Raw genomic sequence first — 72089 nt, 5'->3', positions numbered from 1 at the left:
TTGTATGATGTGTTTACTGTTTTGTCTCTCCCCACTAGGACATGAGCTCTATAAGGAGAGGTATATTGTCTTTCTTTTCTACTGCTGACGCTCCAGTGTTTAGAGGGAGGCTGACATAAGGTTCAACTCAATACAATATTTACTAATGGAAAGAATACAGAAAGGAATGTGCTCAGGCCGTTCTGTAGCTGTAGTGCAAGGCCCTTTACACTAGAGGGCAGCACAGCAGCATGAAGGGCTTAACGCAGAAGTCGGGGAGCTAATCAAACCCAGCGCACCCCTAGACAGGGGGCTTTCTAAAGCCAGGCCACGCAGTGGAGCCTGCGTGGAAGAGGAAATCAGAAGCCCAGGAACCAAACTCTGCTTTGCTGTGTGTGACCTGGAGCATCACTTCACTGTCTGGGCCTCGGTTTTTCAGAGTACTATAATTCAAAGACTAGCCCTTGATTCACTTCTGGCCCAATATTCCACGATACTAAAACAAGCAGGCTCTCCCCCCCACCCCCCAGGCCCTCTCTTTTTAATTTCACATTCAGGCTAGAATGCAGGGGTGATGCAATTCCTATAAAATACTCGAACTTCTGGGATTCTGTTAAATACCCACACGTTCAGTAGAAAGACTCTTGCGCGTGAAGTAAAACGATATCAGAGAGTGAACTTGGCTCGGTTTAGTTATTCCCACAGCTACTTTTGCAATGAGAATGGGTAGTATTCCGGAAAAGGAAGCAAACGCAGCTCCACGCCGGGGTCCCAGGGATCTGAGCCGGCTGCAATTAAACGCTGTGGTTTCTTCCCTTATTATTACTTTGGGAAGGAAGCTAATGTACAGCAATTTGAGAATCAGAAGATACTGCCTCTTAGAAAAGAGGCCATTTAAATTTATCCACGGGAGGAAAAGACTAGTTTTCTCCCTAATGATGGACGAGTTTAATTTTCTCCAACATGAAAGGCATTTCTGAAACAGATCAGAAGAGGGCAGTAAAGAGTTGCATGTGACCAGCTAGTTAGTGAAGAATTCAGATGACAGAGAAGAATTATATTTTCAGCTAATTTATTTTTATCTTTTAGGACACTTAATAAAATTCACTCACCATTTTGATGGGTTGAAGGAATTAACGTGTTACTAAAGGGTTTGTGGAGATCAGTTTGGGCGTTGCGTTAGCGTGGCACCGGGTATAAAAATCCCTCAAACTGCATTTTACCATTCAGAGTGACGCCTACAAGAATGGGTAGGTCAGGGGATGTTTATCAGGTTCATGCATTTAAATAACTTTAATTAACATCACCTCTTGCACGGGGCTAAATGCATTATTTCTATTTTAGGGTAATCAGTTTTTTAATCCTGACCTATGATTTATTTTTGAGAATATCTAATCCACAATTATGACTTACAGAATTTTATTTTCTCATTTAAAAAAAAAAGAGGATATGAACAGACATACAAGTTGGATTTCCTACTACTGGTTATTATTTTGACGTAAAATCAACCTAAGAGCTTTGTCTCTTTCGCTGAGTTCCATTGAAGTATGTAGGTGTCTCTGGCTGAAAATATTTGGGGCAGCTAAAGAAATAAGGAGAAAGAAAATACCCACGCCATGCATCTGAAGAGCACTAAATATATACATCTGTTTTTCTGTCTAGTTTTCTGAAAGAATACTATGTTGTATCTGAAATGAATCAAACCATCCAAGCCAAATCCGGGCCATATTCTTCTAATACCTAGTACTTTCCTTCGCAGCACTTATCAAAGCTGTAATTATCTATTAATTTGTGTTTCTTCTTTGTCTTCACTACCAATAACACCCCTACCCCCACATCACCTCTTTCAGGGTTGTAACCCTGGCAACATGCATGATACCTGTCCATATAGCAGAAGCACCGTAAATATTCATGAATGAATAAATAAACCCTTCTAGATTATGATCCCCAAAGCAGGGATAGGATAGTCTCGCAGCTCTCTCCCAATTCCTAGTAACTAGCACATAGCCTTGTAGAGAGAGTGAATCTAATAAATACTTCTTGAATAAAGCATTGATTTGTTTGTTCTCACTGCAGGATACTGCAGCTAAAAAAAAAAGCATGACTCAAAAAAAAAAAAGGAAAGAAAAAAGCATGACTCATGTTCACATGAAAACATTCTAGCAGGAGAGGGGGAAGCAGAGGTAACAGATACATACACACGAATAATTAAGTAATTAAAATATCAGATGATGATAAGCATTTGCAGTCCCTTCTAGAATGTCAGGAAAACCTGCTCTGGGTATCTAATAGCCACGCACAGGATTGGAAGTGCTGTGCTCTGAGTCCCACAGAAAATTCCCCCATCCTCAGGCACAGGCCCTACACAAGAATTTGGCAGGTTTCAAAAGGCCAGGGAGGCCAGAAGGATTGCTAAAGAAGAGCATGGCCATCCATCCATGCCATCTTTTGCAATAGAGACCAGAGACATGTGGCCTGGAAAGAATGACCCAAGTAATACAGTAACAGAACAATCACCTAAGAACAAACACAAAGGGACCTGGGCCAACCACTCAAGGCCATGGGATGCAAAACACTCCCAATTTGCAGCATTACAGTGCAGGGAAAGATTATATCTGTAATGCTAATTTATAGCAGTATACGAAGTTGCTTAGATGGGATAAGTTCAACTAGGTAAGAACTATTAAAAGAAATAAGACTTACTTGTTCATTAATGCATAATTTAAGGAATATTTACTGAATGGCCTCTAGTGTCAGGAATTTGTTCTTGGTACAGGTGATATAACAGTGAACAAAATAGAGAAAACACCTGTCTTCATGGCGCTTGTATAGAGTAGTGAGGGTGAGATAGCCAAAAAAGTAAAAATTCGCAAAGAACTAGATCATTTCAGCTGTAACAAGCTCTACAAAGAAAAAGTCCCAAGATCAAGTTCAATAGTTGGATGTTTTCCCGGTTCCCTTTAGAAAATAATCTGTCAGCCAACTAATACACCTAATATCAAGTCTTTCCTAAAGACTGGGCACAGTGGCTCACACCTGTAATCCTATCATTCTGGGAGGCTGAGGCAGGTGGATTGCTTGAGCTCATGAGTTCTAAACCAGCCTGAATAAGAGCAAGACCCTGTCTATACAAAAAACATAGAAAAAACTAGCCGGATGTCATGGAGGGCACCTGTAGTCCTAGCACAGGAAGTTGAGACAAGAGGATCCTTTGAGAACAAGAGTTTGAGGTTGCTGTGAGCTATGACGCCATGGTACTCTACCCAGGGTGACAGAGTGAGATTCTGTCTCTGAATGAATAAATAAATAAATGGTTTTCTTAAGCAGGAAAATGATGGAATGGTTTTTTCCTTTATGCTTTCAGCATTTTCTAATTTTTTTCACAGTGAGAATGTTACTTGACTATCAAACTTAAAAAATTCATTAAGTGATACAGATAGATATTCTTGTTAACATTTCAGACATTAAAGACAAAAGTAAAGTTTTCTTTGGCAAGAAGAAGAGACAAGCATAAACTGGTCTTATAAAGCAGTTTTGATAAAAGTCACAGAAAGATTTGAGGTCTGGCATTTGTTGCTTCTGCTTCATCACTGGCATAAATTTTCTCCGAATCAGTTATCTCTTTTCCCAAGTGGGTAAGAAGACATCCTTTATCATCTGTAACGCAGATGCTCCTTTCTTTAATTCATGACAAACAAGTAACGTCAACAGGGGTACCATTTTCAGCACCACGTGCTCAAAGGGAATTTTACAAACCCACTGTAGCTGAGCAGCAAGAGCCGCTTTCAGGGTTTGGTTCACATACTGTAGAGAAGTTAGTGGACCACACAGCACAACGCGGCTCTTATTTTAACAACCTCGTTCAAACCGCCAGGCACAACCCTGTTGATTGCCATAAAATCAGTGGTGAAAATGGCCCGTCAACACCAACTAAAGTGGTTCAGCAAGACATTGAGAACTTCCGTGTTGTGGTCCTCAGATGACATTATCAGCAAAACCACTATATTTTATTACATTCAAATAAGCCTCCCCTGACCAATACACAGCATGATGAAGAAGAAGGTAGGGGACATGTATGGGGAGTCGCCTACCATGTGTCCTAAAGCACGCCATCTGCTTACGAGCAATGTCGGGTGAGGGAGGATGCCCAGGTCATTAAGAAAACAGGAAGAGACATTCTACTCATCTTAATTAAATGCCTCCCCCCAAAAGAAGTGTCACTTCCTGTGTGTGCTCTGTCAGTGTATACACGCATTTCTAGACAAAAATTGATGTAACCACTCTAAAAACTGGGGAGGGACTCCCGAGAGTGCTAGCCAAGTACTGAAACAGACAAAAGTGACATCCTGTGCCCACGTTTCAATAAACAGAAAATTATTTCTTCCCCCAGCTTCCATCCTTTTCCCTCCCTCCTTTACAGAAACTTGATTTTCTAAGGAAAAAGAAATTGTGGGTATAGAGAACGGCATGTAGCCATTCTTAATAAAAGGCAAGCATCTCTTGCTCTTTTTCCGGGCTTTCTTCTCTTTCCATGAAAGACCAAAAAGAAAAAAAAAAGGCAACAGGAGAGGCTGTTGGTGCTGCCTGGGCCACTGTCACCCGATGCTGATGTAACGCGCTGGGGGACCCTGACTGGCTGCCTGCGAACTGGTCATTCGCTCTTCACATGTGTGTCAGCCGTCAGCTTACAACTAAATCACATCTGAGCACAGGCCGTCTCCACAAAGGCTACCGAAGAGGCAGCATTCAAAGGCAGACAAAGCAGCCTTAAAGCAGGATAGAAAGGAGCCCCAGAGACTGCCAGCCCGAGGAGGCTTTCAACATTGGTGCCCAGTCCGCTTGGGCTTTGTGCAGACCACGGAGGAAGAGTGACCGGTGGCCTGGAGTTAGGCTTGGTGGAGCTGCTGCTTAATGCCAAAAGTGAGAGGAAAGTGTCAAGATATAGAAAGAAAAAAAAACAAAACAGAAATAAGACAAAGAAATAAAACTAAGAAGGAAAATTCAGCGTCATGGGGTAACACCAGGGACTGATAATATCACTTCATTTGGGGCTTCTAGTGGACTCAGTTAATTATTTCCCAGCAAGAATTCTAGAATTGTATATACATTACATGCCATTTATTTTTAATATAAGCATCAGTAGCAGAGTCATTTCTTAAAAGTACAATGACTTTTATTTGGCAGCACTTAAAAAATTATAAAACCTGGTGAAAAATTATCAAAGGATATCTAAAATATGGACTTACTATAATAAATCTGCTCTTCCCAGAGATTGTTAATTAATATTTTATAAGTGATTTACAATCACATCATTTGTGATCTGAGAAGGGGTTGTACCAGAAGAAACATCAGCTCCGATTTAACGTGGCCCTGAGATCTGAGCCACTTCTCTTTACTTACCTGCTAATCTCATCCACACACTCATTCCCCCCATCCTTCCCTAAGCACCTTCCTATTCACTCAGTCCTCACCAAGCAACTCACTAATTGCTTGACTGTAGTTACCTTTTTGTTAGTAACTCCAGCCTCTTAAAACACTTCAACAATACCCACTCTTACCCTTGTACAGTGCTCTTTCAAAGAGATCATTGGTAAGATGCATATATGGAAATGGCTTGGTATTAAGTCGATAACATGCAATTGTCAATTTTCTTCTAATTGACTAAGCAAAATAATCAAACCATTGAGCCCACTATAAATTGAATGCCACATATACAAGGTTGTTTTTAACACTTGACGTAAAAATCTAAAAGATTAGTTCACTCTTGTGCATCATTCACCACATTTGTTTCATAATGATAATTTACATTAGATAGTTTTTTCCAGGTAACAATTCTATAGATGAGAAAATTAAGTCCTACATACTTGCCAAATTCCTACAGCTAAGGGTTCGTGGAGGTGGGATTTGAAAGCTAGCTCTCCAGATCTAAAAGTTAGATTCTTGACCTCTATACTACAGCCTTTCATATTAAAAAAAGTTAAAGATTTTCTGTCAGCCCTTTTCAAGTAATTTTGACATCTAAACATTTTTTTAAATTAAAATACCCCTATAGCAAAAAGATGGATTAACAAAAATATCCCTTATAATTTTATTTAATGTTTTTCATGAATGGGAGCCTTCAGAAATGACAATCCAACCTAAGAGATAAACCTGTGTCTTTCTTATTTGAGCTTTGAAAGTGGATGGTTGTTAGAAGTACTAGAGAGAGGCAGGTGTCACCTAATGGAAAACAGCTGGGAGGAGCTTAGCAAGGCTTGTTTGCTGGGATTCTTCTCTCATCCCTGTGTCTTCAGAGGTAACCATGTTCCTTTCCTCCGGGTATGAGGAAGCTACCTCTGGGATGAGGGTCTAATGACCCACTGTGGGTGGGAAGGTGGGAGAAGGGCAGAGGCTAACCCCTCTAGGTTTAATGCTTTGCTTCAGGAGGGGCGAGTGACAGGAAGGTGAGAGTGGCCCTCTTATTTCTGTTCTTTTCTTAAATGTCAAGGTGACATACTTTAGGGTAACATGTCCTAAATCCCATGAACATTTTAAAATAAATCTATGAAAAATTCTTTAAAAGCATACAAAGTATGATGGCTCTATCATTTTTCAGCTAGGCTATGCTAAATCGTTTTTCCCAGAATTCTCTTTCCTGTATATTTCTAGTCAGGGTGGCCCCCAAGAGAATCTCCTGGGTGACTGGAGAACAGAAGAGAGGCAGTGGCTGTTTGCCACAGGCTTACTCTGTGACTTCTCTGTCTGCTCACCTTGTTGGCGCGGCTTGGTAGCTCTGTCTGCAACTGCTCCACCAGCCCCTGGACCCTGCGGGTTCTCCAGCTCCTAGGCAGGTGTGTGTTATGATGAAGAGCACCAGCGCCTCCTGCAGGAGCCCCTCATCACTACAGCGGAGAGCAGTGAGAACAGACACCGACCCTAGTCTGTCCTTTTTATATTCATGCTGAAGAAACCTAGCTTTTTCTCACTCTTCCTAACTTCACATTCATTTCTTCTTCCAGACTGGGACTGGAATTCAAGTTCTAGCATCAAACACAAAATCCCCCACTTTACAGACAGTTTAACCAGTTTGCAAAATTGCATAGGATTAAATCCTTGTAACAAATCCCTTGTTTTACAAAAATAGATGTATTGACCGACTGATTGATTAAATGGTAGACAGACAGATATACAGAGAGATATATAGACCCCGCTAATGCTTTTACATCTCCAGTTGAACTCTAAACATTGTAGTGAATTAATATCCACCATTACTCCAAGTGCATTAGTATAGAAATGCCCATTCATCTTTTTAAATTCCTTCCAAATTAATTGCAAAATACCATAGTAATCTGTCATCAGATTTTTTTGACAATCTATCAGTATATTCATAGCAAAGAATTAGAGGTCACCTGATTTGCCAAAGGATTTGCTTTCCAGTCATTTAAGGTATTCGCTTTCTCGATGTTGTAATATTTCTAAGTTTCCCTTTATTTTGTATCTGGAACATTTTTGTACAAGGTAGTCATGAGCCATAGAAGCATCCTGAATGGCTGAGAAGGCAGCCTTTCTTTATGAGAGAAGATGGTTATGAATTAAGAAGAAATGGCCTGAGCTTTTCATCATAAATGCTTCCTTAGGCATATAAACTTTAGGAAGTACATATCTGAAAAATCCTTGTCATCATCATTTGGGAATGAAACTCTACTGTCTTTAAGCTTTCATTGCTCTGATCACATAACTCTAGAGATAGAATAAGTACCAGGCATTTCATCAAGCATTTCCGTCTATTTTTCATGCAAACAAACAAAAGAAATGCTATATATGCAAAAAAAAAAAAATCAAAACATTTGGAATTTTGGGCAAGGTCACAGCTTCATTTGACAAATCACATAGGAGGTTTTTAGGTAATGACTCCAGCCCAAAGGGCTTCTTCACGTGCTATGAAAGCCAGATATTTAAACCTTTCCTCTTCCAAATATATAGTGTAAACCGCGACAGTACTCTCCACACAGCTGCAGTATTGCTTTCCTCAGTTTCAGTTACCAGGATACGAAAATGTTAAGTGGAAAATTCCAGAAATTAACAATTCACAAGTTTTAAATTGTGGTTCATTCTGAGTTGGGTGACGAAATTTCACGGGGCCTTGCCCAGAGCATGGATCATCCCTTTGTGCTGAGTGTTCATGTGTATTTACCACTTGACCATTAGTCACTTAGTAACATCTGAGTTGTCAGACTGATTGTCTGGTATTGCAGTGTTCCTGTTCCAGTAACACTTACTGTATTTAGCAATGACCCAGAAACTCAAGAGTAGTGATTTCGGCAATTTGGATATCCCCAGGATAAGTTGTTAATTTCTTCCTGTGCTTAATTTATAAATTAAACCTTATTGTATGTTTGTATGTTTATTTATGAGAAAACATATACAGCTTCTGTACTATCTGTGGTTTCAGGCATCAGCTGGAGGTCTTAAAACATATTTGCCACAGATAAGGGGAATGGCTTTATTTAATTGTAAATTCAAGATGCTTCAAAGAGAAACAGAAAGGGAAAGAGTCTTGTAGTAACTTCGGAAGTAAAAGAGACACAGTAGGCCTGACCAAGTCGGCCTTGAAACTCTGTGGGCATTAAAAAACAAAAAAATACCTTGCTGCTGAAGAGCATATTTCTTTCAGTGCCAAGGACTTAATAGCAGCAAGGGCTCCAGGAGATGATGGGACTCCCAGATCACAATAGGAAATATGATGAGATATGAAAATATAGTTGACCTTTGAACAATGTAGGGACTAGAGTGCTGACCCTAAAGTAGTTAAAAATCTGTATATGTGCATAAATATGTATATTTACCCTCAACACAATTTTTTTTTTTTTGAGGCAGAGTCTCACTCTGTGGACCTCAATAGAGTGCTATAGCATCATAGCTCACAGCAACCTCAAACTCTTGGCCATTGAGCCAATCCTCTTGCCTCAGCCTCCTGAGTAGCTGGGACTATAGGCACAGCCACAATGCCCACCTAGTTTTTCTATTTTTAGTAGAGATGGGGTTTACCTCTTGCTCGGGCTGGACTTGAACTCCTGAGCTCAAGCAATCCACCCATCTTGGCCTCCCAAATTGCTAGGATTACAGGTATGAGCCACCATACCTGGCCTAATACAATTTTTTTTTTTAAAGAAGAAAAAAATTCTGGTTGTAACTTTGAATTTCTGGAAACTTAACTACTAACATCCTGTTGTTGATAGGAAGCCTTACTGATAACTATAGGAGTCTATTAACATCTATTTAGGTGTTAATACATGATAGGTTTTATAGACCATATTCTTATAATAAAGTAAGTTAAAGAAAAGGAATGTCATTAGTAAAGTCATAAGGAAGAGAAAATATATTTGCTGTTCATTAAGTGGAAGTGGATTGGGTAAAGAGCTTCATCCTTGTCTTTACAAGTAGGCTGAGGAGGAGAAAAAAGGCAGGGTCATTCCAGCTGTCTCAGGGGTGAGACAGGCAGAAGAAAATTCATGTTTTCTGCCTCAGCCACCTCAGTGGAACTCAAAATTCAAATCTGTGTTGTTCCAGGGTCACGTATATTCTAAAGTAGTGCTGGGTAAGCTCTTTCATTATCACCTGCTAGTTTTTATTAATAAAAACCTTTGGAAATGTTGAAAATATGAATTAGCAATAGTGTATGTGACTGATTTTCCGTAAGGCATTAGATTATCACAAGCACATACACAAAAGAAAGCTTTTTACTTCTTCCTCTAAGCTTCAAAAGTAAAAGAACAGTGCCCTTTCTCCAGAAAAATGCAACTTAAGGTCAAGCTTAAGGTCATACAGCTTCTCACTACTCATTGTTGAACTTATATGGGAAAGAAAGAAATATTTTCTTCGGGACCATTTCTCTATAGAAGGACTAGAATGCCTTAAAGAAATGGAATGACACAATGCTGAGCCAAGTTATCCATTTTAAAGGCTCAGAAAGACACTGAAAATGGCTGTGGGAAAGTAAAAGAATGATTCACATAGACCTTGAACTTGGCCGTATGAGAAAACAGATTCTGCTCTGTGCTTGCAGCACCTAATCCTGATCACTCTGCCTGAAAGCCTGTAATGAAAGCCGATTACCTCATGACATGCCACGCCACTGGAAAGAATGATCCATCTAATTTCCATTATTTACTGAATTACCAGAGGTTACCATGGCTCAGGCAACCTCACTACCAGCCACGGTAAGTCTATGGAGTGGGAACAAAGGATGTGAAGGCACCAGGATGGTGAGGTGTGACGGCCAATGGTTCTTTGTTCTGTAGCAACAAAGCATTTTCCTAAATGATGAATACAGCAAGAGAGAAGAAAAAACATTAAGAAGATATAATTAAGTCACATTCTAGAGAAGATTTCATGAACTACCAAAAAAAAAAGTTTCCAAGAGAAAAGCAGAAGAATGGACATTTTAAAGAACTTGTCATAGTAAAAGGAGAATAAATTGTAAAGCCTCACAAATTTTGTCCCTAATCTTTATAACTTGGTTCAGTTAATCCATTATTTCCAAGCCACAGACTAAAGGTAAAACAACCATGTCAGGTTCAGTGATTTTTATCTTTTGTTTTGTTTTGTCTTATTTTTAAGCTGGGAAGTTTTTCTTGAATTAACTTCTCTACATTTTACTTTCTAACATTTTAACTTATTTTAATGTGTATATATATATGTGTGTGTGTGCACACATATAAGTATATGCTAATTTAATCACATTCAGGAGACAAGGTTAGTACAATGTTACTTAATACACAGTTCATTTTCAATTTTCACCAATGATCCCAGTATCGTCCCTTATGGAATGTTTTTGTGTCTATCCAGGATTATGGATTGTGTTTACTTAACAGTCTCTTTAGTTTCTTTTAACCTGAAATGATTCTTCAGTCTCTATTTCTTTTTCTTTCATGACATTGACCTATTTGAAGATTATATGCCACTTGTTTTGTATAATGTTCCTTAATGTGAATTTGTCTGATATTTTATTAAATGATGTTCGTTTTAGACACTTTAGGCAGGAATAGTATATCATTTGTGCATCACAGCTGGAGATCAGCAGTTAGTCCCATTATTAGTGTTGTTAACTATGAATTCTTGAGTAAGGGGGCATTGACCAGGTTCCTTTGGTGTAAAATTACTGTTTTAATTTTTCAATTTCTTTACAAGCTCTAGGAAAAGACTCTGAGATAATGCAATATACTGTTCCTCTTCAGACATTTACCCAATAGTTTTAACAGCCACTGAGAATACTTGCCTGAAATAGTTAATACTGTGTTGTTTCAAAAAATACTTTTGCATAAAATTTATTAGTAGAAACCAAGAAAAGAATTTTGGATTGTGTCACTTCTCACTTTTATGCTATTAGATGTACCTGATATATCGGTGCAATTTGATCAAACATGCAATTTAACTGCCTTCTTGAGAGCTACAGAAATATTTCTTTCTAACTCTCATGTTTTTTAGTGAAAAACCTTTCCCCTCACAAGAGTTCCTCACAAGCATTTGTAAGTGTGTCTGTGTACACCACAGGTTTAGTTACTAATTTTTCCTAAGGAAGTTCTGGGGCATAATATAAACTATTAATGCATATATATTATAGATGTGTTTTATCCAATACAATTGGTCTTTCTTTAATGCAGTTATAGGGCTTTTCCTCCTTCCTACTAGTGAGTAGGTGTCCAAGGAATGAACCTGTTCTTAATATAGGATGATGTGGGGCCCTTGGTAATTCTGTACCAGAGCAGAAATTTGAAAACCATTTCATAAACCAGAGTGATCAGGAGTCAATTATGCATCTTGCATAAAGTGGGTACTTAATAGACCAGATTAAATACATCGTGAAATATATAATGGATTATGAGCTGATAAAAGAATGCTTTCTAGCAACATACTAAAAAGTAGTTATGCATTAATGTATAACAATCAAAGTTGAAAAACATATTATCTAAAACATAAAAAGTTACCTTTAACCTACTCCAAGGTAAAGAGAAAAGAATAGGCATTTTTGTGAATGATTCCTTAATTGTATCTTGGTCAGAAGGGAAAGAAAACCGAACAATGACACAGGAGTTGTAATTTAATAGAAGCTTGCAAGAAACATCATGCAATCTTAGTGGCTGCCATGTTTTTTTCCAACTCGCCAGTCCCAACAAAGTGAGTGCTTCCTCCTAAGGAGGCACATGAAAGGGGGTTGGTGATGTGATGGTGCTGAGGACTCAGCATGGAAGTTCTAATAGACAAAGAGGCAAGAGTCTTATTGAATAAACACAATTGTTGTTTAAATGCTGACAGAAAAGCGTTGTCTAACTCAATTGTTTAAAAAAAATCCTAAAATTCCATTTAGAATGGAAGTTCTAATAGACAAAGAGGCAAGAGTCTTATTGAATAAACACAATTGTTGTTTAAATGCTGACAGAAAAGCGTTGTCTAACTCAATTGTTTAAAAAAAATCCTAAAATTGTTCGGTAGAAGAGTTTATTATCCATTGCCCTGTGAATCTAATGAATTATTCATCGGTGTGGAGAGTGCTGGAAACTGCAAATTTGACAAGTATAATGGAATTAGTCTTGCACTTGAAGTCAGAGGCTTGGGTTTGAGTTCCAGCTTCTTTTTTAAATTAGGCATAGCCCTTGAGCAGTTTACTTAATATTTCTGAGCCAACTTTGCCCATAAATAATGGAGTAGATGGACTAAAATGCTTCTAAAATATTAAAGTACTAAAGGAATTATTATTTTGAAAGTTCATATAGAAAATAAATAAAATGTTGTAGTTTCATTTAGCAACTTAAATTTCCTTAACAAGTAATTTGCAAATATTAGAATTGATTGGACGGGTAATGACCTTAATATTTGAAATTCAGTAGAGCTGCCTAAAGTGTTTTAGTTGGCACTTCAGTTTAATCGGGCCAGGAGCTCTCCTTACTAGCAGCTACTCCATGAGTTCACAGAATAATATCAAAAGGCACGTGAATTTTAACTCCATAAAGGCAGGGATATTTTTTCTGTATCCCCAGTGCATAAAACAGCACCTAGTATGTAGGAAAACTTCCATGAACATTTCATAAAAGAATAAAGTAATTAACCAGGGCTAAGAATCATATTATTGTCAGAATCTAGAAGAATTTTGACTGACAACTGGATGGGAAGACACATATTCATCCCTACACAATATGCAACCAAGGGATACAGCCTGCTGCCTTCAAGAAGAGAAAACTTCCTTCACTGTCTACCAACCTCAGAGAAACACAGGGATTTCCCAATCTGAAGTGAAGGCATATACCTCTCTCCAACCAAAGTGCAGCATCTTGTATGTTAGTTTGGGCTACCGTGCGAATGTGTGTCACCTCCGAAACTCATGTTAAAATTTAACCCTCAATGTGGCAGCCCTGAGAGGTGGAGGCTTTATAGGAGCTTGAGGTCATGAGGGCTCTCCATTCATGATTAATCCACTCAAGGATTAGTGGGTTGCCATGGGGGTAGGAATAGGGGCTTTATAAGAAGAGGAAGAAAGACCTGAGCTACAACAGTCAGCCCCTTGGCCATGTGATTCTGTGTGTTTCTTTGGGATGCTATAGAATTTCTGCAACCAAGAAGGCCCTCACCAGATGAGGGGCCTTAACTTTGGGGCGGCTCAGACCCCAAAACTATAAGAATCACTTTCCTTTTTATTTTTTTTTTTAGACAGAATCTCACTCTGTCATGCTGGGTAGAATGACGTGGCATCATCATAGTTTATAGCAACCTCAAACTCTTGGGCATTAGCAATCTTCTTGCCTCAGCCTCCCAAGTAGATGGGACTATAGGTGCTCACCATAATGTTCAGCTAGTTTTTCTGTTTTTAATAGAATTGGGGTCTCGCTCTTGCTCAGGCTGATCTCAAACTCCTAAATGCAAGCAATCTGCCTGCCTCAGCCCCCCAGAGTGCTTGGATTACAGGCGTGAGCCACCGTGCCTGGCTTAGATTCCTTTTCTTTATAAATTGCCCGGTTTCATGTTCTGTGTTATAAGCAACAGAAAGTGGAGTAAGATAGTTTCTCTATCCTCAATTAGTCTGGCTCTGTCTATATAAAAATAGTGACTAACACCCTAGAAAATAATTGGGTAAGAATTTTGAAGGAAAAACGTGGATAAATCTCTGAGAAATATGGTCTTCATAAATAAAATTATAAGTGAGTATGGAGGTAGAATAAGCCTAAATACTACTAAACATGGGAAACTATGAGTTCTCTTAAAATTATGATATTTTAGCATCTCAGACAACCAAACAGTAGAAAAGAAGTAAGATGCCAGCCCAAGTCCAGGGATGGTCTTGCTGTAATTGAATTTCACGTGTTTGGGTGGTCAGCTCACTTACCATCAAGAATACAAGAGCCTGGCCAGGCAGTGGTGCCTCATGCCTATAATCCTAGCACTATGGGAAGCTGAGATGGGTGGATTGCCTGAACTCACAGGTTTGAGACCAGCCTGAGCAAGAGCAGAGACCCTGACCCTCTGTGGTGGCAGGTACCTGTAGTCCCAGCTACTCAGGAGGCTGAGGTAAGACAATCGTGTGAGCCCAAGAGTTTGAGGTTGCCGTGAGCTATGGTGCCATGGAACTCTCCTAGGACAAAGTGAGACTCTGTCTCAAAAAAAAAAAAAAAAAAAAGAAAAGAAAAGAAAAGAAAAAAAGAACACAAGAGCCAGGAGGAATAAGTGTGAGCTCTAATCTGGAAGCTATTCCTCCTTGCTAATTAACATACTGGATCTCAAAAATGTGTTTTTATTGGTGAAAATAATGGCCTGAGGATTTGTGTGTAGCATGATGAAACTCTCAATGACAAATGTAAAGGTATGTGAAGTATCTAGGGGCTATATTTATGTTCCAGAGACCTCACTCCTCCTAACATGCATGAGCAAGGTAGGAGAACCTGAAATGATGATACCTTAGACTAAATCCCACCCTCTCCAACCTCCAGAGTGAACTCTCGAGGAATTTGAGCAGTGCCCTGTCAACCCATATTGGAGCCTGAGCTCAGCAAAGAAAAAAGGTGTTCCTTATATACTCTTACAAAAATATTCTCCTACATTTAGAACTAAGTGGGAAAGTTAATAAAATCTCTACAATCAAAAAATATGGCCATTCTCTTGAGTTTTTCTAAGAAAAACTGGCCTGGGTGGAGAGACTGAGAAGGGGGCATGGGGTTAAAACAAAATGGAGACTTTTTATGAATCTCATAAAACCATATTTGTTAGGGATCACTGCCCCTACATGGCAGAATCATGAAGACAACATGTCGAGTTGAATATGTTGAATAATTCCTTAGGTCCCTATATCTAAATCACATAAGCTGTTCAATAGAATATTCCATGGAATAGTATAAAATAATGTAAGATGTATTTCCTTTCAGAAAGTTGGTGAATTTTATTTAAATTCTTGGATTCCAGATGACCAAAATTTGCAGGTGCCAATGGTAATTAGCTGCTGTTGGGTCTCCTATTCCTCAGGCAGATCTGGAGTGATGTAATATTCTTCATGGTCAGGTTGCCCCAGTGGAAATCCTCTGCAAAATTACTGAATACCAATATGAGGCTTGTACTCTACTCATGGAGAATAAAGAACATGTTGGAAATAGAGGACAAATAATCTGCATGTAAATGCAAAAAGTGATAGTCATGTGCAAATACTTGAAGACTGTATCCAGGAACAATTCATAAACACAGCAAGCTTGCTGAAAATTCAGGTCATCTGATGCAAATTCAAATTGGTCTTGATCCATACCTACCCAGTTGGTGAAGAGAGCCTTGTATCTGATCAACCTAAAAAAACGTTGTCCCCCTGGGTGGCACCTGTGGCTCAAAGGAATAGGGTGCCAGCCCCATATACTGGAGGTGGTAGGTTCAAACCCTGCCCCAGCCAAAAAAAAAAAAAACTGCAAAAAAAAAGAGTTGTCCTCAGTTTAACCAGCAAAGCTCATAGTGTTCATGTAGGACAGCCTCTTGCTTCAAACTGAATATTTTGTAAGGGCAGTGACCCATAACAAATACTATACAGCAACGTTTCAACTTGGCTTCAACTACTATTACAAATGTCCCAGTGAAGGAAGAGCAGCATTCCAACACATCTGCCAGTTAGGATGCACGTGAAGATTTCCTGAAAAGTGGTGGTACCCATTTAGGTGGCAGCAGCAGAGAAGCGCTCTTTAAAGACACTCTGACACTGAAGTGGGGCACACCAAGGACAAAACGGCATTGAATTATACTCTTGTGCTGGTACTTATTAAATTTGATCTGTATAGGTAATAGTAGAACTTCCTCTTGCCTTACTAATTTTCTTCTGAATGGTTGTTCTGTTTTATTGGAACAGCCATGAAAATCAGGTTCTGGCTCGGCGCCTGTGGCTCAAGTGGCTAAGACGCCAGCCACATACACCTAAGGTGGCGGGTTCGAATCCCCAGCCCAGGCCCGCCAAACAACAATGATGGCTGCAACCAAAAAATGGCCGGGCGTTGTGGCGGGTGCCTGTAGTCCCAGCTATTTGGGAGGCTGAGGCAGGAGACTCACTTGAGCCCAGGAGTTGGAGGTTGCTGTGAGCTGTGATGCCATGGCACTCCACCCAGGGGGACAGCTTGAGGCTCTGTCTCAAAAAAAAACAAAAAAACAAAAAAGAAACGAAAATCCGGTTCCAAAGTCATGAGTCATATGGTTGGTAGGCATGGAAGAAACCTTTTTTTGCACATCCTTAGCTGTTCTTGATCTGTTCTAGAAAATCTACCTTCAATTAGGAAAGAATGTGGAGGAAGAGTTACAGACTACCAGATGATAGATTTTGGTGAATTTATGAGGGAAAAGAAAAAAAAAAAGACCCTGGATATAAATCAATGGAAGTCTTGAGATTTCTTTAGAATGAGAAAAGGTTCAATTAGAAAAACACACCCATTACTGGCCTATGATTATTTCTCAAAACACCATTTCAACATGCAAAATGCCATGCCAGACATTGCCAGACATTGTTCTACACATTTTGAAATAATTAACTCTAACATTCTTGACAACACACTATGTGAAATACTGTCTGTATTCTACAAAAGAGAACACTCTTTGCTTTCTCTTGGTGAAATTCAGTATAACAAAAGAAAAGGAAACTGTCTTTAAGACTCATGGGAGTACCAGTATTTCTAAACTAATTCATCATAAGAACTAAAAATAAATACATTAGGAAACTTGTCAACTAAAAACCACAAAGGATAAGGAAAAATATGACAGTTCAATGAATAAAATTTCTCTACTATAATATTCTTAAACTTTTCTATGTATGCATGTGTAAATTACATTTCATGGGTACATTTCATGAGTATAAAATGGTGGTGGAAAATTCATACTTCCTTTTAGTAGAATAACCATATCCATTAAAGTGCAGTAGAACCCTGTATGTTGACCATCCAAAGGAAGATTCAAAAATGACCAATTTAAGGACCTAGGCCTATGGTAGTGATATGTACATGTGGTGCATATCCAGTCTACGAAAATTAAGTCAGCTTAAAGAGGTGGACAGTGTCACCCATGGAGCTTCTGCTGTATAATAATTAGTAGATGGTATTTTGAATGTTTACAGTCATTTGTTTATGTTCAAAGGACTTTACTAACCATACATCTAAGAAAATTACTACCAACCCTGCCCAAACAAATACAGGACTATAAGAAAACTAATGGAATTCAGCTGAAGTTTCCAGCTAGATGTGAAGGGAAAGGTGATTAATGAGTTTTCAGGTGAATAGAAACTTTCTCAGGTTGTTGCTATGGTGCTTTGACAGCAATTTGAAGGCTTAACAGGGAAGAAGACAAACGAATACAACAGCGAAATTGGCCACCTACCACTAGTCATTGTTCCAAGCACAATTCCACGAGGTCTGGGTGAGCTGAGAATTAATGCTTTCAAGGCACATTCATGAAAAGGGATTTTGTGAGCATCAGACAGGTACCTCAATATTGATCAGGAAAATAAGAGAAGCTGTCAGAGAGATTTGTCAGAGACTAGGTTTTTCTTTTACATTGTGATGATCATTTCCCTGTTTACATAATTACAAGGTTTTAAACAAAACCATCAATTTTGTAACTTTTCTTCACTCTTTCCAAATGATTAAAAATAAGTGGACATCTTGGTAATATAGCCGTCAGTGTTTCTGACATTTTGTTTTGTGACATAATAGTCACAGTTCCTACTATTAATAATTAGTTCTCTGGGAATAAAGTTCAGTGTAATGAAGGTGACCTCATAAAAATATATTAATTATTAAATCAGTTTTTATTATCCTGATGTCACTCAAAGACAGTGTTTCCTCTAAGGCAGAGGTTCTGAACCTTCCTAATGCCGTGGCCTTTTAATACGGTTCCTGTGGGTTGTGACCCACAGGCTGAGAACCATTACTCTAAGGTGTACACCCATACACATACACAGTGTGTGTTGTTTCCACCAGTGTGAGCTACCCTAGGGTGTGAGTCTTGATGTGTTTTGCTTAGAGCTGTATCACTAGCATCTAGGATAGTGCCTGTACCATTAACAGAACTAGATACATGTCTGTGGAGAAAATTGTGCCATACAAAGCATGACGCTTATGGATTGACTTGTATATAAGCTGAATGTTTCCCAGAGCAACACTGAAAAGTTGAAGTTTTATTTTCTTTAATTTCAGCCTCCGCTTTCTGTACTCTTCCACGTCCCCATTTAATCCGCTATATTCCCTCTATACAAGGAAAGGTTCACTGACTTGGAGAATCATAACATCCCACTCAAATTAACATTTCAGCCTCACCTGGTTGCTGTTACTAAGGCATCTAGAGAATTAGATGCCTTAGTAACATCTAGACGGGTTTGGGTGCAGAGGCTCACACCTGTAATCTTAGCACTCTGGAAGACTGAGGTGGGTGGATTGCTTGAGCTCAGGAGTTTGAGACCAGCCCAAGCAAAAGCCAGATTCCCATCTCTACTAAAAATAGAAAAACTAGTGGGTGTGGTGGCTCAGGCCTGTAGTCCCAGTTACTCATGAGGCTGAGGCAAGCAGATAGCTTGAGCCCAAAAGTTTGAGGTTGTTGTGAGCTATGATGATGCCATGGCACTCTACCCAGCACAACAGACTGACACTTGGTCTCAAAAAAATGAATAAATACCTGTAGTTCCAGCTACTCAGAGGCTGAGGCAAGAGAATCATTTAAGCCCAAGAGTTGGAGGTTGCTGTGAGCTGTGACGCTACAGCACTCTACCAAGGGCAACATAGTGAGACTCTGTCTCAAAATAAATAAACAAAATAAATTAAAATAAACAATTCTTAAAAAAATAAAAAGAATTGCAGATGGAACTGATTGAGCTCTCAGTTGATGGAATAGGAGATTCATTGTAAGATACTGAGAAAAATCCAGTAGAATTATGCAAAAACAGAGTAGAAATCTCAGCCTTTGGCAACGTGCCAGAAAAAAAATGCTTTCTTGCTTTTCAACCACTTATTGCTACAAATCTACATTCTGCCACCTAAGCCAGATCCAGATGCCCTTAAAATCACTAATGACTGACACCCCTCTAGAGGACCAACAGAAACTGCAGACCTCCGTGCTGCAACCAACTATTCAAATGCTTTCCAACAAAAAGCAGATGTAATAGTCGTCAATAGGTCAGCTAACTTTAATAGTAACAAATAGTTTTCATTTTTTTGAAATTATTAAGCACATAGTAGTTAGATTTTTACAAAGTAATATACATTTTAAGGTATTTCTAATGGGGTATCTTGAATCCACCTCATTTGATTACGGCTATAATACATTAATGTGGCCTTCCAACATGGAAAGTTTCCCCACCCCTGGTTTAGGCAATACCAGCAGCAAAAAGGGGCAGATGATCCACTTCTATAAGTCAGTCATGTTTATTCCTAGCAAGTTTAAACAGAGTAGAAACAACCAAAGTGGTAGATTGGGGCTGAGTTGTTCTGGCTTCTCCCATAGTATACTCATTTATTTTTTACAAAGAAACTTTAGAGTCCTCAATTTAGAGATCATGAGACTAGCAAAGCATTTTGTGAACTGGAGGAAGGCTGGGTAGTCCGGTTTGCCATCACACACCATGAGACTCTTCAGCTGACCCTCTGCCTCCTTACTCCCCCATCGGCCCCCTTCCAGTTCCCCATGATACCGCCATCTGCCCCAGGTGTTCTGTAATATTCCAGGAGTCACTCTTTACTTCTCTCTGTATTTCACCTGGCATACCCATGTCACCAACAACTCCTGCTGCTTCCACTTCTAAAATATATGATGAACTGAGGGACCTCTTTCCGCTGCCACCTCCTCAGCCCGTCTACCACCTGTCCTGAGCCTGACTACCTTAAACTCTCCCAGTACCTCCATGGTTTTGCCATAACATCTTCTCCCCAGAAGAGCTAAAGTCATAATTTTTAATGACTGGGCCTCCAGTTTCCCTTATAAAAAGTGATTATATAATATTTAATATATACTAAATGTATGAAGAGAAATAAAGCAAACATCAAAATGCCAGGACACAGTTATATCCCCATCTGTATCCTCCCCTGTCAATTCTCCAACTCTCCTGCATCGCATTTGGTATTTGTCCTGCCAATACATCTCTTTTTGGTCTACTTCTTTAAATGGTATATATTATTTTGCATATTTAAAGTTCAACATCAAATGATATTATATTGTATGCATCCTTTAGCAACTTTTTTTACCTCATTGTCAGGCTGTGTATATTATTCCACATTATTATTATTATTATTTTATGAGACAAAGTCTTGCCATGTTGTACAGGCTAGTTGGTCTCAAAATCCTGGGCTCAAGGGATACTCCCACCTCAGCCTCCTGAATACTCCACATTCTGAATTAACAATATTTCATTAATCCATTCTCCAGCTGATATATATCTAAGTGGGTTAGGGGTTGGATTTTTCTGTTATTGTTATTACAATGTTACCACAGATATTTATGTATGACTCTTACTGTTTTCAAAGTAGCAGCTTCAAAAATCTAAGTAGGATGTAGCTTATAAACTTATCAAAGCATCATCAATAAACTTAGGCAAATTAAGACAAGTTTCACTGCAGGCCTAATAAAATTCATCATGTATCTAGACATAATCTGAAGTAAATCACAATGTGCACTGATATTAGAATAAAAAATTCATTTAAGGGCGGTGCCTGTGGCTCAGTGGGTAGGGCGCCAGCCCCATATACCGAGGGTGGCGGGTTCAAACCCGGCCCCAGCCAAACTGAAACAAAAAAATACCCAGGTGTTGTGATGGGCGCCCATAGTCCCAGCTACTCAGGAGGCTGTGGCAAGAGAATCATCTAAGCCCAGAAGCTGGTGGTTGGTGTGAGCAGTAATGACATGGCACTCTACCAAGGGCGATAAAGTGAGACTCTGTCTCAAAAAAAAAAAAAAAAATTCATTTAACTGCTGATACTGTTCCTAAATGTCACTCAGATTTTAAGATCATTTGTTTCTATTTTAAGATAAAAATAAACTGAATACACTAGGTACCATTAAAAATTTTAAACTCTGGAATAATTTAGGATGGACCCTAAATGTTCACTGTCCAATGCCCTCACAGATGTAGGAGTTTCCTCCACAAATAACCCTGCAAGTCCTTCCTAATAGCTTGTTCAGTTTTGGTGCCTGCGCTCACTTCCCAAGACAGCTCACGCCATCCTTGCTTTTCATTGTTTTAAAATTGTTCTTTATATAGTGCAGACTTGTTTTCTTAGAACTACTATAGGGATACATGATATAATCATTTGAAAATACCAATTTCAAGTACAACTGCAGGCATGATGATTTCTAAATGATATGATTTTTGTTTTATTTGATCCTCCCCACCCTCGTATATGGGGCCGGCGCCCTACTCACTAAGCCACAGGAGCTGCCCAATGATATTATTTTTTAACAATACATTTTTGCTTTGTTTTGGCATTCTCACCTCCAAAACTTACTATTTTTTTAAACTCAAAAAGAAAAAAATATTTCTATAATGCATATTGATAGTTCTGTTGAGTTGGCAGTTTTGTGTTGTCAGTTTTTGGTGCATTCTTGGCTGAAGAATGATCAGACCTGCCAAAAGCAAGGCAAGCATAAAACAAAACTTACTGTGGAGGAAAAAGGTTAGATGATGAATGAGCCCCTTGTCACAACAAAAAGGCTCTGGTAATGTCTGGGGTTCAGTTTTATGCATATGGATGGAGACCTCCTCATGGCTTCATACATCACACTGGCATCACTCTGAAGGACAGTTAATGACACAGTAATCAGCCCTAGGTTACTCCAGTTCACTTTCCCAACTCTGCTGTGCCTGGGCTACCTGGCCTGGGGCTGGGGAATCCCAGGCATTCTTCTGCAGATTAGCGGGGGTTTCTCCTTTCCCCAGGGGTAGCTGTTGCTCAGGGCAGGATTAAGGTGGGGCAGCACCAAGAAGGGGCCGCCCTTGTCCTGCTTCACAAATGGGGCAACTGCTAGAGGCAGCACCAAAGCAAGGCCCCCATTTTCTCGCCAGGAGGTTCTCAGAGGTCCCTTGCTATCTACCTAAAAGTTCCTTAGATACAGTATCTTTATTTTATAATATTTATTTTCTCAGCCCTCTAGAGATTGGAATAATTTGAATTCATTACAATGAGATCTTACATCTAAAAGTCACTTTACCATATGAAGCTAAGCCAGTTTGAGGATGATGAGTTCTACTCTCCTCAGTCTAAGAATGCTGATTGTATGTCTTGTTGTATGTTTTGGTCTTTAACCAGAACTTTAATCTGGCCTGTCAGGTTTCTGGTTGACTAGGCCAACAATGGGCTTCCCTTTCTGTTTTGGCAGGATCCAGTCTCAGCAAGAATTATGCTGAATCAGTTTAGAAAAAATCCCTCACCCTTGTGATCTGACCACCTTAATATTCTATCATGCTGGCCTGCCTTTAGCAATGATGCTACTGTGTTGGTATGGCTAGAAATCCCCTTCTATTTGATGCTTCCTCCTAGTCCATCCATGACCCTCACCCTGCTTCTTGGTTATAAATCCCCACTTGGCCTCACCGCAGTCAGAGTTGAGTCCACTCTCTCTCCCTCACTGCAGGATTTTGTTGCACTGGTCTCTACACCTATTACCATGGCCTCCCTTGAATACAGTTTGCCTTGTTATCTTTAACAAATGTGTCACAAGGAACTTTTTTTAAACATTCTTCTCCATGAAGCCAATGTATTGAGGAATACAATCTTCTCTTTCCTTATTTCCCTCAGACACCCTCTCCTCCCTTGTACTTTAATTACCCCAGTTTGTCTAGAAGTAGGAAATAGCTTGAACTAGCCATTGGAGAGCCCTAAAAACAATCTCATTGAACAAAAGTTCATTTTTATCCCCTCTTGAAATATGACAAAGAAAGTGGCACCACTGCATGGCTAGCATATTTCTTTGAGAAATATTCATAGCTTTCAATTCCTTTCAACAATTATTTACTAGGTACAGGGCACTGGATTGAGAACCTGGCTTTCTGTTCATACTAAAGTTGCAAGAAGTACAACTTGTGACATTCCCATCCTTAAAAGTTAGTAGTGCCAAAGACTCATAGAATAAAGAAAGCTACACAGGATGTTTTATAGACTTGGCAATAGCCCTAATTAGGCCTTGGTATTTTCCCAAGAGAACATTATGCATTCAATGCTAACCTAGTTTATACATGGAGTTTTAACAAAAGTGAATTAAAAGATTGAAAATGATCATATTAAGAATACTTGATTGGGCAGTGCCTGTGGCTCAAAGGAGTAGGGTGCCATCTCCTTATACTGGAGGTAGTGGGTTCAAACCCAGCCCTAACCAAAAAAAAAAAAAGAAATCATACTAAGTAAGAAGTCTTTATTATATAAATCACAATTTTAACAAGAGTATAAATTAGATATAATTATATAATCAGGAAGATAGGATATTTATATCTAAGCATTATTCTGATATTGGGCAGTTTCAATACATTCACTATGATAAAAATTTAGAATGTTAAAAATACCTACATTTAGACTTCACAAAAATAAAGATAAGAATTCTGTTTGCCAACTCAGCAATTTACAAAGATTTACATAAAATTTCCACAAACTTATCTCAGAAACAGAGCAATGTTACAATTTCATTTTCTATGAACATGACCTGTGAAATACTAGTGATTTTGACTTATATAATATTGTTTGAGGCAATTTACATAGGAAGTATAATCAAGATTCATAATTGCACAAATTTGAAAGGCCTTACATGTATCATCACAAATTACACTGCTGTCATAGCTCACAAAGTAGTAATTGTAGTATTTTATAAACTGTTTACTGTCTAGGATTGCAAGCTGTTTAGCTAACCCATATAAACTTTCTGGCTGCAAATCTTTGATTCCATAAGATTGGGTCAGGATATACTCCAGCTTCCAGTTGGACTTGCCCTGTAGATTTGCCTCAGTCAAGTTCAAGTAGTACTGCAACATATCCTGTAATTAAAAACAGTAACAAAGCCTGATTTATTTTTGGCAAATGCAGCATTGTAAAACAATAAGAGTCCATACTAAGATTTATGTGACATGCTTAATTCAAAATTGTAGTCATTAAAAATGAAGCAGGTGCTGGGTGTGGTGGTTCACACCTGTAATCCTAGCACTCTAGGAGACGGAGGAGGGTGGATTGCCTGAGCTCACAGAAAAGTTTCAATATGTTTACAAATCCTCAAATATGGTGCTATTTAATGAAATCTTCATCTAAATACATGTGAAATCCTTAGAAGGACAAAATTAGTCTCCCAAAGGCTAATGTCACCAGCCCACACTTAAAAAGTTCTGACAAATATTCCAAGAGCAAATAAGAAGAAGGCCATCTTGGATTTCAATATAAAATCCATCTCATGAAGCTGTGCTGAGCAACATTCAACTGAACTATGAAACCTGCAATGACATGCATCAATATGGGTCAACTCGGAAATCTGCTAACTTACCAGCAATTTATAATTATAAGGATCGTACTGATATAGTCTGACACCAGGATTATTGGTCTGCTTTTCTTTAACGTTCTTCACCGGTGTAACAGCAGGAGCCACAAACAAAGAATTTACTGGACTTCCTGAAAAAAACATATGCACATAAAGACACTTTTTTAAAAAACTGAATTTAACTATATTAATAATATAAACAAGTTCCAGATTACGAAATTAACAGACATAGCTAAATGACGTGCCATCCCTGATGTATTCTTACAACTATAAAGAAATAATTTTGAGAATATAGGGGGATTTGTATTATTGATACACAAGAAGTCATTGGCCATTGGTCATTGTTTGGCAGGCCCAGGCTGGGTTGGAACCCTCCAGCCCCAGTGTATGTGACCGGTGCCCTGGCCACTGGCCTTTAATGAAACTTTTAATGTACTGAATCAGCAAACGCCCTAGATATTCACTGCCTTGCTCTTGCCTCTTGGACTGGGGAGATGCAAACAGAACATCAAATTACCTTGTGTATCCGAAAGAACCATGATGCTGTCTCTGTGAGTGTGTCCATAAAACTGTCCTGCGATAACATCACTGTATTTTCTAAAAATATTTATCAGTTTCTCATTATAGGCTTCTCTAATTGCCGTGGTGTTCTTTACTTGAGGCAAATACCCCACTGGGACGTGAGCTATGATGTACACCTGGAGAGAGACACACAAGGAGGACAGGTGAGAATATCCATCATAACTAAATGACATTTGGATAGCGGAGATGGAAAGTCCAGTAATTCAAATTTAGAAAATAAATATGCCATCTCTCTTATTTTTGACCAGAAACAGAGACAAAATTATGAAGCTATTAAGGTCACAATATTTGTACTTATCTCATTCATACTACACTGGAGATAGAAGGTAACTAGGACCCTAGTCACAATTTTTTTAATTGGCCTCTTTTTATCTCAGTTGGTGTCTATTAATCCTAAAAGCAGTAAAAGCGAAGCACAAAAAAAAAAAAAAAAAAAAGGAACAGAAGAGATGAGCCATAAGGTGTTTCATGTGAAACAGCTTCAAATTATTTTATTATTAATATCTGACTCCACCCCAAGCTTAATAAATATACAATTTAGTCCTCTGTTTGTCCCCTGAGGGTTTTGGTCTCTGGGATATACCTGCTCTTTGTTTTGCTGAGAGCTGTTCAGTGTACTTTCCAGCCATTCAAACTGATTTGCTGGGTCAGTCTTGTCCAGGGTCATGATATTTGGGCTGTAGTACAAGATTGTATTTAGGCTGATAATCCTAAGGTTCGGAATAGCTGCCACTTTCTGAGAATAAAAGCCACCTACAAAAACAATTTGAAACACATTTTAGAAAAACACAAACGCGTGTATGCAGATATTGTGAAAGTAACTCCTAAGGCCGACAACCCAGTCGGGAAGCTCACATTCATTCCCCGCCGTGTAGTCTGCAGGTGTGAGGTTGGACAGGTAAGTTTGTGAACTCATCCTAGGAAAAGCACGACATAGCTCATCACTGCCGACATCACTACGGTCAAAGTACTTCCTCAAAGTACTTCCTTTGGGAAGCTATGCACCAACAGGAGCACCTACCTTCACAGCAAACTTGGAATGCTTTCTAAAACGACCGTCAGAGTTGTTGTTGTACATGGCCTGACAGTGGAGTTCACAAACTCATCCTGGAAAATGTGCTACATACCTCAGTGCTCAATATCATTATAGTCATCAGATATCTGTACAGGTGACAGTAGTGGGATTCGGCAATGAGGTATGTGGCATTTTTTCTAGGATGAGCTCACGACCTTAATCGTCCAACCATGCTGTCATCAGATAAGAATCAGATTTAACAGATAGTGAAAATATACTTTGTTCCAGGGCCAATATTGGCACTTTTACATATTGAAGTAACAGTAGTTGTATTGAATATACAGATGAAAAGATAATTAAATGCTTCAGTAGTAAGCAATGAGGCTGAATTTTATAAAAAAAAGAAAAAATCAATCCCTATTTTTAAATGACTGAAGAGTTAAGATGGGAAAGATTGTGAAATAGAAAACTCAAAGAATGAGAACACACGTGGATTTTGCTGGAGACCACTGAAAAAGGGAAGATCAGCTAGACCAGAGCTGCTGAGATCTTCCTGGAGAAGAGCCTGGGCGGCATCCCTGCACTCCCACTATGAGCCAGTGTGGAGGGGACACCCTGGGGCCCACTGCAAGGACACTTTCAGAGCTGGTCATTGAGATCTTGGCCTGGCTTTTGTTGTTCTGAGCCACTCAGTATCCTTGGCCTTCAATCATGGCTGGTCACTGCCTCTTTATTCTCTTTCATTATTCCTCGTGATCATAATACCTTATGATTTTTACTGTAATAGTAGTAGGGCAGATAGGTTTGAATTCACTGGAAGTTATTTTTGAAAAGCTGCCGTTTAGGTCCCAGTAGTAGGAGATAAGAACAATTTTCACTGGAGGCTGTGGGATGACAGAATGCGAGGTTTTCATGTAGAGCATTCCTGCTCCAAATCACTTCTGTGTTTAAGAGTTTCACAGACAGGCTTTTAAGACTTTCAACTTCAATATTGTCTTCCAGGGTTTGATGATACCATTGGAACGGACATAAATGGGAAAGTCATACTGCCTTGTCTTAGGGCCAGCTCTCCACTTATCATCTTTCCGCTACCTGCCCTTCTCTGCTTTAAGCTGAGCCTCCTTAGAATTAAGTGTCGCTTCAGGAATCTCGATCATTCTTTGTGGCTCTTCCTTCAACTGTCACAAACTCTCTGTGTGTTTTGCAGGTTTCAGCGTGCAGGACCAATGACACTCCCCAAGATTCATCAGGACCATGGCCTGATTATAAGATAGCAGATCTCAAATTCATACTGTGATTTGCTGAGTGCTAGCAAAGACAGCAAAAACAAGAAAACAGTGGCAAAGCCAAAACTTTGAGAAAAATAGGGAAAGAGAAACTTTGAACTGAGAGAAATCCAGCCATTCGCTTTGTGTTTGTCTCAAAAATTTAAAAACGCCGAAGTCTTAGTTTAACCGCTGAGTACCTCAGTTAACATTATGAAGGGTCAGGGATTTCCGTAATGATGGTTGAGAGCCACTGGAGCAGGGAACCCAGACATTACCCAGGGAAGGCCTCACTGGGCACTGATTAACCATTACTTTTCTAAGCACCTCAAAGTCCTGGGTAAAGGCTTGGTTATCCCCACTCTACCAGCACTTTATGTTATACCGTTGTGCTCCTCAGTGCAAAGTGAGTGGCCATTCTCTCTTCTCAATCAGTTTTCCTAACAGAAACAATATGCTTTTATTTACATTCGAATCCAAAGTTTAGTTTTTGCTTCCCATGGGACACACAGCCCTGATGGAGAGTGAAGGAGAGCTCCCTACAAGATATACAGGTTGATGACATGTGTCATGGGCAGTGTCGCTGCTGCTCAACTGTCCCTCCTGAACTGGTGTACACACAAGCAAACGCTGAAGAGTTCAGTCTCAACAACGTGGTTAAAAATGAAAGCAAAAGAAGGATAACGAAGTCTCTTGCTTACCCGCCCTCAGAGTACGAAGCGCTTCTTCAGCCAGCCACGGTTTCCAGAGGTTTGCTACCGCATTGTACACGTCATTGGTGTCGACAGGCAGTTGATCCTGTCCGTAAATGACAAAATTCACCACTGAAACTTTACAGGCATACAGGTTAGTTAACATAAACTTTACTCGAACGCTGGCTGTTATGAGAGGCATCTGGAGATGTAAGGGTGAACACTGGGTGGATTTAGTCTTTAAGCAATTTACAACTTAGTTGATGAGTGCAGGATAAACATGAATGAACTATGAGACAATGAACTATGAACTATGGTGCTGGGCGCTACCACAGGGGTCCTGCAGGTGAAGAATTAGGAACAATCAAGTATGGCCCAGAAAATCAGCATAAAAGGTGAAGAGAACATTTGAACCAGGCCTTCAACAATGCCTTTCTCCATCTAATAAGAAAGAGCATCCGAACAAAAGCAATGGTGCAGACAGGAACACTGATAGAGTCATGCAGTCATCGGTATAGACAGAAGGGGGTGCCAAAGCACAGCCAGGGTGTGCCCTAAGTTGCTCCTGAGAGGGACACTAAAGGCAGGCTTCAGCCTGAACTACAGGGCCTGATGTAGCCTGCACAGGGAATGGGAAAAAGGCATGACTTTAGAATTTATAAAGTCCTCTGAAATGTCAAAACTGTTATAAAGGCTCGGTGCCAGAGCTGGCAGGTTCAAATCCAGCCCAGGCCTGCCAAAAAACAATGACAATTACAACCAAAAAGTAGCCAGGTGTTGTGGTGGGTGCCTGTAGTCCCAGCTACCTGGCAGGCTAAGGCAAGAGAATCACTTAAGCCCAAGAGTTGGAGATTGCTGTGAGCTGTGACACTACAGCACTCTAATGAGGGCAACAAAGTGAGACTCTATCTCAAAAATAAAAGAAAAACAAAACTGTTACAAAGTTTCTTAACTCCTTGAATGAAGATTTACAACCACATGCTTTGGGTTTGCACAAGTCTTTTTATGGCAGCCTACATCAACGTGTTCTGATTTTTAAATAACACATCATAAGCATAAAACATTACTTCTACTATCATAAACTATCTTTAAGGTACTTCAATCATCCTAAGCTCTAGATAAAAAAATAAGCAAGAATTTAAAAAAGCAAACACTGAATAAAAACCTGGAAATAGGAAATAAGATAATCATTTATGAAATAGGATAATCATTTCTTTTTTTAAAAAGCTGTATTTAAAACCTGAAGCCCCCTTCTGTGAAATAGGATAATCATTTCTTTTTTTAAAAAGCTGTATTTAAAACCTGAAGCCCCCTTCTGTGAAATAGGATAATCGTTTCTTTTTTAAAAAAGCTGTATTTAAAACCTGAAGCCCCCTTCTGTGAAATAGGATAATCGTTTCTTTTTTTAAAAACTGTATTTAAAACCTGAAGCCCCCTTCTGTACTTTCCTTATTTCCTTCTGTAATTGATAAGATACGCCTATTTCTGAGAGGAGTTTCCTTGCCAGTATTCATCAAAACACTTAGTTACTTTTCAAGATTATGCCCACATTAGTTCTTACGACATATGCCCAATACTCAAAAAGATAGATACATTCGGGGCAAGTAATAACCAAATGGCTTCAATTAGTTGGAACTGACTACTCAAAATATACTCACAGCTCATATCATAGACCAGGGTTACATGACTAAGGATTATACAACAGCTGAGCCCATCTGGATTCAGATTAAAAATTGGTAAGATCGTCATTGTTGTCATCACCATTATCATTAATCTTCATAATGAAAAGTCACAAAGTCTTGGCTCTTTGTTTACTGTGGGATGGACGCCAAAGTATAGCATGGTGATGCAGAATCTTAAAATGACATAAAAATCACTCTAGACTTTCTTCTCTGTGTTAAATATGAAAAATAAGCACCAAAGAAGTTAAGCCACTTACTTATTCAGGCATAGTTGGACAGTCTCAGAGCTGGATCTAAGTCCATGATCACTCCCTTATCCAACTGTCCACTGCACCATGTGCCTCTCAATCTTTTTGGCTATAACATGACCACTGCTGAGAAATCAGGCGTAATGGGAAATGACCCTCTCATAAACTTGGTGGCACCAGTCTGGCCAGTGTAGGAGTAAATGGGGACCCTGGCCCAGATGGCTTCCATGGGTGGCAACAGGAAGGAATACCTGGGCTGCCCACACTAATAGCTACTTCTGGTGTAGGGTGGGGACTCACATCTGTGCGCATATGTTTACAGACCTATGGTGCATGTACATGGCGCATAAAGGGAAAAACAGCACTTATCAAATGTATTTGTTCCTAATGTTCTCAAACTTAGATCTCAAATATCAACGTCTGGGAGAAGTTATTGTGCAGCTTTCACGTTACACTTGACATTCCCAAAACTGTGTAGTGGAAGGATGGCAGTAAACTAGTAGAAAGGAGATTTTCTAATAAACGATTATAAGGTAGAAAAAGAAAAAAGTTAACTATTAAAGGTACACAGACTGCCCAATTTACTCTGGCTGTATGTATAACAGGATATGTTATAGAAGTGAGATGGTATCTGTATGTTTGGAATACTGTAAGATTTAACTCTGGCTGTATGTATAACAGGATATGTTATAGAAGTGAGATGGTATCTGTATGTTTGGAATACTGTAAGATTTGACTTGGCAAAAAGAAGACAGATAAAGGTAAAATGAAATAAACCCTTAAAGGAATCAGAAAAGTATATCCTCTATCACTTCTTAATGGTACAATAAGCAGCAACCCACTTACTGAGGGCTTTCTATGTCCCAATTATTATTGCTCCTAGTTACAAATGAGTGACCTACGGATCAGAGTTAATAAGTGAATCACCCAAGTTGGCCAACCTGTCAGAAACAGGGCAGGTTTGGATTTATGTTCCAGTGACTATGATTGTAAACCCCACAAGTTTTCCACTATCCCAGTTTGCCTGTCACATAAGGAAATATAAACAATGTGGATAACTTGAGGGTCCCGGAGCTCGTTTGTCCTCCAGCTCTGCACTGTGTGGTCTAACATCTCAACAGGAACACTTGACCATTGTTTGAGAGGTTTACTCATGAAGACTCACCTGAAGATGCTAGTATAACTTTCCAAAATCACTGAATTCAGGTTAGTGTAGCTAAAATAATCAAAACCCCCCTTTGATCATCCTTTTGATGTGAGATGGAAAAAGATATTCCAAGCAAAGAGAAAAACGTGGACAAAGAGAGGCATAAAAGTAATTATTATGTTTGGAAAATGTTAAGTATATCAAGCAAGAAGAAGGGATTTAATGAAAGTGTGCTGGTGTAACTGAATGCAGGTCTGGGGGGAAAGATCTGGAACAGGGGCCCTTCCATTAAGCAATTAGGAACACTTAGACAAACACTTAACATTTCTGGACCTCAGTTTTCTCATCTATAAAATGAAAAGTTGGTGTACACCAGGGATCAGCAAACTTTTTTATAAAGGGTAAGAGAATATAATTTTTAAACCTATAGGCCATATAGTTTCCATTGCACCTACTCTACCCTGTCATTGTCACACAAAAGCTGCCGATACAATATGGAATGAATGGAAATATAGCTATGTTCCAATAAAACTTTATTTATAAAACAGCCAGCAGGTTGAATGTGAATCACAGGCAACAGTTTATCAAGCCTTAATAAACAACAATGTCTGGGACTGCTCGAACATACACGAATCTAAGATTCTATGGTACTATAGCAGGCCCCTGTAACCAGGACTGGTATTTGCCTTTCATACATAGGTTTTTGTTAACTAACCACTCTACATGGAGCCAGGGCAACATTAGGCATTAAATATTCTGAATACTCTCTGCCTTCAATCATATCTTAATTAGATAAGCAGAACTTGAACAGGGACCTCCTCTGTTGGCCCTTATGGCAGTTTGTTAAGTTGTTGCTTTAATCACAATCTAGCTTAGATCAGAGTATACAAATCTTGATACGTCTGACAGAAATTATAAAAATATAAATGTTTGTCAACATTGACCTTCCTTGCATAACCCTGTCATAGCAATGCAAATGAATAAGAACATTATTGAAAAGAAAGAGGAAACTGAAAAAGATTATGAAGGAAAACAGGAAATAATAACCTACAAACTGAGTAATTTCTGAAAACTCAGTAGTGAGTTTTTTTTATGAATTATTAAAAGAATCTTTTTAGGCAAGACATTGTGGCTCACACCTATAATCCTAGCACTCTGGAGGCTGAGGTGGGAGGATTGCTTGTGCTCAGGAATTTGAGACCAGCCTGAGCAAGAATGAACCCCATATCTACTAAAATTAAGGAGGTGTTGTGGCACAGGGAGTCTTCACTTTCCTGAATGGCTAACATCAACCCCACAGTCTACCTACCTCCAGGAGACCCATTACTACACCTTAGCAAGGGCTGTTGTTAAATCTTGAGATACTGATAAGAAAAATCCTTTAAGCACTTCTGGAAGCTGATGTCAAATTTACCTCTGGCCAGTAGTCATGATTGCCGAGTGCAGGGAAAACCTGGAGATTTGGGAAGAGGCTCTGAATGGTGGTTGTCAGATTGGTAAGCACATTTATAACAATTTCTGTTGAGAGTTCAGTTACCGGAACATGAGGTGGGCTATCCCTGAAGAAAAGACAGAATCACAAAGAACAAAATCAGTTTTCATAAAAGGCACTAACCTTATGCCTTATACCTGACTCTACCTATCATTAGAGACTTTCACTTAAAAATGGCAGATAACAGCTAAACAGTTCATATCCTAGTCTTTACCTGCTTCTTCCCACAGAAAATCCTATCAAACAGATAATTAACACAAATGTAATACAGAAAGTACACTGGAAATCCCAGTCCATTTCACTGCCAGACTGAAAATGTATGAGAGGAAAAAAAAAAAAAAAAGAAAGAAAGAAAAAAACTAAAACAAACAAACAAAAAAACCTATAGTACTTAAAGGCACAGATTCTAGAGCAAAACTGCCTGTATTCAAATTCTCATTTGGCCAATTACTAGCTGCATACATTTAGGTAAGTTACTTAGATACTCAAGGCCTTCATTTTATCATCTGTAAAGTCAGAATAATAATAAGTATGTGCCTATTGTACAGATTAAGTAAGTTACCATGTATAAATAAATTAAAACAGTGGTCAGCACAAAGTAAACATTCTGCAAGTATTAGCCATGGCCATGATTCCAGCTGCAAGAAGCACAGGCCTCTTTATTATGATGCGTGGAACTAGTTACACCACCTGAGGATGATGCTTTACAATATTAAAGTGGGTTAACTCCCACTGTTACCTTTGCCTTTAAATCGAGACCTATTTGGTGTATAACATAAACACTTTAAGCCATTGGTACCAATCTCTTGTCTACGGATTACTCTCTTTGTTAACACTAACACTTCCCTAAAGCCTAATACCGGGACTTCTAAAACTGTTCTTGTCTCTAATAATGTTGATTAATTTGGCCTGGTATTTTTAACCCAAATATCTCTTGTGACACATAATAAATCTTCTTTGGGAATTCAGAATTCCAGTGAAGCCAAGGATCCCTTGGATAAGTACTGAGTAACTGTTAATAATTATGTTTCCATAGTCACTTACCCTGTCCATATCATGAAAGATGCTTTTTGTCCTGAATTTTTAATAAAGTCAAATGCTGACAAAATCAGTTGATATGGAGAATCACACAGAACATCTCCAAAAGGGCCAGGATTGGAGGCATTTGCACCTTTGGAGGAAGAACACACTTTGGTGTGGTCGTCCGTGATGTGGTAAGTAGGGTCTAAGTGTAAGTCTGTCACATGCCAAAATTGTCCTGTTGAGAAGGAAGAAAATGATGATAGATCTGCTTTTATGACTTTGCAGTTCTCATACAAATATTGACAATGAGACTAGAGACAGATGTGCCCTGCTAAGATGGAAGAAAGCCTTAGTAATTTAAATGTTCATATGCCTGGAGTTCATGCAGCTCTTCCCTGTGAGAAAATGTGAATTCAAAGAACAGTAGGATTTGCTACTTAGGTGTGTCAGAACTGATGAGCTCAGAACTAGCAAGACAACCCAACAAAGTACGTGATGAAGATGGGCTTGCATAATAATCTAATATGGAGGTCCTCTCCCAGGAGGTGGATGATTATATCATCTTGTGTTTTATAGCACATCTCCTGGAAGAATTTAAGCTTGTATAAATTGTTTAGCTTTTTCTTGTAGAAAATTGGCATAGAAATATATAGTTTGTTAGGGCTTCACAGGAGTGGACTGCAGAAAAGGCACTATATATCACTCCATTTCTTATACAACCTTCCTTGCCTCTCAACATAAATCGAAAGAACATAAACCTTTAATACTAGTTTTAAGCCAAAAATAAAAATTCCCAGTGGTTCCTAAAAGTTACTTAGCAGGAGTCACCATAAACAGGAAAAATTAACAGACTCATTTTTATGTATTATATTGTATTTTATATTTATTTACGTATCAACACATAGAGAAATGTTTTGTAAAAATTTTATAAAGAATATTTTGTAAATAAAGGTACATATATTTAGCTACAATTTTCCAATTTCCCTAGGTATGTATGTATGGCAACCTTTGGGACACCCTCTTTATGAAGTATTTACCATGTATCAGGAACTCTGATAAGCATTTTAAATATACTAGATCATTTCATTCTCAGAACTACTCTCTGAAATAGGAATCAGGGTTCTCATTTTAGAGTTGAGAAACTAATGCCAGATCAATTAGGAAATTTGCTCAAATATACACAGCTAATAAATCTAAACACCCCCCCCCCACTTGGAAGGGCCCCCAACTTCGCTTAGACATAATTTACAGACATAGTCAATGATTTTGCTGCCTTCTCATAAACCATTTTATTTAATATTGAGTTTTTTTCACGCTTTGACTTTGGGGGTTCACTCTGATTATGACTAGCTTACACCATTACACACGTCAGAAGTGGCAAATCATCAAGACATACTACACCAGAAGCATTGCAAAAATAAGTAGAATGCAAACTTTTATCTATACAAAGTTGATAAAATTGGGGAAAAACCATAATAACCTGAAAATGGTTGATTTGTTCAGGTGGAAAAAGTGAGTCTCTTTGGTTGTTGTTTCTCTCCAACACTGTCATGTAATAATTCTATAACACATTTAAGTTAACAAATAAAAAACGGTGCACAAAAGAGTCAGAAAAAAAGTAGACTTAAAATAGTCTTTATGGCCAATGACTTAGCACTTAGTCACCATTTGAAAATCTCTGCCAAGAGTGGCCGGATACAGTGGCTCACACCTATAATTCTAGCACTCTGGAAGGCTGAAGTAGGCAGATTGCTTGAGCTCAGGACCAATCTGAGCAAAAGTGAGATCCCATCTCTACTAAACATAGAAAAACTAGCTGGGCATCATGGTGGGCACCTATAGTCTCAGCTACTCAGGAGGCTATGGCAAGAGTTTGAAGTTGGTAACTGTGACCTATGACACCACCACACTCTACACAGGGTGACAAAATGAGACTCTGTCTTAAAAAAACCAAAAATTAAAAAGAAATCTGCAAAGAGTAATTTATTTTATTCCACAATATAGAAAATATTTATTTTCAGCTTAGAGAAACTTCTCTAGCCCACAATGTAGGGACGGCCAATAGCTGAGAATCGTCCTAGATCTGCAGTCCCCAACCCCTGGGCTGTGGAGGGGTACCAGACCGGAGGCCTGTTAAGAACTGGGCTGCACAGCAGGAGGTGGCAGGTGAGAGAAGTTTCATCTGTATTTAGAGCCCCTCCCCCTCACGCACATAGGAACCTAAGCTCCGCCTCCTGTCAGATGAGTGACAGCATTAGATTCTGAAAAACAACTCAGAAGGGAGGGGATCAGTGAAAGACAGCATTTGATATGTGCACAACCCCTGCTCCAAACTGGGACTGAAAGGGGTGGAGGTTGTGCCCTCATTATGAGAATCTAATGCCTGATGACACGAGGTGGAGGCAAGGCGGTGATGCTAGCTAGCACTGGGGAGTGGCTGCAAATACAGATTATCATTAGAAGTTTGGCTGCACAGAGACCACAAGAAATCAGCTGCTTGCAGACTCATCAAAACCATCCCTTCCTCACCCCAGTCTGTGGAAAATTTTTCTTCCATAAAACTGGTCCATGGTACCAAAAATGTTGGGGACTGCTGCCCTGGAAGATGCCTTTCCTCGGGCTGTAAGTAGATAATGCAACTCATTTTAATGTAATCAGGATTTTTTTGTTTGTTTTGTGGAATGTTATGGTATAGTGAACTGCACAGGCCAGCCTGTAACCAGCTCCAGGAGTAAAAACACCTTGTCACAGTTCTCTCATGTTTCCAGTTCCCTGGGCAGTAAGATGAGCTGACCAGGACTTTGTAATTTTCTTTTTCACTGATCCCCCCTTCTGAGTTATTTTTCAGAAATGGTGGGCCCTCCTTGCATTGAGAAGATGATCACAGGGCCTTCCACTCCCCCATAGCTCAGTGAAGTCAAGATAAGCAGCATTTCGCCACAAATCCTCCTCCAGGCCCTGCTGAGCAACCCACTCCCACCACCCGCATGCGCACAGGATGAAAAGAATGACTGATACTGCCCCCTAGCTCTTTATACTATGAAAATCCCCACCCAGCGGGGGCTTAGCCATCACCTTTGACCATGGGATGTACGTGCCAGTAGGACTTCTCACTGTCCTGGCGTCCCTCCCACTTCACCCCAAACATGTGTCGATGCCGACTCACTTCAGGCTCTACTCATTTCATCTCTAGAAAAAAATCCTGCCTGTCCCTATCAGTCGGAGAGGGGGATTTGAGGCAGTCCTCCCATCTCCCTGTGCTGTCCTCCACCATAAATTACCTTTTTTCCTTAGCAATCCTTATCTCAGTAATTGGCTTTCTGTATGGCAGGCGACTGCGTCTCTGGGGAGAAAACCCTTTATGGGTTTGTTAATAAGCACAGGGCAGCTGTTGAGAGTAGAGACTGCTGAACCAGACTGGTTGGCTTCCAGTCCAAGCTGTATGACCTACTAACCTCGCTGCGTGATCTTGACCAGTTTCATTTGTACAGTGGGAATAAGAGTAGCGCCTAACGTCAGGGGTAAGTGACTTAGAAGAATTAAAATCCTTAGAAAGTGTGTGGCACCAAATAAGCTCAGTGTTAGTTTTACCGTTACTGTTCTTTAACTCTAAATCTTGAATTTGAAATTCCCTATTTCTAAGTAATACTTAAAATTCATTAGCACTTACATGTTTAGTACTGTTTTTTATGCTTTACATGTGCTAACTTGTAAGTGTTTTCATTTTACAGATAAGGAGCTGAAGGGCACAGAGATTAAGCTCGAGTCGCATATATCATCTGCAACAGGGCTAAAATATGAATTGAGGAAGTCTGGCAACCCGAGTATTGCCCTCAGCTGTTTACACTGCCTCTGTGTGTGTTGACATTCAAATAGCCTCAGTCCCACTTGCCTCACGTGGAAACAGATGACAACTTCCACAAACAAGTTACTGTGAAGATTAAGAAATTAGATTATAGGCCCGGGCGTAGTGGCTCACTCCTGCAAGCCTAGCACTCTGAGAGGCCAAAACAGATGGATTACCTTAGTTTAAGAGTTGGAGACCAGCCTCAGCAAGAGCAAGACCCTGTCTCTACCAAAAATAGAAAAACTAGCCTGGCATTATGGCAGGCACCTATAGTCCTAGCTACTCAAGAGGCTGAGACAAGAGGATCACTTGAGCCCAGGAGTTTGATGTTGCTATTATGATGCCACAGCACCTCCCTAGGACAAAAGAGTGAGACTCTGTCTCAAAAAAAATAAAATAAAATAAAACAGTTCGATTGTAATCCATTTTTAGCCACAACTTGTACTGTATTAAAGGCATATCCCTCTGATGTAATCTAATACTTGTATTCATGTATCCCCAGCATCTAGAATACACCTCACTTGCAACAGGCCTTCAACACATATTCTTTGACTATGTTGCTGCTCACCTAGGTTGTCTGCCTGCTTCCCAAGAGGAAACCAATAATCTAAGACAGCAGGGTTTACAGCAAGAAAGAGTTTATTCCTCACAGTAGAAAGAGTTTCTCAAATCTGCCTTCCTGAGAATTTTGGAGACAGGGTTTTTAAATAATGACATTTAGGTAAAGGCAAGTTTCAACATTTCCTCAATGAGGAACAATGAGTCAGTAATGAAAGCTTACCTGGAACCAGTCTTGCCAGACTTCCAGTCTAAAGCTCTTTCTACTACATAGAATTGCCAGACAGAAAAATGAGGAGGTAATTATTTAGGTTCACTGAAAGGTATCTTTAAATAGAAGCCAAGACCAGAGCGTGGACAGGTTCTTAACTGGGATTTATGAATGAACCTCAGGAGGCCTCACTTCCTACCTCTAATGGAATTGTATACAAAATCCTATACCCGCGTGTGTGTGTGTGCACATGTTCGTGTTTCCAAGGCCACTAACCTGGCCTGTGGCAGAACCCACATTCCAATCCAGGTTCCCTGGTTCAGAGTCCAGAGTTCTTTTCACTACATCACAATTACTTTCTTGTTACTGCAGACCACAAATTTCCAGAAATCTGTGGGTGCAGGTGTGTGTGTGTTCAACACATCTAGATGAAATTTTAGCAGAAAATCTTTAAGTCAAAGAAAATATTCTCATTTATCCTAAAGGGCCTATGAAGCACGGTTCAGATGTGAGGATGTACGTTTGTTGTTTATATAGGTGTTTGTTAATTTGTTTACCATGTCGGTTCCTGCGTACCAAACACTCCAGCAGGTCCCAGCCTACTACATCTAAAGAACTTCACACACATGAAGCTTCTTGGGGTTGTTGTCCCCTGAGTCCCAGGATTTGACAGGGAAGAAAGCAGAGACTAGAAATTTAAACGCACAAACAAGCCAAGCAAGGCCAGGCCTGCTGGATGTTGAAAAGGCATTTGGGGCTGGAAGGAGGGGGTGGGAATGGTCAAATCAAGTGGCAAACATGTGGAATACCACACACAGTGTGAACCCTCTAAGTGGTCAGTCAGCTCTTCAAGACTTTGAACTCTGGTTACCACTTCCTGCCCTCTCCACTAGGAGGCGATTGAACCTACCAAAAAACGAGTGTGGAGATTCACGTAGCCCCCCCCAAAAGTGTTCATTGAGAGGGTGGCGCCTGGGGCTCAAGGAGTAGGATGTCGGCCCCATATACCGAGGGTGGTGGGTTCAAACCCGGCCCCGGCCAAACTGCAACAAAAAAATACCCGGGCGTTGTGGCGGGCGCCTGTAGTCCCAGCTACTTGGGAGACTGAGGCAAGAGAATCGCCTAAGCCCATATGTTGGAGGTTGCTGTGAGCCGTGATGTTACAGCACTCTATCCAGGGCAATAAAGTGAAAACAAACAAACAAACAAAAAAGAAAAAACCAAAACAAACAAACAAACAAAAAGTGTTCATGGAGTGCCTCAGCTGTCAGATCCTCAAATCCAAAAGGTGAATTTGCCACTGGTTGGCCTCATGCAACCTGAGCAATTTAATCTCAAAATAGTCATGAGTTAAAGGAAAACAACTCCAGCTTAAATAAACACAGAAACCAGCACACATCAACATTTTGGGGCAGTATCTCGGTATGACTGACATATGCCACAGTTGGGACACCAGTGGTTTCAGCCTGCCTGACAGCTGAATAATAAAGACTTGGCATTCGGAGTAAAAGAAGACATTTGCCTAGACCCAGAGCATGCGGGAAGTCCTGTGAGAGGTTTCAGCACTGAACGCTCCTGTGTCTCAGGGACAGCTCCCCCCAAACAAAACAGCTCTCCGCTTCTCTCATTTTATTTTTCCTCTAACAGAGCAATTATTTTTAAAGGAAGTCAGGGAGGTGGGAGCACCTTGATTTTTAAAACTGAGGGCTCAGATGGCATTGTACAGTCCGTCAAATATTTACCTATTCTGAGCCAGGGATTTTTAGCGTCTGTCAAAATCACCTGGAGAGTTTGCACAACGTTCTTCCGAGTTTTAGATTCACGGGTCCGGGGCGGGGCTGAGTATCTGCAATTCTAACAGGCTTAGGTGCTGCTGAGCTGCTGTGAGTGCCAGGCTCCACTTTGAGAACCACCGCTGTAAAGAGGTTCTGGGTTTGTGTGTCCCGCCCGCAGGGAGCCAAGTGGGTCGTCAGATGGAATGAAGACCCGATGAGGTCTATGGTAGACCAAGGGGTGTGCAGCACTAAGGGTGTTTTCGCTCTGTGGTTGGGGGACGGCAGAAAAAGCCCCTCAGTAAAGGAGGACAGACGATGTCCCTAGTGGGACTGAAACTGACACGCCTGAAGTGAAAAGGAAACTCGCGGTCGCGCTCGGCTCCGGGTAGATCCCGGGCAGCTGGGTGACATCCAGCTCCCAGCTTCCTTGTCCCGTGAAACCTTCAGCTTTTCCTACCGTCCCCGCAGAGCAGAACACCGGGCGCAGGGTGTAAACAAATGTCCCGCGGGCGGAAGCCCGCCTTCCGAGCGCCACAACCCGCGCGGGCGTTTCCCCAGCACAGGGGCCACCCGGTCCTCGGTCTCTCCGGTCCCTCGCGCTCCCGGAGCCCAGCAGCCCGCCGGCCACGGGCCTAGTTGGCCGGGCCGCGGCCGGGACGCGCCGCGATCGCCGCACACTTTCCCCAATTTCGCGCGGACGCTGCTGCCCAGCACCCCCAGCCTCTGCCGGGAGGTCAAGGTCGCGAAAGACTCACCCACCGCCGGAGGGCGCCCCCAGCCGCTGGGCTCCAGGGGCAGCGCGAGGCTGGGGCGGCCGCAGCAGGCAGACAGCAGACAGCAGACCAGCGCAACCAGCGGCACCATGGCGAGCCGGAGCGCCCAGGGGTTCGGGCGGTCCCGCGGTGCGCTGGGACTGTCAGGCCCGCGGGGCGGGGAGGAGACGGAAAAGCGACGTGGGGTGGACGCCCAGCCTATCACCGGCGAGGGCGGGCGCGGCGCGAGCCTGCTCGCGGGACCTGGGCTGCTACATAGCGACCGTCAGCCTTCTGTTTCTTAGCGTCTGTAACCGGCCTGGGAAGGAATGTTCCTGGGCCAACCCCATCAGATCACCTTTCCTAACCCCCCGGGCCCTAAATTTAGTAGGGTTCTTCAGCGGGAAGTGATGCAGAGAACGCTCAGGTGTCAGGATCTGGACAAGACCGGCAGAAATTTGGGATAGCGCAGCGGACCGCCCTCTGTAGACTCAGGACCAGCAGCATCAGCACCACTTGGGAACTCTGAAATGCAAATACCCGGGCCCCACACCGGATCTATTGAATTAGAAACTGGGGCTGGAGCCCAGCAATTTGTGTTTTCACAAGGCTTGATGGTAGGGTGACCAGATTTTAACATTTGTAAAGCGGGACAACATGGCCGGGGGCGGGGCGGGGACAAGACAGGGCAGAGCCCGACAACAATGCAAACTTTGATAAGCAGTTCTCCATAATCACTTCTCAACAATTGTTTGTTATTATTACAGTTTAACATTATAAAATTAACAAAAATAATATAAAACTCATATTCTAGCAAAATAGCCACATGGCAGCGGAAAACCGTATATTCCCTTCCTGTTCTCCGGCCAGTTCGTGCATTCTTTCCAAAAATCAGGACTTTTTTAAAACTCCGCTGGACGCGGGACAAATTGTTAAAAAGCGGGACGTCTGGTCACCCTACTTGATGGTGATGTTTGCGAACCAAGTATTGGTTTTGTTGTTTTATAATTAAGTTAGAATATGTCTTAGAATCCTGCTCCCTGCATTCTAGAGATATGCGGAAATCATTGAGGCGGTTGATTTTACTCTTCCAAGTAATATTTGCAGGTACTTAGAATGGCAAAGAAGTCCACATCCCCAAACTGCATTGGGTGTTATGTTCTGTGTTCCTCTTAACATTTACTAGAATGCTGATGTCTCATTAAGAAAAATAATTTAAATTTATAAGGCGTGGAACTCCTTTGGAGAAGAAAGTATCTTCCAAAATTACTAACCTTGTAAAAGATGTTGTACGGCGTTATTTGCTTCCCATCGAAGAAACCCCTGTTTGTATCTTGTGTAATTTAAGGGAAGTATGTCTCATAAAAGCGACTTTGAAAGGAGAATCAAGGAGCCTCTATTTCTGTTTCAAGTCTTGCCAGGGCTGTCCAAGTCCTGCCTTAGCTTTGGGGTGATTCAAATGAGTGACAAGATCCAAAGTGCATCCCAGGGGTGGATGAAAAGGTCTTTGGAGTTTCTCTCTCTCCAACTTACAGAGGATGGGAGGAAATGGAACAGGAAAATATTGGCGAGCTAGTGAGAGAGAACTACTTTAAGGATAGCAAAATAACAAACGTCCAGTCCAAACGTTTTAAAGATAAGAAAAGGACACACTGCAGAAATAGCTATTTTCACTTCATTTTTTTCAGCTTCAGTACACTTTGAAAGTATATATAGTGAGACCAAGATGGAGGCCAGGGCTGACAGGACCCAGCTGGTCTGGGTAGTTTAGTTCTAAGTGACATTTACCTCATGTGTCCCAGTCTTCTTGTTTTGTAAATTCAGCTTTAACCGGAAAGAGTAAACCTTGAGTAGTTTAGGACAATTGATTTAGGAGATTAACTTTTGAATTAAAAATGTTGTTTGTGTCATGGGTTATGTCAATTATTGTTTATTATGGGTCCTGGGTTATGGCAATTACTGTCATCAAAGATATTTATTGTTAAGACAAGGGTTAGTACTAGTTCTTGCTTTTAACTTTTATATATAAAACTGTGGGGTAGTGGCTATGGCTCAGAAGGGTAGGGTGCCAGCCCCATATGCTGGAGGTGGCAGGTTCAAACCCAACCCCGGCAAAAAAAAAAAAAAACTGTGATTTTGTAGCTGTTCTGGCTGCTGCCTGGAGTTTCAGTTACCCAGGAGACTGAGGCAAGAGTAAGGTGACCAGATTTTAACATTGGTAAAGTGGGACACCCCTGGGGGGGTGGGGGCGGTGCGGGACGGGGCAGGGCGGGCCTGACAACAATGCAAACTTTGATAAGCAGTTCTCGATAATCACTTCTCAACAATTATTTGTTATTATTACAGTTTAACATTATAACATTAACAAAAATAATATAAAACTCATATCCTGGCGAAATAGCCACATGGCAGCCGAAAATCGTATATTCCCTTACTGTTCTTCCCCTATTTGTGCATTCTTTCCAAAAATCGGAACTTTTTTAAAACGCCGCAGGACAAATTGTTAAAAATCAGGACTGTCCAGCCAAAAGCAGGACGTCTGGTCATCCTAAGCAAGCGGATTGTGCAAACCCAAGAGTTTAGGTTGCTGTGAGTTACAATGACTCCATAGCACTGTACCCAGGGCAACAGAGTCAGACTGTCTCAACCAAAAAACCAAAAACTGTGATTTTGGAAATGGAAGAGCAGAACAGTCTTGGAGCAGCTACTCTCACTGTTCTTCCCAACGTTCTCCAGAATTGCTGGCCTTCTGACAAAGTTTGGTAGACCTATTGGCTGGCAGTGACAGGTGGCCAGACTCTCTTTGTCCTGTAGCAACTTTACTGGAAGTAAATTGTGAAACAGTTTTTCAGTAAGTAATCATAAAATGAGGCATACAAACTTTGAAACCTTAAAAAATTTGCAATCCTAAAAGAACAATACAGTGTATTAAAATCAATGGATAGAAATACGATCCTCCTTTCTACTCACCGTGCTATTATTTTATTTCATACCTACTCTTTTAAAGTTTAAAAGGTACAAAATTACAGAGCCCCAACATCTCTGTAGCTAAACCTCAATGCTTGGCATGGATTTGTAGATTTTAATGTACATGGACATGTATATCATTAGGACTATGCATAGGTGGGTGAGAGAAAATGTCTATAAGATAGGGCAGCAGCTTCACCCAACAGCCATAGTCCAGTTTATATCCTTGAGATCTTAGACTTTACAAGATGTTCTTTTTGGGCCTGTTGGTAAAATTGCCTTTGGTCTCAAAACCTTTTTCCTAACCTTGACAATTAAAAAAAATAAAAATGAAAAAGGCAAAAAGGCAAACCAGTTAGCATGTTGACAGATTACTGTGTGAGATAGAATTTAGTTTGAAGAAAAATGATTTGCAACTTCTGTGTAGAAATTTAGGAAACAATGATGGTGCCCGTAGCTCAGTGGGTAGGGCACAGGCCACATACAAGGCTGGTGGATTTGAGCCCAGCCTGAGCCAGCTAAAACAACAATGACAACTGCAAAAAAATAGAAAAAATAGCCAGGCATTGTGGCGGGCACCTGTAGTCCCAGCTACTTGGGAGGCTGAGGCAAGAGAATTGCCTAACCCCAGGAGTTGGAGGTTGCTGTGAACTGTAACACTACAGCACTCTGCAGAGGGTGACATGGTGAGACTCTGTCTCAAAAAGTATATAAAAAAGAAAAGAAAAGAATTCCTAGTTTCTGGTAGAGATAGTGTTTTTTTTTGGGGGGGGGGGAGTTTGTTTGTTTGTCTTTTTGAGACAGAGTCTCAATCTCTTGCCTCAGCCTCCCAAGTAGCTGGGACCACAGGTGCCCACCACAACGCCCAGCTATTTTTTGTTTGTTTGTTTAGCAGGCTTACAATGCCCATCTCTTAAAAAAAAAAAAAAAAAGGGAAGTTCCCTCATACTTTAGCTATAAGTTAGTTGGACTTTAAGTTATAAAAATTTACTGAAATCACTGTGTAAATTAAAAATGAATACAATATTACATAGCCCTTGGCACCAAAGCTATCAGAAGAAAAGATTTCCTAAGGAATGATAGTGAAAATAAAATCTTGCATTTTTGTTTCAAAAGAAAAGTTAGCTGAAATATTACTTCTGGAGAGGAAATAAAAGAAAAATTGCAAGGATTGCTATTCTCAGTATTATCGACTAGTCATGAGATCTTAGACTCACAAGTGTAACCTACAGTTTCCTCTTTGGTAAAGTAAAAACAGTTATCTGCCTTTTTGCTTCTCATTGTGAAACTGAGAGAACATATAAATGTTACTTGTAAATAATGAAAAACACAATAATATCTGCTTGTACTTCACTAATGCACACCCTCGGTGGTTACAGAAAGATACCTGCTTTGGTTTGGTTGACTCAGTCACCACCTCCTTCCTCCCCAAAAAGGAATTAAATGCTTTTATGTACAATACTCTATTTTGCTCTGTTGTTGACTTAGTTCAACTTAATTTAGTTGTTTAACAAGACGTCTTTATAATTCAGGACAAAATTCATTCGCTTTTTTTCAATAAGAAACTTTGATTATATGACATTATTATATTTACGTTTTATTAAAACGTTTTGATGGGCATCATTTGGCTTTATCACACTATCTGTTTCAAATAATGAAGTCATTTCTGTAGCCCAACCCACTATCATAGGGCTTCTTCAAGTCCTGGCCAAATGAATGTAATCATTATAGAATCTCTATGGAAGACTCAACCAAAACTGTGGCCTTTCCACGTTTCTTAAGACTTTTGCTTTTTTATTTTCTCTTTTTTAATATAAATTTGTATTTTAAACAAGGTGCTAACTTTTTTAGCCTTACTTTATGCCAGGAGATTGGCTTTTTTTTTTTTTTTTTTTGCTGGGGCTGGGTTTGAACCAGCTACCTCTGGCATATGGGGCTGACGCTCTACCCCTTTGAGCCACAGGCACCACCTGAGACTGGCTATTTTATTTGAAATTCTATCACATACAATTCCTAGCCAGGTTAGTAATACTAAAAAAGACAACAAAATTTCCTTTGTAAGATTTTTATTCCAATTTGATTTGCATTCCAAAAATATTACAAAATGTATTCAGTTCAATTTCTATAAAAAAGGTGACACATTTTTAAAGTGAAATATAAAATGATGATTTTGCAAATTAAAATTGGGCTAGTTACTTGGAGTAACAAGTTCTTAAATCACTATTTTCCACCTCTGCACTTAGGATTACCTTCTAATGAGTGATTAGCTGTGCTATAACAGCACAATAGAGCTGATACTTGAGTAAACAGGACAACTGAAGAGCTCTCCATCCCCATACCAGGAAGTTCTCTACGCCTTCTCGTAGTGGCGGACAGCAACCACATCACCAAAAGTAAGAGTCTGAAAGATTCAAAAGATAATTAAGTCTTTTTACAAAGGAACACTGGTAGCTGAATTTTAAAGATTATTTCATGTATGATCTAAATCTGATGTAAAAGATGACTTTTAGAGCCATTAAATACAGCATAGCCTTGGATCGGCACCACCCATAGCTCAGTGGCTTGGGCACCAGCCACATACGCCGGAGCTGGCAGGTTGGAATCCAGGCCAGGCCTGCCAAACAACGACAACTACAAACAAAAAATAGCTGGGCACTGTGGCAGGCACCTGTAGTTCCAGCTACTTGGGAGGCTGAGGCAAGAGATCTCTCTTAAGCCCAAGAGTTTGAGGTTGCTGTGAGTTGTGATGTCACAGCACTCTACCCAGGGCTATAGCTTGAGACTCTGTCTCAAAAAAAAAAAAAAAAAAAAATTTCAATACTGCAAAGGCTCTTATTTTTTTTTTTAAAAGAAACTCATATTTTTTTGATCAATAATATGATAGAGTAGTTCATGTCTCTAAAATAAGAATGAAGCCAAAACTGAAATAAACAATCTAGATTGACATCAAAAGATATTTAGTCTTTTTTTTTTTTTTTTTTTTTGAGACGGAGCCTCAAGCTATCCCTCTGGGTAGAGTGCCATAGCATCACAGCTCATAGCAACCTCCAACTCCTGGGCTCAAGCGAGTCTCCTGCCTCCGCCTCCCAAGTAGCTGGGACTACAGGCGCCCACCACAACTCCTGGCCATTTTTTGGTTGCAGCTATCATTGTTCATTGTTGTTTGGCAGGCCCGGGCTGGGGATTCGAACCCGCCACCTTAGGTGTATGTGGCTGGCGCCTTAGCCGCTTAAGCCACAGGTGCCAAGTCAAGATTTTTAGTCTTAAATTATCAGGTAATTGAGCAAATTGGTGTGAGGAAGGAAGTATCTACATTGTTGCCTCAGCTATCTGCTTTGAAAGTGAATGAAGTTTATAAAACAGACTTTCAAATAAGATTTCACTTCATATTAGAGATAAATTTTGAGTAGTCTTTAGAAAATTGAATCTTTTGAGCTAATGGGACTTACGACAACTTGCTCTAAAATCAACAGGAAGACATAAATGTATAAGTATTTTCATTGCTTTGGCTATCACGTTTTCCCCCACGTGAACCCAGGGGGTAGGTGAGTCAGATGTGGAACGTCAACTCTGTTACTTCAATCACAAGTTGAACTTGAAGGTGACCATGGTGATACTCAGCAATGAGCTATGTAGCACATTTCCTCGGAGAAGTTTATGAACTTAATCGTCTGACCTAGTCAGGCCACAGTTGAGCTATTTTCTGTATTCAAGAAAAAAAAGAAAATGTAGGTAAAAGTGTAAAGGAGAACTTCAGATTGAATGTGTTAGAAATGAATTATTTCTTGTGTTGATTATTGAAGAAAAAGGTGGGCGAATATCAAGTAGCATGAAAGGGAAACTATCCCTTGGCTCTCCACCTCACTTCCACAGGAGCCTGAGTGCCTCAGTCTAGAATAGCTCTGATTGCAACAGTCAAGGAAACTATGCAAGGAAAAAGAAACAATAGTTGATTTTCTTAAATAACAACTAAGTCTTGTCTGCAGAATAGGTAAAGTAATCTACCACCCCATGAATGAATGAATAAGCCTACTTGACTATCAATATTATTAAAATACCATTAGTCAGTTGCTTAAAAAGTGTCTGAGGAAGGCTTGGTCAAGGCATGACTCTCCAGTTTGTGATACCCCTCCATCATTAGAGAAATTGATTGTAAATTATTTTATAATTTTTACATGTTTCCCTAGTATGAAATATATATATTTTAAAGGCATCTTAGGTATGCAACAAAAAGACTGGGAAAAAGTAATATTAAGATGGTTCTCTCTGATAAGAAATTAAAGGGGTTTTTTTGCTATACTTTTTTATTATATTATAAATTATCTGCACCAAACTTGTGTAATTCTCATAAACCAAAATGTAAATGGTTTAAAGATCTTTCACTTATTATAGTATCTATGGAATTTTTTTATGATTCAGTAAGCTTAATGTTCAATAGTAGCAATCATCTTTATATAATTTAAGGACTATTGGCTTTATATTTAAATTTAATTTGAATGCTAGACATTTGCAGTTATGCTACAAAAATTCTTCTTTTGACACAGTTTTAAGTAAATCAATGGCAGCTTGTTTTAAAAACTAGAATACCAGCTGGAGCAAGAATGAGACCCCATCTCTAAAAACAGCTGGGTGTGGGTGTTGCCTGTGGCTCAAGGAGTAGGGCGCTGGGCCCAGATACCGGGGTGGCAGGTTCAAGCCCGGCCCTGGCCAAAACTGCAAAAAAAAAGCAACTGTGTGTTGGGGCAGTACCTGTAGTCCCAGCTACTTGGGAGACAAGAGGATGTTTAAGTTTAAGAGTTCGAGGCTGCTGTGAGCTGCAAAGTCAGAGCACTCTATCTGTAAAGTGAGAATCTGTCTCAGAAAATGAAAAAACAAAAACAAATAAATTTTTAAAAGCTACACTAAGAATCTTTCTTTTTTTTGCAAAGAAGTTGAACTGAGGAAAACAATTAACTAGGATCTTTTTATTCTGTTTTTATACTTTTTTTTTTTTGAGATAGAGTCTCACTTTGTTGCCGTCAGTAGCGTAGCATGGCATCATAGCTTACAACAGCCTCAAACTCTTGGGCTAAAGTGGTTCTCTTGACTCAGCCTCCCAAGTAGCTGGTACCCCCACAACACCTGGCTATTTTAGGGGTAAAGTCTTACTCTGGCTCAGGCTAGTCTTGAACCTGTGAGCTCAGGCAATCCACCTGCCCTGGCCTCATGGAGTGCTAGGGTTACACACGTGAGCCACCGTGCCCAGCCTACACATGCTTTTTAAAGAGCCTTGCTAATGACATGTTGTTAAAGAAGGAGGGAAAAAAGAAGAGAAAAAAGAAAGGAGGAAGCAAGGGAGAGAGGAAGGGAGGGGAAAGAAAGAAGGAGGAGGGAGAAAGAGGGAGGGAGAAAAGGAGGGAGGGAGAAGGGGAGGAGGAGAAGTAGGGAGGGAGAGAAGGGGGGAGGGCGAGGGAGGAGAAGGAGAGACGGAAGAGAAGGAGGGGGAGGGAGGGAGGGAGCAAAACAGAAGGCTTTAGGAAGGGTTGAAGAGGGGTAAAAAGCAGGAAAGAACGGAGAAATGTCATTACTTACCATAACCATTTTGCCGTCCTTAATTTCTCTTACAAAATTTGTTTCTTTGCCATCCCATTTCTGTACATGAACAAGTTTGTCTCCATCCAGGCTAACAACAGACTGAGACCAACAAGAAAATTCAGAATAAGTACTAGCCAGACTTCTGATATCAAAAACAAATAACATGACTTTTGACAGAGTTGTATAATTGAATAAAATATGACCAACTAATTATCCTATGAGACCACATCTTCTATGACTTCTGGATTTATTATGTAAATTCTGATAATTCAGAATTTGATTGAAATGTGTATAGCTACATGCAAAATTCCTATATTATAAATAAAAATCCTAAACTAGTCCTTTCTGACTGCTCACTTCTCTGGTTTAAACAAAGCCAGAGGCAAACTGTCTAGTTAGTCGATCTGACACAACCAGAGGTGTTAAAGTACAATCTTTCTTTGAAGCAAACATTATGAAATACTTTCTGAAAGATACGTTTGATACAAAGTGTGAAAAAATATACCGTAAGCAACAAATACAATCACGGTTTGAGCTACACAAGGAGTCTCCTTCGCTCAGCACATTACAAACACATACGCTCACTAGAATGCTAAATTGACTGTGGTGTCCTCCCTGAATTGAAATACTGAAAACATTCACCACTTCCCAACACCTACTGAAAATCTCCATCCTTTATTCCTGCCTCCCCAACCTCATGCCTGGAAAGAAACAGCTTCTCACCTTACAGTTTCTGTCGTCTGCGGTGGTTTCATCAAACTCTTCTCCCAGATGGAAACTAATCTCTGTGTTCTTGAATGTGCTTTGAGTCCTGATCACCACTTTGTCGCCTTCCTGACTGATGATCACTGTTGGTTTGGTCACATTTCCCACCTGCCTGGTGGCAAAGCCCACACCTAAAGTAGCAAAGAGCAACAGCGCAATCAGCAGCAATTTCTAAGAGTCCGCAAAGCCAGCCATCTGCTTGCTGATCCTGGAATCCGCATTCTAAACCGCAAGTTTCATTAGAGCACAATTAGCCCATGGGTCATGAGATGCAACTCCTGAGCTCAAATAATAAGTGGATGCAGAAAAAAATAAAAGAGTCACCGAAACTTCAAATTCTCACAGAATATAAACACTCCAATATTTGGTCCTGGACAAAAATGCAGGCAAATGCCTTGTTAAACCTCCATTCAGCAGAAAATGCATAGCCTGGCGTCTTATTAGGATAATATAATAATCTCTCTTTGTCTCTGGCTGACCTAATGGGTAAAGAAAGGAATCTTCACGAATCTGAAGGTGCAGATTAAGAAGAGAACAGTGAATCTTATTGTTACGTACCTAGAGCCTTCATGTACTCATCAAAGTTCTGGCTGTCCGTCAGCTTCCAGGTAGCACAGAAAGCCTCCACCATCCTTGCCTTTCCCCCCTTTGGAGACAAGAGCCAAGATCTGGTCTTAGAGCCACAACAGTCCAGAAGACCCTTTGCACCTCGACAGCAGCTCCTGCCTTCTTATTTGGAAGGAGGTCAGGCAAAAAGCCAATGATGTGAATTGTAAACACACCATCTCACCAATGCCCCTCTTTCCAGGAGGCTGTCAGAGGGAGGGCGGGGGCAGGGGGGCTCCGGGAAGGCCCCAATCCTCTCTGTGATTGGCTCAGGCCACTGGGTTAGCAGAGTAGGTCGAGCTCCTCCCAATCCTCACACAGCAGCCCTTATTTATGCCTGAGAAAGCTCTGCAGGGATTCAATGGGGCTGGAGGCAGGGAACGGAAAAATGAGAGAGGGTCTTTCAGGTTCAGGGAGAAAAAACTTGGCAGAGGAAATCTCAGACTGTGAAGGAAGAAAAACGATGCATAATAGGACATTCAGATTGATTTCCGTTAATGGCAAAGCCGGTTACAAATGAGGACCCCCTTAAAGAAAGCTACGGCAATGCCAGGCTTCTGAGACAAAGGAGACTGAGCAGTGTATTTTATTTTCTCTCATATTTACAAGGAGAGCAAAACGCAGGCTAGAATATGCCAAACTGGAAGAAGAGGACAGGGAGGAGGTGGAAAAGGCCTCCCTGGATGTGCTGTTTGAAAGGCTGATCTGACTGTCAATGGGAGGCTGAATAATTTTGGCCCCTTCCCTAGACAAACTGAGTGAATTTAAAGATCCCATTGTCCCTTCTAAGAATGTGAGAACCAGACTGAGTTGGAAAGGGACCTAAGGAAGAGCATGGTTAGGATTTACTAATGAGGTGCACAAACAAAGAGAAGAATGCTCTTTCTTCCCCCTTCTTTAACAGCTTGTAGAATCCATGTGGAAAAGCTAGACAGATGATTGTTTAGTAAGATTTTAAATGGCCTGCACTGTAGGACCCTTGGATTTCCTAAGGCCACATCTACATAAATACAGTCCACATACATGCTGGGAGTTAGAGATGGAGGAGGGCAGGAATTAGAGAGGCACTGGGAATCAGAATGGCAACATCCCTGGAGGCTTCTGACTAGAGTAGTTAGAGTATTTAACCCCTCTACAATGCACTTTCACCCAGAGCGTCTTCCCGCTCTGTTAGTATAGAGGAAAAGCAGCTGCCCCATCTGTGGGAGTCACAGCTGGGAAATCCGACCTGGCAATTCCTGCTCTTCTCTCTCCCGTCCCATTTAAACACAGCCCAGTGGATGTGATGGACACAGACTGCTTCTGTCCCCGTCAAATCCAACAAAGCTCAGGAAGCATCTTAACAATAACTGGCAGCTTCGCGCTTTGGTGTCGGTGTCTCAAAGGTACTTGTTGAACATAAACAGTCTTCTTTCTCCCCGCCTGGTCTTCCAGTTTTCACTGTATTTGTGAACGGCCCCATCACATACGCAACTGCACAAGCCAGAAAGCTTAGAATCATTTCTAATACTTCACCAGCTAAAGTCAAACTCAGTGTCATGGCCTGTCTGTTTTATTTCTTGAATGTTTTTCTAATCTGCCATCTCCACAACCACCATTCAGGTAGCTACTGGGTTTTACTATTAATAGTTTTATGACAATAGTGGCCTATCAGCACTGCCTGCAGCCGCTGCAGATCTCCAAGCCTTTAACTATGCCAGAGCCCTGCGGGATCTTTCCAAATACAAATCTGCATCTCCCTCGTGACCCATGAACTGGAGCAGCTTTTCCTGTGCTTCTCTGCCATTTTTTATTTCGAATTACTGTAAGGGTATGTCTTCCTTAGTGAAGTGACTATTCAACTCTGCCCCGTCTTAGACTGGGTTGTCTTCTTACTATTGAATTATAAGTGTCCTTCATGTATTCCAGCTAAAATCACTTGTTGGGTATTTGTTTTGCAAAACTTCTTTGCACTTTCTCCATTTTCTTGATTGTGATCATGGTTCCCCTGATGTGTTCAAATTTATCAAGTATATACATGACATATATGCAACTGATTTCAGGTAAATGACGCGACAGTAGGCTCGGCGCCTGTGGCTCAAGCGGTTAAGATGCCACATAACCTAGGTGGTGGGTTCGAATCCAGCCCAGACCCGCCAAACAACAATAATGGCTGCAACCAAAAAATAGCCGGGCGTTGTGGCGGGCGCCTGTGGTCCCAGCTACTTGGGAGGCTGAGGCAGGAGACTCACTTGAGCCCAGGAGTTGGAGGTTGCTGTGAGCAGTGAAGCCATGGCACTCTACCCAGGGTGATAGCTTGAGGCTCTGTCTCAAAAAAAAAAAAAAATGACGCAACAGTAAAGCGATGTCACAAAATCTGAATCTGATCGTGTGCCCGTGGCACACCAGAATATGCCACCCCCAAAATGTACTTCTTTGGCTGATTTTAAAATGGCTATTTAGAGAAACTGCAGACACAAAAATAGCTCTCAAAAGCTGTTCTTTCGTAAAAGAAATTTACATCTACATTACTAAAGTAAACAAGTGCCAGTAGAAGTTTTTTCTGGGGCCGCCATCAGCCTGAGGATGGACCTAGGAAAGATTCTATCAACCTTCTCCCCAGAGATCATCACAGGCTCCCATACATCCTTCAGGGGGTTGCTACCTGGGAGACTTTATCTGCATAATAAGACAGGCTCTGTTCATTGTACAGTCCTTATCCTCACCCTCCCACAGCTAACCACCTTCAGAAGCCCTCCAGTACCTATTCCTTTCTGAATGGCATAAAAAACGCCCGCATCTGAAGTGTCATATTGCATTCCCGTGCATTTGTGTACATAATAGATTTGCAGGCTTTTCTCCTGTTGATCTGTCTACTGCCAGTTTGTTTCAGAGATTCAAATTATGGCAACTTTTTGAAATGGAAGGAATGGTTATTTCCAACCTTACATCCCTCTCATCTTCAAATGTCCCCCTCTTGCTCTCAGGTTAAAGATCAGATTTCATAGCATTGCCCATGTCAGGCCTGCCCCAACATTTGAAAGACTCAGGGTAAGAATCCAAAAGGCAGCTTACATGCCATGTGCATGAAGTATAAAAGTTAGGAATGAAACTATATCCACAGCCTGGCCCAGTGCCCCAACCAGGACTTAAATTCTGCCCGCAGTCCTCTCCCAAGGTCATCCTGTGATGCTTGCAGGCCTAGGGTGGGTGAAGCAGAGGCTGGTCTGGAACCCAGAGTTTTCAGGCAGTGACTGGAACACCATAACCTGGGGTGGGGACGTGGGGACTAACCTGGATTTGGTGTTGTGGTGACATGAACTTGAAGATGCCCTACAGCTGCCATGATAAGCATGAAAGGAAATGTTACCAGACCAAGAGGTTCCTGCCGCCTGTCACTGTCACGCAATATACAGAGACAGGGATTGGTCCACCAAACTTTATTTGGCAGGAGACTGGCAATTCTGGAGAGCAGTGAGAGTCTTTTTAATACTGTTCTGTTCTTCCATTTTTAAAATTATAGTTTTCTATATAATGATTTACAGTAAAGACCATAATAACTCTTGTTTTAAATAATAATCTGTGTAACTCAGTGACAATTTATTATAAAATTTCTAATTGAAAAGTTAATTTTTTAAATCAATCTTTTTAAAGGAAAGATCATAATAACGCTTATTTTAAATAATCATCAGCACAACTCAGTGTTCTGGAAAACAGAACATAAAAAAGAATCAGTAATGTTTTAAACATAAAAAATTAGTTTAGTCCATATAATTAATTTATGTTCTGTTTTGGCTTTTTAATTAAAGTCCTAGAAGTTTTTTAGTCTAATGGTATATGATCTCTAAAGTTATCAGAAATTTGTATTTAAGAGAACCTGTCAAACATTCTATTACTTTCCTTGAAGGATGGACTTCGGACTTAGCCAGTATCAAAACCACTTTCTGAGATGAATCAAAACTTATTGTTGATAACATATACTAAGATTAATATTTGATAATTTTAGAGCATATGTGTATATATATAAACATAATCTACAGAAAATTAACCACCATTTTACATTTGACAATATTTCCTGTGTAGTTTTAACACACTAAATAAGTCTAATATGTCTTTTTCAGATTTCCAGTGGGCCTTAAAACTTCAAAAAGACTGAATTTAGATTTTTGATTTTAGAAGGTTTGTCAAATATCAAAGGCTTAAAACATTTGTTCAAATAGGATCACAAGTTAAAAGATTTTAAAGGCAATGTAGGAGGTTAAATGGGCATAAACTTTCACCCTTTTAAAATTCAGTCTTCTTTACTTAGCCAAAACCTGAAAACAGACAACACAGGGATTATTTCTCTCAGACTAGTTATTGTAAAGGTAAAAAAAAAAAAAAAAGCTTCTTAGGGTGATTTTTAAACTAAAGGGAAATAGGTAACTGTACAAATCATAGTCAGCTGGATTACTCGTAAATTCCTTAACAAATTTCCTTTTATGAGTTCTATTTAACCTACTCAGACAACCTACAAACATGTTAAATTTTCTGTTTTGTCCTTCTTTTTAACTTTCTTAAATAACCATTTTGTTTTAGGGCAAAATTTATCACACAAGGTCTTTTTTTTAACACAATGTTATTTTCTTTTTTTACCCCCCCAAAAAACCTTTTCACAAAACAGGATCATGATTTACTCTAAAGTTACTTATTTACTTGGCTAAACTGGTAATTAGAAGATTTAAAAGGCAAAAAATTTTACTTTTTTGTTGAAAACTGTGTTTCCCCCAAATTTAAACAGCCAAAGTATTACATTTTCAAATGACTCAGACATTTTATGAAACAGAACATGTCTTTAAGGTTTTAAGTTACTGAAAAGTGTTCTGAAATCAAACATAGGCTCTATCCCTGATGTCTTTCCTGGTCCTCCCAAGTCTCACAGGGCCACGTGGCATCAAAGTAGCTGCGAAGGATAGGCCTCGCCTACGTCTTTAATTTATTTATCAGATGCAGAGTTCAAGAGGGAAAACAAGAAGGCTGGAGGGTTCAGTTTCTCCCAGAATAGCCAGGGGTCCAAGCTGGACCTGCGACCAGACTGTGCCTTGTAGCTGCAGGCCTAAGCAAGGAAAACATGTCCCTAGGCCTCACCACAGCTATCTACCTACCTGACCTCCACATTTAGAGGCTCAAAATTAAGAATATAAACTCACAGCCAAATCCAGCAAAATATAGAAATATTGCAGAGGTGGCTGTTTTATAATCTTTGAACATTTTTACTTTAATAGCAGTTTTAAAAATAGTTTTATTTATCAAAGAATAGGAAAGTCACCTGACAAAAGGCATTTGAGTGCTTTTATGTTTTCCTGATAAAATATTTGATGTAAGTGCTGACTTCTTTTTTCTGTTTTGAAGCCAATTAATTAGAACCCTTTTGCATTAATGAAAGTGAAATATCACAGGCATATGACATATGTAGACACAGACAGGAGCAGAATTTACGTTTGCTGACTTTTAAACATATATTTTTATTCAGACTGTTAATCTTTTTTTTTTACATATATCTGTGTTTATTAGGTTTCTACTTTTTGCCTTCATAAAATTAAAAAGACATAAAGTTTAATAACAATAAATAATGTTTAAGATAAGGACTAGAAACAAAAACTTTGTAAAGAACAAATGAAGATGATACATTCAGAAAAGAAATCAGACGATTGCTGCATCAAACTAGTAAGCAATAATAATAATGCAAAGACTGTTAATCTTTTAATTACCTTATTTATTTATCTTAGCAGTTTACTTAGGTTTCAGTTATCATTGTAACTTATTTTTCTGTTAACCATTTTTATACTCTGTAAATTAGTTATAAAAATACAGTTTTAATTACTGCTTTTAAACTCATATATTCTACCAAGAAGAAACAGACCTAAATATTCTCACCAGACTTGTTATTTGAAACAATGTAATCATTATAATAATTTAAGGATCCATTTAAAGGCCATTTTCTCTAGAGTCAAGGTGATACATCAGCCTTGGTTATAGTAAAATTTCATTGCCTTTTAGTCATAGGCAAGTACCCATATAGACAGAATACACACCCCAGTGACCTATCATTTGGGATTGGGGCCTACTCCCTTAATACAGACTAGATATAGAAACACCAGATTTCTCGAGAACAAAACCAGAACTGATGAGAACTAAAGTTCTTTGTGCACAATCAGAATAAAGCAGGTGGATTTTAGTGAGTGATGATGACAGCAGATGCCTGAGGACTCCCAGGAGAAATCTCCCGGTGGCACTGTCAGGAGTGTTTGAGCACTGCACTCCCAGGCCCACCTCTCCAGGCAACCACTAGGCTTCCTACAGTACAGCACTTACACAGCACTTTCCAGTGACCAGATATGTTACTGGATGAAGAGGGTCTGGCCACCTGTCACGTCAGCCAATATACAGAGATGGGGACAGGTCCACCAAACTTTATTTCTCAGAAGGCTGACAATTCTGGAGAACAATGAGAGTAGCCTCTCCAAGACTGTTCTGTTCTTCCATTTCCAAAATTATAATTATATATAATGGTTCACAGGTAAGACCAGAATAACTCTTATTTTACTAATATTTAACTCTTTACTAATTTTAACTCTTAATTTACTAATATTTCTAATTTAAAAGTTAATTTTTAAAATCAATCTTCTTAAAGCAAAGACCACAATAACCCTTATTTTAAATAATAATCAGCACTACTCAGTGACAATCTATTACAAGATTTTCAATTTAAAAGTTAATTTCTAAACTATTCAAGATGGGCATCTTTAGGGTGGGAGTCAAACTTACAAAACAAAAAGAATGAGACACAGGAGGTGAAGGTCACTTAGGACCTAAAATAACCAGAGCAGCTGCGTCATATGACATCCACCATAGCCTAACGGATTGCATCTTATTTCACTACATGTGCTTTTACAACCAACCTAGAGGACACGAAGTTTGAAGCGTAAGCTCACTGTGACATCATTTAAGCCTTTGAACCAAGTACCTCTGTCAGGTTTGGCAATCTTATGCTTAGTTCTTGGTGTGCTCTTGGCTAAAGAATGACCAGACCCACCAAAATTAAGGCAAGTATGAAACAGAGTTGTAGGGCAGCACCTGTGGCTCAGTGGGTAGGGTGCTGGCCCCGTATATTAAGGGTGGTAGGTTCAAACCCAGCCATAGCCAAACTGGAAAAAAAAAAAAAAAGCTGGGCGTTGTGGCAGGCGCTCGTAGGTCTAGCTACTTGAGAGGCTGAGTCACAGGACACCTCTAAGCCCAGGAGGTGGAGGTTGCTCTGAGCTGTGACACCACAGCACTCTACCAACAGTGATAAGGTGAGACTCTGTCTCTAAAAAAAAAAAAGAAACAAAGTTGTAGAGGAAAGATAAGATAGATTTACAGAGAAAGAGGAAGATATAGATTTACAGAGCAAGGGTGAATTACACTCACTACAAACAAAGATAGGTCCCTTACCATAATAACAAGGCCTTGGTTAGGATCTGGGCTCTTATTTTATAGTGTTTGAATTACTCACAGGGATGTCCAAACTTTTTTCTTTTCTGACATATATCGAAAAAATAATATTGTGTAGGGCCACACATTAAATACACAAACACTAATGGAAGCTGATGAGCAAAAGAAAAGGTCTGAGTACTTCTCAGGATATCCTATTGTTGTTCTGCTCCTAGGGATGAAACGGTGAGGGGATGGTGCAAAAAGTAAACTCTTACAGTCCGTGATTTTCAAAGGAAAAACCTATGAGGCTTGGAAAGACAAGCAGCCCCACATGCCAAAGGTAGCAAGGAAGTACTCTCCTGAATAAAAACCTCAAGGGTCTTTTACTGAACCAGGAAAAATCCATGCATGCAAGATGTAGGGAACATACAAAGTTAAGCATTGATAGAAGGTATAGATGTCAGTGAAACAAGAAAATAATTGAAAGAAAGTCGGAAGAGATTATCATAAGGTTAAAGTAAAAAAGAAATGGTCATCATGTCTCAGGGGAAATTTTAACTTCCCTTTTCTTTATTGCTAATCTATGTCTTAACCCTTAAGCAATTTCAGCCTTTGACCTTTTCCAGCATGGACCCATAGACCTATATCTAAACTGCCGAACACTCCTGACCCCTGCAGTGTCCCACAGGTACTATATTCAGTGCAGGGAGTGGGTCAAGGAATCTGGGCTGTTGCCAGCAGATCCTCAGGAATAAACTCTAACCCACGATATCCAACACCACAGATAAGCAAAACAGCCTTCAAATAATTTGCAGAGGGTCTGTGGCCACAGGTTGGACATCCCTGGTTAGGCCCTCCTGGTAAGAGGTCAGCATGGCACCACTGTAATGGACAGTCAGGAAGTAGATGACTTGAAACTTACTGCACATGTAGACCTCCCATGAGCCCCTCTGAAAGCTCATTTGCAGGGTGAATCGCAGCACTATAGATGTAAGCTAAAGTGGGGGTCCCAGTTCTCTGAACTAAGTGTTGGATTACTCAGATGACCTAGAAAGTACAATCAAGGCTAGGGGGTAACTGAAAGCAAAAATGAGTGGAAACTGAAAATAAGAGGAACAGGCAGTGTGGGTAGAAAGTAAAAGCAACCTACCCAAGTTTCAGTGTGACCAAGAAAGGTTTTATTTAGGAAGAACAAAGAGAAAATTTAGAGCACTTCAAAAGAGAGTTTGAAGTGGGTCCTTCTTGTGAAGGAGAAAAAGTGAGCAAGAGGAGGACAAAGGCCTGATGGAGTATTAAATCCTTCATCTGAAATTGGCTACAAGTCTTTCATTGGCCTCTCTGCTCCTCCAGGCAATGTTAACCTTTTCTATTGGTCATTGGTTGTCTCTTTCCATTGGTCATTGGTTACCTGGGTGACTTTATATCCACAGTCTTCTGAGCCCTCCAGCCTTACTGGTTTTCCTCTCACCCACTTAAAGTGCCTTTCTTAGGGTCCCTTCTCACTAATGACCTGATAATTAGCCTTAAAGTTGTTCTAGGTCTCCTTCCAGACCCTGTTTGGCCTGTGGGCTAGGGAAACATCTACATTCTTTTGCAGTTGCTAAGTCCTGATTGGTAGATTGGTAGGTCACTTCCTCTTCCCGCCTAAGTGTTAGTTCCCCAGACATTGGCCTTTGTCTCCAGGAGGGGTTGGTAATCTTTACTGGCTACCTAACACCTGAAGCAGCACCTCCCAAGAAATTTTCCTAATTTTTCTTTTTTGCTAAAATTTAAATGACTAATTCATTTATGCAAATTTTTTATATGGTAAGTTTCTCCTACTGACTTTGTTACCACAAAATGTGCTTCCATGTTTCGTCTAATACATTGTTTTGGAAGTGGTAGAATGTTTGAGTCTTTTTCTGAAGGGTAGTAAATTATTCCTTTTTCATATTCTAAGGATGTAAAATCATTGAGGAAAGAGGTGATATATTAGACATCTTTATCTTAACTCTTTATAGATCGTGGGTGCTTAAATATTTGGCTATACCCATTTATTTCTTCCACTCTTTAGATAAAGAATATAAGATGGTGATACTTTTTATTCTGAATGTAAGCATATATTCCTGTAAATCTGATTCTTTTATACTTTATAAGAAACACAAAATCCTCACATTTAGAGGTAGGATTTTTGGCTGCATGTTGATTTCATAATAGGCAAAAGAGAATACTGTTATTTGGATATCCATAGCAGTCATTTTAGAAAAAGCCACTTTATTATTTTTAATTTTTATGAATACACAATGGTTGAACAGATTTAAGAGGTACATGTGATATTTTTATACAAGCATACAATGTATAATGATTGAACTGTTATAGCCAACCAGGTTCATTGCCCCCTGGTCAAGAGGAAGTCAATATACTGAGTCAGTGGGGGTTACATGAGAGAAAGAGTGTAATATCACAGGCATCACATGAGGGAGTAGGAGGAAGTTCTCAAATCTGCCTCACTGAGAATCTGGGGGAAAGGGTTTTTAAAGATAGTTTGTCCACTTTTATTAAAAGGATTTGTTCTTAAAATTTGGATTCAGTCAAAAGGCTTCACTCGAGGACCCAAAAGACCACATGTAGTCCCAAGGTTAGAAGTTCCCCACTCTTGCTTAGATTTGCTAATTGGCTGGGTTCAGGGCATAACCAAAGTGGTGTAGAAGTTGTCTTCTTGTACTAAGTCAGTTCCTGGGTGGGGGTCATGATACCAATTGCCCTTTCAGTGGATCCTCTGGTCTATTTATGATGGGTTATTATTAGTAGCAAATCAAAGATTATAAGACTTTTATTGTTCTTATGGTCCTCAGGGATCTCTGTTGTTTATTCTGTGCATGAAATACCAAAGTGAGCTTTGAGTAATGATGTCTAGAGAGATAGGTATAAAAGGAAGTTACTAATCTGGGATCAGTTGAGGATTAAAGAAACCACTCTATCTGTTCTTAACAGAAATATGATTAAATATAGGGAATTAGATGCTTACAAATCTCTTTGAAGAATTGAAGAAATGGATTTTAGGTTGAGCTGAATATTCCCAGAACACAGAAACCAGCCTGCTTAAGCAGCAGTTATCTCTACCATGATTGATGAATTGATTGGGAAGCTGGAGAACTAGGAAGGTGCTTTCCCACTTGCTGGCTGCGGGAATATTCTGGTAGCTATTACCTAGGAATGAGAGAGCTTCACTCAGAAATATTGATTCCAAAACCATGCCATACCACATGGGCCAAATCTCAGACCCAAATGAATATCTGTGAGCATTTTCTTTCACCACTTAATTAAGTTTTAAATTCCCATCTTACACAAGTAAGTTTGATAGGAAGAATCTGAAGCATGTGTAGGTGTAGAAAACTTTGGGGGTGTTGTTTCATCCTTGGCTGCTTCTACAGAGCACAGGTCCAAGTCAACCCACACACCCCATCTATCACGCAGAGATAACTGGGTATGTTTTAACTTTGTTTGTTAAAAGGCAAGAATAAAGGAAAGATAGAGATTTTATGTCTGGAAACACTCTAACGTAGTAATTCCCAAAGCTGAATGGTCATTAGAGTCACTTGAGAAGATATATAATTACGTGGACTCTAAGTTTTCCCCAGAGATTTTGATATATGTGGTCTAGGGGTAAGGTTGAACTCTGTATTAAAAAAAAAAAATCTTAGGTTAAAATCCTATGTATGTAATGCATTCAATGCCTTATTATTTATGAACTAGTGCATCCCCATCTGTCAGAATCATATTAGTAATTTGGGTTCTCATATTTCGTTTTGCTAAGCACAAAGTAGGACCACAAGAACAGCAATGTTACTAGTCCTTGACCCTACTCATGACTCCAGAAATGACATGTAACTTATATCAAAGATGCCTCCATGTTAGATAAAAGTTTCATGTAAGGCCAGGCACAATAGCTCATGCCTGTAATCCTAGCACTCTGGGAGGTCCAGGTGGGTGGATTGCCTGAGCTCCGGAATTCCAGACCAGCCTAAGCAAGAGCAAAGCCCACTCTCTAAATAGCAGAGTGCTGTGGTAGGAGCCTGTAGTCCCAGCTACTCAGGAGGCTGAAGCAAGGGCCACAAAGTGAGACTTTGTTTCAAAAAAAAAAGTTATGTGATAAGGAAGAAACATGGCTCCTCACTACCCTACAGATCAAGTATGATACATATGAAGCTCCATGTTGCAATGAAGATTATTCCCAATCATAATATAAATTTCCAGGATTTACAAAATTGAATTATTTATTCATCTTTATGAGAACATTCTGAGGATATTGTAAAGTTTTGTCCCCAAAAAGCATCTGAGCCTTCAGATAAATTAGATGTGTTTTCCTACTTGCTTTACCAAAAAAGCAGAAACTTTATATAAATATTTTCCAACTGAATTTTAAGTTTTTACAGCATACTATTTTCAAGACAACTTATTGAAGAAGTTTTTTTGTTTGTTTTGTTTTGTTTTGTTTTGAGATAGAGTCTCACTCTGTCACTTTGAGTAGAGGGCAGTGGTGTCACCATACCTCACAGCAAACTCAAATTCTTGAGCTCTGGAGATCTTCCTGCCTCAGCCTCCTGAGTAGCTGGGCTTACAGGTACCTGCAACAATGCCCAGCTAGTTTTTCTGTTTTTAATAGAGACAGGCGACTCACTCTTGCTCAGGCTGGTCTTGAACTCCTAAGTTCAAGCAATCCACCCACCTAAGCTTCTCAGAGTGCTAAGATTTCAGGTGTGAGCCTCCACACCCAGCCTATTGAAGAAGATTTTGATAGAGGTTAATCAGTGATATCATTATAAATTTGTCATTAAAATTTGTGATTTTTTTCAACTAATAGTTGATTCAAAATAAAGTATTATAAGCATTTCTTTGAAGTCTAGTGATACAAAATGAGGCATTTTTACTTTTTTTTTCATTTTCAAAGCAACTTGTTAAACTAAAAAGACCAATGGAAACAATTACATTTACAGTATTTTTACTATTGTTTTTAAGCATAGAGAAATAGGTTAATGATTGTTTGTACCCATCAATTTGGTACAAGATGAGACTTCATTTGGGACTAAAAACAGTTAGCGTTCCATAAGTTTTCTGCCTACCCTATTAATTGGCTATCCATTTGAAAACATTTAATATTCTGAAGATAACATTCATAGACATAGACAAATATGAGGGATTCTGTAGAAGTTAAGATGTTTCTGGACCTCCAATACATAAACTGGATGTATTTTTTCCAAACACGTGAGTATATACAGGAAGTTACTAATCTTTGAAGGAAAGTAAAATGATTCTATATAAATATACATAATAATGCATTTTGTTTATCTGTGTGGTTTGAGAAATACATTGAATTGGATGTAATTTTACAAATTACAAGTTACAATTTATATTTTAATTATATGAAATATATAATTTATAAATAAGTAGCAATTCTAGAAGTCTATTGAGTCATGGAGAGTATATGTTTTCTTATCCCTAGTCTAATCTATAATATATAAAAGGAAATTGAAGATGGCTAGATAACATTATTTGGAAATTCAGTTCCTTGAAAGTTCACGTCACCATCGTCATCATCATATCTTTAAATTCCCTGGGGCAAGTTTTCCTGGGTCCCTTCCAGATTCCTGCTGTTGCTACCAGTGGGGGAGAATTTCAGTGTACAGTTTGCCTTGCTATCTTCATGTGTTCAACCTGTTCTGTACCATGCCAGGCAGATGCAGAACTCTAGTTCTTTCCTTTATCTCCACAGAGAAATAAACTGAGAGGAAGCATTCTGAACTTTTCACTTTTTCCTGATGTTTCAGAAAAAACAAAATTTTCATTGCAAAACACCAAAAACCTATGTTTGAATAACATCCTTACTCCTTTTTCCATTGTTTCTTACAACCAAATTCCTATTCATTTCTAATCTGGATTAAGTTAGCCATCTTTTTTATTTCCTTGTCACTTGCTAATCCATGATCTTATTACTAATCACTTACTGAAATATTTCTCAATAAAACACAGCTCCTTCCCTGAGAGAAAATTCTGATGCAATCTATTATCTGGAACACAAAGTTAGATTAATCACAAATCTTGCTTTAGGTCAGATTCTCTCCATTTGTCCATGTAGAGCCAATTTTCATTTACTTGATTAGTTACATAATTATTTTCAATAATGTAATAAACAGACAAAATACATGGGAACCCTTCATCCAAAACAAAGCTTAGGACATTGACAACATTCCTATATCCATTTCCTCCCACTCAAAGCAATTAGTCATCTTCCTGAATCTTATGTCCATTTTTTTTTTTTTTTTGCTTTTACTTAGTTTTTTAGATTTTTCTAAATCATAGACACTAATATAGGACTTTTAGCTTTATAAAATTCTTTCCACTGTTATATAATACCATGGGACTTAACTTTTTACATGTGTTATAGTTTCTTTTCAGCACACAGCTTGAATTGGAATTGCCACCTCATAGGTCAATTTTCAATTTTAGCAGGTAATGCCAAATTGTTTTCCAAAGTAGATTCATCAATTTATATCCCCATGAGTAGAGTCACATTTTCTTCAATGCTTCAGGTGTCCTCAAACTACAAACTACAGCCCGCAGGCCACATGCAGCCCGCCTTGGACATTTATCCAGCCCACCAGGTGTTTTTGCTGCTGCTGCCTGTCCTGCTTAGCAGCCAACTCATCCCAGGGCCCACAGTCCACCCCTCCAAAGGTCTGAGGGACAGTGAACTGGGCTTCTATTTAAAAAGTTTGAGGACCGCTGGCTTAAACATTGACATACTTCTTTCTTTTTGCAGTTTTTTCTTGATTTGCACTTTCTTAACCACCAATGAGATGAATATACCTTTATGTGCTTTTTAGTCTATAGTTTCTTCCTCCATAAAATGTTAGGTCTTTTTACTATAAGTTGGTTGTGTTTTTTTTATTTTGTATTTTTGATTTTGATTTTTGTAGAGTGTGGATGTCATAACTTCTTCAGTTTGTAAATTACTTTCACTGTGTTTAACGTAGTTTTGATAACCAAAAGTTCTTACATTTAATGTTGCCAAAGGGAATAATATTTTACTTTATACTCGATGTGTTTTGTGTTCTAAGGAAACCACTCATTCAATGTCCAAAAATCAATCACCTGTATTTTCTACCAAAAGCTTTAAAGTTTTAACATTTGAGTCCTTAACTCTCTGGAGTAGATTTTTGTATATCATTAAAAGTAGGATCCAACTTCACTTTCTAAAATATGTATAATCATTTTTTCTATATAATTTATTGAACTGAAATGGAATGCCAACTGCAGGAACCCATTCTTGGCAAGGGAAGCACTCCCAGAAAAAGGAAAATTAAAAAGTAAGCTGAGTGAGTTGGAACAAAGAAAAGTCAGCTAGTTTACATTTAAGCTAGCAATTGCTAGCAAGTTTCCTGCCTTTTCTAAAATTCTAACCTGTTGGGGATAAAGCTTACAAACACCCCTCTGGGTCTGTGAGCACTGAGAAAAAATGACCATAGAAGAGACTATGGCAAAAACTTAAAGAGATACATTAATCAGGTCATTTCTTGCCTAGTAAACAGGCAAAGCAGATACCCATTGTGGAGATTTGCATTTGCCTGGGGCAGAGATCAGGGGAATAGCTGGAGCCCTGAGATATGGGCAGAAGAGTTTATATCCCTTATTGCAGAAGAAGATCCTCTGTGGTGGTGATATGAGGAAAATTCCTCTCTCCAACTGATTCCTCAGAGGAGATTAACACCAGTGGCATTTTATTCTACAGGGAACTAGCGGAGTTTAACCTCCCTAGAAATCTGTGTGTGTAATCTCAAGGGGGAGGCTCTCCCCATACAAGGTTCAGATTTCAGATTTCTCAAGGCTACTCACACCCTTAAATAATAACAATAGGAGCTGATGTGCTCACTCAGAGACACTGCTGGCATCTTTGTTCCCTCCCTCATCTTACCCTCTGGGCAAATAGTCTTCAATAAAAGCAGAGTGGAGCAAACACTCTGAGCCATTGCTGGAATCTCACAAACAGGCAATGGACCCCTAAGATCCCACCTTTAATTTTTTTTTTTTTTTTTTTTTTGAGACAGAGCCTCAAGCTATCCCCCTGGGTAGAGTGCTATGGCATCACAACTCACAGCAACCTCCAACTCCTGGGCTCAAGCGAGTCTCCTGCCTCAGCCTCCCAAGTAGCTGGGACCACAGGCGCCCACCACAACGCCTGGCCATTTTTTTGGTTGCAGCCATCACTGTTGTTTGGCGGGCCCGGGCTGCTCAGCGCCTGTGGCTCAAGCGGCTCAAGCCACATACACCTAAGGTGGCGGGTTCCCACCTTTAATTCTATTCTGTGTCTCATGTCTCTTTCTTTGTTGTCATTTCCACATTTCCAACTTTATATTTCTTCAGGTCACTGACAGTCCCACAGCTCTCAGCAGACCAAGCCCCTGGGACAGGACCCCAACACCAACTCCATGACTTACCAAATTTCCATACATATGTCAATTTAGTTTTTTGCACTACATTTAATTCCCCTAGTGAGATTAATTTTACAATCCCTTTATCATTTCTAAGCTGTCATTTTTTTTTTTTTTTTTGCAGTTTTTGGCCAGGGCTGGTTTGGAACCCACCACCTCCGGCTTATGGGGCTAGAGCCCTACTCCTTTGAACCACAGGCACTATCCAGCTGTCATAATTTTTATAGCATCAAGCAGTCCTAATATCTAGAACAACATCTAGAAATCACAATTTTTATAACATCAAGCAGTAATAATATCTAGAAAATTTTCCAAAATGTTCCCCTTCTTCAGGAATATCCTATAACACTGTTTATCCATTCTAATTTCTGTATTTTTATTGAAAACATATCTATTTCATATGTCAATTTGGAAGAACTGACACATTTATGATATTATCTCCCTGTTCACGAAAATGATATATCCATTTATGTATAGTTTTCCATATTGCATCATCATATTTATAATTTCCCCTGCAGGGCTTTTGCACATATTTCATAGATTTATTCCTAGAGGTTCCCTGGGACTGCTGAAAATGGTGTCTTTTACCTAATCACATATTTTCCTTTTTTTTTTTTTTTGAAACAGAGTCTCACTTTGTCATCCTGGATAGAGTGCTATGGCATCACAGCTCACAGCAACCTCCAACTCTTGGGCTTAAGTGATTCTCTTGCCTCAGCCTCCCTAGTAGCTGGGACTAAAGGCACCCACCACAACACCTGATTATTTTTTTGTTACAGTTTGGCCAGGGCCGGTTCCAACCCATCACCCTCGGTATATGGCGCCAGCTCCTTACCCATTGAGCCACAGGCTACCCCCCCCCTTTTTTTTTAATTGTTGCAGTTGTCATTGTTGTTTTAATTGGCCAGGGCTGGTTCCAAACCCACTACCCTCAGTACATGGTGCCAGCGCCCTACCCACTGAGCCACAGGCACCACCCCACCTAATTACATTTTCTAGCAGTTTGCTGCTGTATAGAAATATAACCGATTTCATCAAACATCTTATATCTAGCTCACTTGCTAGACTATCCTATTATTTTTAATAAGTTTGCTGCTGTATTGAAATATAACTGATTTCATCAAACATCTTATATCTAGTTCACTTGCTACAGTAGTATCCTATTATTTTTAATAAGTTATAGAATATTTTTCAATATAAATGATGACAACATACACAATTAATGGTATTTTAATTTACTTCTATATTCATTTTCTTTTTTTTTTTTTTTTAGACAGAGCCTCAAGCTGTCCCACTGGGTAGAGTGCAGTGGCATTACAGCTCACAGCAACCTCCAACTCTCCTGGGCTCAAGCGAGTCTCCTGCCTCCGCCTCCCAAGTAGCTGGGACCACAGGCGCCCGCCACAACGCCCGGCTATTTTTTGGTTGCAGCCGTCATTGTTGTTTGGCGGGTCCGGGCTGGGGATTCGAACCCGCCACCTTAGGTATAAGTGGCTGGCGCCTTAGCCGGTTGAGCTATAGACACCGAGCCTTCATTTTCTTATGACTTTATCACACTATTACATTACACAAGGTATTCAATTTAAGGTCAAATATACGTTATCACACTGCCCATTGTTGTCTGACTCTTCGTTTTTAAAGCAGTACTTTCTAATGTTCATCCACTTATTATGTTATTTCTAGGTGTTTTCTTATATTAAAGATTTTTGGTTAAATTCTGAATTCCCCAATTACTTTCATTGTAAATGAATATGCTGACAGGTAATTTACCCTTTGTGATGTAGTCTAGTATGGACTTTAGGACCTAAAATAAAGCAGGAAACTCTCTTATCTACCTCACCATATGCCTCCCGGCTATGGAATGCTAGGTCTGTGCCAAACAGGAACCTGGAAAACCTGGAAAACCTTGGATATTACAAACAACACTCCATTTCAGGTGGTAATTTGAGTCCTGTTCCCTCTTTCCTGTACAGTCTGTCTTCTTCCTCCAACCTCTTGAAGTTAAGAACTAGAAGTAGCATATTTTGCCCTAAGAAATGCGGTACTTATATAAAAGTGCTATTAAATATATAAAAATCTTTAAATCGGTAAATGTTGAATACACATACAATATGTCAAAAGCCTTAGAGAATTAGACAGTGGGTGCAGAAGATTATCCCAACTCATCTCACAACTGTTTCAAAACTAGTAGCTGATTCCATAAGCCTATCCACTTATTTGAGAGGATAGCTCTACCATTTACCATATGGGCAGCAAGCTGAGTAGAAAAAAAAATGCATTCATATTGTTACAAGAAATTTCATATCTGGACAAATATTTCTCTCCATTTAAAGAAGAGAGACATAAAATTGTCAAACACAGCATGAAATCTATAAATATATAACCAAAAAAAAAAAAAAAAAAAGAGCGAGAGAGAGAGGACACATTACCTTAAAGATAGACAATAAGAATACATCTTTGGAAGATAACTCATTAAAGCAAACAGAAGGGAAAAATAATCCCTTTGGCATTTATCAATAGGTACAAGTGGCCAGAATCTATAAGAAGAAAACAGATTGAAATAAAAAGATGAGCCAGATGAGAAGGAAAATTAAGGCTGAGAATAAAAATTAAGCAGATATGATCAAAGAATTCCAGAAAAATGAGTGATTAAATAGAAGAAATGAGGTTAATATGGTAATCTCATACACACAGCAATAGTAACAAATAGAGCAACATTGTGTGACAAGAATTTTCAGAATGAAGAGACATCATGAATAGTGAAAATAATAGTGTCAGATGGGAGAGAACGAATATATGGTCTAATAAGTACAGATATTAACAAGAAAGACAATAGAATACAAAAATACATATAATAAAATCAAAATTGAGGAAGATTTTCAGTAGCTGAAAATAGGCATTAGTATATAGATAAAGATGCCACACCAATTGATGTAATGACTGAAAGGATAACCCATACTTTCTAGGTCTAATTCTATTTTGAATCAAATATAACTCAAATCAATAAATATAAAACATAAGGAAAATGCCAATAATCTTCTAACTATAGGAAAAGACACCTAACATATAATAATGCATATGACGGGCCATCTTCCTTTCCACCAGAGCATTTGGATACCAAATAAATGTGTAAAAAATGTACGGGGATTTTCAAAAAGCTGTGAGTCCTTTTCTTTCTATTATGTGTGAATGTAAAAGAAGTTTTCTCTTTGAAAACCAATCAACTGGCATTCTCATTGTAATGTTTTCATGTCTTACTTATCTGCAGGCAGAAACGACATTCGATAATGGAGTTACCAATATACTCTATAATCACATTTTCTTGTAAATTAGTAAAGTCTGATCACATACCGTCAGTCTTGCCAATCTAGTTGACTGCCCCTGAGAAAAGACGAAGTTTTGCTGTCAAATTATGTATCAGAATCTTCAGGATCAAGTTGAGATTCTCAATAGTGAAAAACACTGAGGCAATGGTTTTAGTTTACAGGAAAGATACACACACTCCTTTTCAAATAGAAGGATCTTGCCTTTGGGGAGAGAAGATGTGTTCAATTTGAGAAACTATGTTCAAAATTGCTACTGTTTTCACTTAAAACATCAAGAGAAAGAGTAGTTTTTAACAAAGAGGGGACAGGTCATGAAAGATTGACATGATACCTCAGTGCAAGATTTCCTCTGAATGTCTTCTTTTTAAAACTTTAGCATATCAGAATTCAAGAATTTTTTTAATTAAAATTTTTTGAATTAAAATTGAAGAATTTTCTCCAGAAAGGATTGAATAATTATTACATATAGTTTTCTAACTTAGAGACCAGGAGTTTCAGCTCCATTTATTCAAAAGTTGTATACTTCTTTCAGTAACATGTTTATTTTTTACCCACAAGTCTGTGTTTGCAATCCTTTCACCTCTTCACAATAGCCTGAGGATTTGAAAATAATTAAAACGAAAACTAAATGAAGCAAAACTCCAAAGCCCATGGATTACCATTTTTAATCTTAAATCCATTCAAATCCAGTACTTAGATCAATTAATATAAATAATCTTTGACTGCCCTATATTAAAGTCCTATTATGAGAAGATTTTCTTGTTTTGACTTTGAAAGATTACTGGGCAGGTTCAAAACATAGAGTATGTCTTTACATAAACTAGCCTGGCCAGGTTTCAGTCATAGGGTATATCCATAGATAAACTAATTGTTCTAGCATATGATTCTATGTCTGGAAATTATAGTGTTATTCTGATTCACCTTTTAGGCTTCTTTTCTTTTTCTCTTTAATGTCCTAGAATTATCTGGTACTTCTATATTATTGGGTTCATTTTCAAATTTAATCATGGAAACCCCACCAAATAAGCTAGGAGATCTTTACTTGTGTATGCTAACAGTCACTTTGGGGGGAAATCATAAGGAAGCTGAAGTGGTTAAATTATTATGAGACAAAGTAGACTTCAGAATCATGAACTTAACTAGGAACAAAGAGGAATCTTTTATAATGATATAAAGATCAGTTACTCAATTATTTTTTGAAAGGAAAATGAGGAACTTTTTAGAGTGATAGAAATGTTCTCTACTTTGGCATTTTGAATATGTCTGGATTTGTTTATTTGTCAAAACTATCAGTCTGTAAACTTTACATGAGTACATTTATTGTATGTAAATTACATCTTAAGAAAGTTAACAAAGGAAAAGGAAAAAATTGACATATTCAAATAAATCATAAGCGGGCTACAGTGCTTTACATACAACATGGTGATTCAGAACCTGTATCTTTGGCCAGAGTGCCAGGGGCTAAATCTTGCCTCCATATGGTCCTTACTGTATATAAAATTAACCGAATTAGTTAACTTCTCTGTGTTTCAGTTTTATTCTAAAATGGACATTATTGTCATAGTCAAACAGTCATTGGAAAGATTAAATGAGTTACTAGAAATAAAATGCTTAGAAGAGTGTCACAGTAAGTATTCAATAGATGTTAGCTGTTAATGTTCTGTATCCTCTGTTTAATCCAGATTAACATCCAACGCTTGTGATAATCT

At 39.4% G+C, this 72089-nt stretch overlaps 2 protein-coding genes and 1 pseudogene across 2 annotated transcripts; 1 reads left to right on the top strand and 2 right to left on the bottom strand.

The window, feature by feature from the left end:
• Positions 1–15172: 15172 nt before the first annotated feature.
• LOC100950246 lies at positions 15173–17909 on the top strand (annotated as a pseudogene).
• Positions 17910–23951: 6042 nt separating this feature from the next.
• SMPDL3A (sphingomyelin phosphodiesterase acid like 3A) lies at positions 23952–41376 on the bottom strand. The gene is made up of 8 exons (XM_003781843.3): positions 41244–41376; positions 34119–34332; positions 32997–33141; positions 28515–28611; positions 26117–26286; positions 25469–25649; positions 24958–25082; positions 23952–24460 (listed from the first exon to the last, which is right to left on the bottom strand). Exons 1-8 carry the CDS (start codon positions 41350–41352, stop codon positions 24143–24145), a joined length of 1359 nt encoding a protein of 452 aa, XP_003781891.1. The 5' UTR covers positions 41353–41376; the 3' UTR covers positions 23952–24142.
• Positions 41377–46253: 4877 nt separating this feature from the next.
• Positions 46254–51244, bottom strand: FABP7 (fatty acid binding protein 7). Its single transcript, XM_003781640.3, has 4 exons — positions 51105–51244; positions 50505–50677; positions 49779–49880; positions 46254–46608 (listed from the first exon to the last, which is right to left on the bottom strand). The coding sequence occupies exons 1-4, from the start codon at positions 51175–51177 to the stop codon at positions 46558–46560; spliced, it is 399 nt and encodes a 132-aa protein (XP_003781688.1). The 5' UTR covers positions 51178–51244; the 3' UTR covers positions 46254–46557.
• Positions 51245–72089: the final 20845 nt, after the last annotated feature.

The sequence above is a fragment of the Otolemur garnettii genome, unplaced genomic scaffold (genome assembly GCF_000181295.1).
Source record: "Otolemur garnettii isolate 467f Iridium unplaced genomic scaffold, OtoGar3 scaffold00002, whole genome shotgun sequence".
NCBI classification, from domain to species: Eukaryota; Metazoa; Chordata; class Mammalia; order Primates; family Galagidae; genus Otolemur; species Otolemur garnettii.
The sequence above is the reverse complement of the archived record's forward strand: the minus strand, read 5'-3'. Positions and strand labels throughout refer to the sequence as shown.

Coding starts and splice junctions, on each gene's coding strand:
- FABP7 (XM_003781640.3), bottom strand. CDS start 51,177: ATGGTGGAGGCTTTCTGTGCTACCTGGAAGCTGACGGACAGCCAGAAC. Junction 49,881..50,504: donor CAGACGACAGAAACTGTAAG/GTGAGAAGCTGT, acceptor TGTTGGTCTCAG/TCTGTTGTTAGCCTGGATGG. Junction 46,609..49,778: donor AGGACGGCAAAATGGTTATG/GTAAGTAATGAC, acceptor TGAATCTTTCAG/ACTCTTACTTTTGGTGATGT.
- SMPDL3A (XM_003781843.3), bottom strand. CDS start 41,352: ATGGTGCCGCTGGTTGCGCTGGTCTGCTGTCTGCTGTCTGCCTGCTGC. Junction 28,612..32,996: donor ATCATGACTACTGGCCAGAG/GTAAATTTGACA, acceptor ATTTACGGACAG/GATCAACTGCCTGTCGACAC. Junction 26,287..28,514: donor GCTTCGTACTCTGAGGGCGG/GTAAGCAAGAGA, acceptor TTGTTTTTGTAG/GTGGCTTTTATTCTCAGAAA.